This window comes from Pelophylax lessonae, assembly GCF_965119305.1.
Source record: "Pelophylax lessonae genome assembly, chromosome: 1".
NCBI classification, from domain to species: domain Eukaryota; kingdom Metazoa; phylum Chordata; class Amphibia; order Anura; family Ranidae; genus Pelophylax; species Pelophylax lessonae.
This window is the reverse complement of record NC_138768.1, coordinates 383,748,958-383,821,046: the sequence shown is the minus strand read 5'-3', so window position 1 is coordinate 383,821,046 and position 72,089 is coordinate 383,748,958.

Genomic DNA, 72,089 nt, shown 5'->3' with positions numbered 1-72,089 from the left:
AAACAACCCAGTAGCCTCAGACTATCTTACCCAAATAAAGGATTCTCTGGGTTTATTAAATACTACCATTGCACACGCTCACAGTCAACAAAAGAAGTACTATGATCTTTGCAGAAGACCTTCTCCACAGTACACTATCGGGGACCTCGTTTGGCTCTCAACAAAAAATTTAAGACTGAAGATCCCTAGCAAAAAGCTTGGACCTCTGTTCTTGGGACCTTTCCCAATCAAAAAACTTATTGGAAACGCTGCAGTACAGCTTACATTGCCAATAGACCTAAAAATCCATCCCATTTTCCATGTGTCGCTACTGAAGCCCCATGTTCCGGACCAAGGAATAAGGCCAAATATTCCACCTCCGCCTCCTGTACAAGTTGAAGGTGGAGAAGAATACGAGATAAAAGAGATTCTGGATTCTCGTATCTACAGAAGAAGACTTCAGTACTTGGTTAGATGGAAGAACTATGGGCCCCAAGACGACACCTGGCTAAACACCTCTGAAATACATGCCCCTAGATTAATCCGCAATTTTCATGCGAGATACCCAGACAAACCAGCTCCAGAGGCCTTCAGGAGCCGACCTTAAGGGGGGGGTATTGTAATGTTCCGGTACCTTTGGTACCCTAAATTACTCTTTTCACAAATGTATGCCCCCCACCATTCTCTTTTGGAAAGGTGCGCATACACCTTTAAGACTGAAGCTGTCATCACTCAGCGCCGGACTAGATGGCTATTTAAATCGCCGGTTCTCACTCACATGTGTTCGTTCAAACACCCTTACCTGGATGCTAACTTGGCTTGAAGCTTTCGTGCTTGCAAGCATACCTCGCTGACGGAACCTCGCTGCGCTGATCCCTGCATCCCGCTTCCGGATCATCCGCTCCTCCTGAACCAACCTTCGGCTGTATTGCTATTAGTGCTAAGTACCCCGCAGGGGAACCCTCTATAAACTTATACTAAACTTACACTATCTAGCTCTGCATAGTAAAGACTATTTATCACATCTGCATATCTAGATTGCTAGCTCTTAAGACTACTGCTACTTATTCCTGCACTGGGTTGATCTCTCTTGTATGTCCACCTGCTACTCTGTCATCTGCTACCATACATGATTGCTAAACCTACCTGCATCCATCTGCTACTGTCTTACCTTCAAGTGTCTGTCACCTACCACCTCCACTCAACCTGTCTCTTAAATCTTCATCACTGTGTTACTACATACATAAAGTCACTCTAGGAACCAGCTTGTTGAGTGTGTGTATTTACTAGCTGAATTAAGACCTTCCACACATGATGAGTCATTGAGGTTGGGAATGGTATCTCAGCATCTCTCTTACATGACTACTGAAGTGGAATATTTCTGCAGCTGAAAATCCACACCATACATGAAACGCAGGAGCGTTACACAGGGTCATAGTCAGCATTTTTTTTTTCTTCCTCCAAACACAGCAAGTCAAGCTCAATTTTGGTCTCATCTGACCACAGCACTTTCTCACAATCTTTCTCTGAATCATTTAGATGTTCTTTGGCATGACTGTACACGTGCCTTCTCGAAGGAGGGGGACTCATATTTGGAGGAAGAAAAATGCTGACTATGACCTTAAGAACACTATCCCTACAGTCAAGCACAGAGGTGGAAACATTATTCTTTGGGGCTGTTTCTCTGCTAAAGGTACAGACCGAATTTGTTGCATTAAAGTGCCAATGGAAGGGACCATGTATTGAAAAATCTTGGAGGAGGACCTTCTTTCCTCAGCCAGAACACTGAAGATGGGTCATGGATGTGTCTACCAGCATGAAAATTACCCAAAACATATGGCCAAGACAACAAAGGAGTGGCTCAAGAAGAAGCACATTAAGGTCATGGAGTGGCTTAGCCAGTCTCCAGACTTTATTCTATAGAACATTTATGGAGGGTGCTGAAACTCGAGTTGCCAAGTGACAGCCAAGAAACCTTAAGGATTTAGAAAAGATCTGTAAAGAAGAGTGGACCAAAATCCCTCCTGAGTTGTGTGCAAACCTGGCCACCAACTACAAAAAAACATCTTCCCTCTGTGCTTGCCAACAGGGATTTCTCCACCAAGTACAAAGTCATGTTTTGCTTGGGGATCAAATACTTATTTTAGGTCCGGTTCACACTTATGCGAGTGCGGGAAGGCTGCGAATCCGCAGCCTGTTCCCGCATCGCACACTCACCCCCGGCAGTTCACACTGCCATATGCGATACGCTGGGGGTGTCAATGTAATCTTAACGACACCCCCAGTTTGATCGCATATCGCAGTGTGATCGTGCAGTTCGCACAGGATCGGATCGCACAAGTGTGAACCGATGTGCGATCCGATCCTGATGCGGCTGCCAAAGGGGTCCCTGTGCGTGTTTGGTGCGGCTGCGCTGCGAATTTAGCCATACAAACTGTATGGCTAAACTCGCACCGCACAGCCGATCGCATGTGCAATCTGCAGTGCGCTCCGACATTACATGCGAACCCCACACACGCACAAGTGTGAACCGGGGCTTACTCACTTATCTGCAACTGAATTTAAAACATTTGTATCATGTGTTTATTCTAGATTTTTGGTTGATACTCTGTCTCTATCATTTAAAATACACCTATGATAAAAAATTATAGCCCCTTTATTTAACTGTAAGTGGGTAACTTACAAAATCTGCAGGGGATCAAATAATTATTTTCTCCGCTGTACTACAAAATCAATATTAACGTAGCATTATAACATAAAAGAGAACTTATATATAATTTATTGTCAAACCTAAAGCATCTGGACCTGACCCATTTCTTGATATCTTTGCTAAAAAATCAGTAGTACTGGTTTACTAAAAACACCCACATGCATGCATCCAGTAAAAAAAAAAAACACAAAATCAGTTTTATTTAACCGCTTGCCGACCGCCCGCCGCACATATACTGTGGCTGGCTGGGTCGGCTGCACGAATCATAGTATGGGTACGTCGGTTCGTGGAAGTGGTGCTGGGGGGTGAGTGCATGCCGGCGGGGCGCGCTCCTGCCCCCACTAGGCAGCGGGGATGCCGATCCACAGGACCGGCGGACGTGATTGCTGCTGGGCACCTGCGAGAGAGAAGGATGGTCAGCTGTTGTAAACACAGCTGACTGTTGTTCTTTCTGAAATTATCACAGAGCGCCTGTGATCGTTCTATATAGGATCACAGGTCTCTGTGGTCATTTCCCCCCCACAGTTAGAAAACACTCCCCTAGGCTCACACTTAACCCTTTGATCACCACTGAGTTAACCCCTTCCCTGCCAGTGTCATTATTACAGTAACAGTGCATATTTTTAGCACTGATTACTGTAGTAATGTCACTGGTCCCCCAGAAGTGTATAAATAAAAAATGACATAAATCTCTCCCCTAGTTGTAGGCACAATAACTTTTGCGCAAACCAAGCAGACCAAAATATGTAGCAGAATACAAATTGGCCTAAAACGATGAAATATTTTGATTTTTAATTTTTTTTTTTTTGGGAAAGTTATGTAGCAGAATAAAAAAATATTTTTATTTGGGTACAACGTTGCACGACCGCGAAATTGTCCGTTAAAGTAACGCAGTGCCAAATCGCAAAAAATGGCCTGGTCATTAAGGGGGAAAATCCTTCCGGTCCAGAAGTGGTTAACCTGATATTGGGCAGTGAGCATTGTTTCATAAACATTTTAGGTTAAAATGAAATGATAAAAACTTTTTTTTTAAATTTGGAAAAATGTTGAAAAGACTTATAGTTTAAAGTGTTACTAAACCCACAACAGTAAAATCAGTGTGTATATGCAGTAAATCATTCTTGTTATATTCACCGTGGAACCTAAGGGGTTAATCCTCTGCATTGTGTAAAAGGGGCGGTTTGTTCCTGTCTTATCTGATCCTCCCATTTTTCCACAGTGCCCAATCTATCTTCTGATAGAACAGAGCCTTGGGAGCAAGCTGCACATGATCAGTTCGGTTTGTATTGCTAGAGAGTTTTTTTCCTTGGTAGAGTGCAGAGAGAGAGAGGGGAATTGCTATGGCTTGCGAAATTGTAGCTGTTGCTCAAAAATGTTTACATATCTAGGATTTCCTATTTTAAACTCTTTATGTCTAAAACATGTTAGTTGAATTATAACCTAGTTATTACATCTTAGAAGAAAAATGTGGAACTGTGGCTCAGTCATCCTTTGTTTTTATCTGCAGCCATACATCTGTTAAATTCTAAAATGCTTCCATTTCTGCTTATACACATCAGCTTTTGTCTGTTTCTCTATCACATTTCTATGAGAGTGAAAAAGCTATGTTTCTGTAGTGTAGAGAAGGGTAAGGATTCCTACTAGAATTTATATACTAGATTTAAAGGATTGTGACAAAATAAATGTTATGCTGCTTCTTATACCTGGTTAATTAAATGTCAGGAGCCAAAAAGTGATCATTTCTAGGTAAAGCATGCCCTTCAGTCCAATGTAAGAAAATTCTGAAAGAAACTCCATTTGGAGAAGCTCAGCGGCATAATGATTAACACTTTTCCCTGGCAGGATTAAGTTTTGAAACCCAACTGTGACCCTACCTGTATGTAGTTTGCATGTTCTCCCTGTCCTCCCACACTCTAAAAACACGTACTTGTAGGTAAATTGGCCCTAGTAAATATATTATAAATTTGCTCAGAAAAAGAGAAAAATTAATTAAAGGTACCACATCCCAATATGAACATGAAAAATGGACAAAAGCATTGGGGCATAGGGCGGAATTTTTAGGGTACCATCAATGACCAATAGTTGATGGTATTCAAGAGTACAAAAAAGTATATTAAAAAATATACATTTTATTACATAGTCTTTAAAAAAGAACATACACACAGAAAAACTGTAAATATAGGACAGGCCAAGTGAAGAATACACGTCAGCACAGTTATAACACTTGAATAATGGTAACAGACCGCACAGAGGTCCCAGATAACCGGGCCTGAACTCTGGTATATCAAGGAGAACTTCCTCTGACAAATTACCCACTACCCGACATGTTTCGCGGGATATTCAGGTTCCTCATGGGTATGGGGGTATACAATCTCAATCAATGTGATAACTATAGAATTAAATAAAACATGCACATGTAAGACACTATGCTCAACACACATTGTTGAGCATATCAAAAAATATACATACATATATCTCACATCTACATCTCTTTCAAAAAGAGAGTTTTTTGTTTAGATATTTGGAGTTGAGTGATAAGGGTACTCCCACCTGTATGGCTGCTGTAAAATGGCGACCGATGAAACCAACCAAGGGCAAACATATAAACTGCGAATCCGTGATAACATTTTCATCAAATATCTATAAGAGAATAAGTTTATAATAGATGAGAGATTGAAGTAGGCAAAAGGTTGGACCATCAAGCTCTTAGAGAAAAAAAGCAATATAACATGGATTAATAGGTAAAAATGCAAATATCAAAATTGGGAGATACCCAGTATAAAAAGCAATAAAATATATGTCAGACGGTGGGATAATCTGGATAGCCCATTCCAAGATGTTTAGTTCACTGGTTTGGGTAGTTAATAGATCAGGACAGGCTTTTACTCCAAAGATCCATCAGCGGCTTGTGCTATTGCTTGAGCCTGTCAGTATTTTCTGATCTTGACCCATGCTTATGTGACTTAGACTATATACATCTTTAATCAGTATCCTTGTGATGGAGTCCTTAATATCTCTTTGGGACTTCACATATTCCTGCATTACAGCACAGGATATATATATACACATATTGTCTATATAATACTCTTGGCTAGCAATACAACTATTTGCACTACTTTTTATTTTTTATTCATTTGTTTGTTTCTCTATATTCCTCTATAGACCCCCCCCCCTCTTTTTGCCGCTAATAGAACTTTGGAGTAAAAGCCTGTCCTGATCTAATAACTACCCTAACCAGTGAACCGAACATCTTGGAATGGGCTATTCAGATTATCCCACCGTCTGACATATATTTTATTGCTTTCTATACTGGGTAGGTCCCCATTTTGATATTTGCATTTTCACCTATTAATCCATGTTATATTGCTTTTTTTCTCTAAGAGCTTGATGGTCCAACCTTTTGCCTACTTCAATCTCTCATCTATTATAAACATATTCTCTTATAGATATTTGATTAACATGTTATCACGGATTCGCAGTTTACATGATAATAATTTGTTCTATTTTGATGTTTCAAAATAATAGGGATCTATGACCTCCATTTAATTAGGCAGTCCATACCCCCCTAGGGGGTTGTATGTTTGCCCTTGGTTGGTTTCATCGGTCGCCATTTTACAGCAGCCATACAGGTGGGAGTACCCTTATCACTCTACTCCAAATATCTAAACAAAAAACTCTCTTTTTGAAAGAGATGTAGATGTGAGATATATGTATGTATATTTTTTTTTATATGCTCAACAATGAAGTGTCTTACATGTGCATGTTTTATTTCATTCTATAGTTATTGCATTGATTGAGATTGTATACCCCCATACCCATGAGGAGGCGGAATATCCCGCAAAACATGTTGGGTTGTGGGTAATTTGTCTGAGGAAGTTCTCTTTGATATACCAGGGTTCAGGCCCGGTTATCTGGGACCTCTGTGCGGTCTGTTACCATTATTCAAGTGTTATAACTGTGCTGACGTGTATTCTTCACTTGGCCTGTCCTATATTCACAGTTTTTCTGTGTGTATGTTCTTTTTAAAAAAAACTATGTAATAAAATTTATATTTTTTAATATACTTCTTTGTACTCTTGAATACCATCAACTATTGGTCACTGACGGTACCCTAAAAATCCCACCCTATGCCCCAATGTTTTTGTCCATTTTTCAAGGCCCTAGTAAATATATGAATGCTATTTAGATTATAAGGAGAGCAGGGACTGACTGATGTCTAATAGTTAAGTGTAAAACGCTATGCAAGTTGTTGGTGCTATATAAACACATTTGTGTTGTTAGAAGCTGCAGCTTCAGTGCCTTGAAAAAGTATTCATACCCTTTTCCACATTTTGTCCTGTTACAACCAAAAACGTAAATGTATTTTATTGAGATTTTTTGTGATAGACCAACACAAATTGGCACACAACTGTGAAGGAAAATGAGAAACAGTTTTCAATTTTTTTTACAAATAAATACCAGAAAAGTGTGGCGTGCAGGCCTATGACAAGGGGTGGGCGGGAGGGACGGATGCCCTGGGCACTGTGATGTCATGTGAAATGCAGGGGCACCACAAGAAAATTGGGGGAGAGGGGGATTTGTGTTGGGTGGGGGAATTTGGGGGCAGAAGGGGTAAAGAATTGTTCTAGGAGGGAACATTTGGGGGGTGTGCGAGGAAAGGTTATTTGAGGGATCTGTATTGGGAGGGGGGATGGGGAAAGATGATTTGAGCTAGAACAGAGGGGGAGGGGGTTTGTGCTATGAGCTGAAAATTTTGGGTGGAGGACTTGTGCTAGTAGGAATGATTAGAGGGGGGGGGGGGTTGTGATAGGAGGAGGGATGGGGGGATTTGTGCTGGGGGGGAGGATTTGGAGTGAGGGGAAGATGTGTATTCAGAGGGGAAATTTGAGGGGTGCACAGTTTGTTTTCTATGAGGGGTGCTTTTTTTGGGGGGGGGATTGTGCTGGGGGGATGAGAGGGTTTAAGCTAGTAGGGGGGATGGGGGCACAGATTTGTGCTGGGAGGGGAAATTTTAGCAGGAGAGGTGGATTTGTCCTGGGAGGAGGGGGAATGTATGCTTAGAGGGTATGCATAAAGATTAGTGCACCTTTTTTTTGGGGGGGGAGGGGGATTTTTGCTAACACATGTTTATTTTTTTTTTGAGGGGGGCGCAGTTTGGCATGTTTGCCCTGGGCTCTAGATGACCTTGTCCCGGCACTGGTGGCATGCATTTGTAGTATTCTTAATACTAACCACAACATACAAGGCCATCCACAACATTGCCCCCAGCTACATCACCAACCTTGTCTGCAGATATCGCCCAAATTGTCCTCTCCTGCCAAGACCTCCTGCTCTCTAACTCCCTTGTTACCTCCTCCTATGCTCGCCTTCGGTACTTTTCCAGAGCCCCTTCCATCCTCTGGAACTCCCTGCCCTAGTATGCTTGGTCAGCTCTTACCCTGTCCTCCTTTAGGCGATCCTTGAAAACTCACTTATTCAGGGAAGCCTACTCCACCTCTACCTAAGAAATGTACCCGAGTCACCTCCATCAGATCCTCCCCTGCAGCTATTACCTTTTGTACCACCTTCCCCTCTATTTAGATTGAAAGGTCCATTACCAGGGCCCTCCTATTCTTTCTGTTTTGAACTGTATTGCAATTGTTCTGTCCTACTTTACATTGTAAAGCGCTGTCTACATTGTTGGTGCTATATAAATCCTGTATAATAACAATAATAATCATAATATGACTGCCTCCTGCAGCTAATTGCAGGGACCCCCTGCTGGGTTTCTTGCAGCTACATGCTGTTGGGCCAAAAAACAGGTGTAAATGTGGCCTCATTTAATTTGACTTACAGTATATACAGACTTTATTACATTCTATCAGCAATGGAATATAGATGATGACCATGGTAAAATGATACTGATAAAAAGATTAACATTCATATCACAATTTGAAGGGAGTGCTACGGAATATATGTTTTTGTAAACGCTGGAAATTGTGCATAGTGGAATAAACTTCCAATTTAACATCTGGATGTAGGAAATAGTTATATTAGCCTACATAAATATCCCACATGGGAACAGTAGAATACATCTATAATTTGTAAATCTGTATTTTGGCTTAAAAAACAATTTTATAATTGCCCAATGTAGGGATCTTTTAAAACAGGAAAGTGTAGTGCTTAAAAGATACAGATTAGATCCAAATAGATGTAAAGTCCATGCTTAATCCGGGTGAAGTAGACAGTAAAAAGAGACTGAAACTAAACGAGAAGATCCTCCCCTGCTCCTAGTGACACGCACAGCCTCTTACCAGATTTGATTAACCCCTATTAAAAGCAGTCAAACAGCTTAGATAGTCACCCAAATAAGCAAACAACACTTGAATGTCAGGCTCAACGAGATCTCCTCCTGGCAACAGCAGTCTCATGAACTCTTCACTATGATGTCATGGGCGTCATATTCTAGAAGTGTCAAATCCACAGACATTCCCAGATGTGACTGATTGTACCAGGTAACAATGTATGGTGTTCAGCACCTCTTTTTAGAAGAGGCAGAGAAACAGTTTTTTGGCTGTCTAGTCCCTAGCTGTTGATTAGACATTAAAAATATGATTGGATGAGTTCCGGTCTATGGATTCCCTAGAGGGCCGTCACCACGCACTAGAGCGGAGTGGAATGCAGCCATCTTTCTGGTTGGAGACCTATGCTTTCCCACTGACATGTTATTTTTAATTGGAAATCATGTGAGTGGTTTTTTAACTTTAATAAACCAATTGTGGAATGATGTGCTGCACCATGAGAGTGTCTTTTCTCTTGAGCTGTGCATACCGAAGAGTGCATGAGGCCGCTGTTGCCAGGAAAAGATTTAGCTGAGCCTGACATTCAAGTGTTGTTTGCTTATCTAGGTGACTATCTGCGCTGTTTACCTACCTGTAATAGGGTTAATTAAATCCGTAAAGAGGCTTTGTGCGTCACTGGGATTGGTGGAGGATCTTTTCTTTCAGTCGCACTCACTTTCTAGTTTCTACTGACTACTTCGACCAGATTAAGCATGGACTTTACATCCACTTGGATCTAATCTGCATCTTTTAAGCGCTACACTTAAGTGCACCTGTTTTAATTTATTTGTGTTAGCAATATTGTGTTGACAGCTATTCTGTTTTAGGATATTTGTTTTGCGTGGGTTATTTAAATATTTCTTCTCAATGTAGGGATCTGCTTATGTATAATTATGTATTAGCAATTGCTGCCTCTGAGGGGGGGGGGTAGCTTAAAAACCCCAAAAAGAGGAAGTGAAGATAAAGAGAGGACGTGACACCACATGTCCACATAGGATCTGCAATACTGCAGTACTATATTTTATCTAGACCAGAAGCAAAAACTCTTAGGAAATTGTTCCTGTGTTCTGGCTATTAATTGTAGCTGCTCATAACGTATTGTTTATTGCAATAGAGTTTATATGCATATCGTGTTATTTTTTTTAACCCTGTATCTTCTGGTCTGGGATTCTATAGCTAGGGGTTTCTCTAGATAGGTCATTGTGTATGGGATGCCACTCCTTCTGCTCCAGATTTTCCTGGTTATTGGGTGATCTTTTATGTGTATGGAGAAAGAGTGGCATCCTATACACTTTAGAGATCACCCAATAACCGGAGACCCCAGCTTCTGAAAAAGCCCAGAGGGAGGGGCAAAACGCGTAAAGTAGGATACACCAGTAACGTTACAAGTGACCCATGGGGTGCAGGCCGACTTAGTGTCCATGAGACATACTGATTCATGCTTGTAAAACTTTGCAAACAAGTGAGTGTAACCTGTTTTGTTTGTAATCATGTTTAATAAAACAGATTTACACTATGGGAGCATTCTCTTGCTTATCTTTCCCCCAGTGAGTCTCATTGAGACTATATGGAGATCGTAGGCAATCTGAGGCACAGAGCAAAAGGAGTGAAGGAGAGACCATCAGAAAAAAAACAAACACCTGGGAACTTGTAAATTATAGTTTCATTGAAGAGTGGGGACACAAAGGGGAGTACAGAGTGTGTTCACATATGCACAGGAGTGAATAAATCCAGCACAAGAGACTGCACGTGACATTGCATTGGATAACAATCTGAATTGACTGAATGAAAAAGATTTATTGTGTATATATATATATATATATATATATATATATATATATATACACATACTGTGTATATATATATACAGTGTATATATATATAAATAAATAAATATATATATACATACATTGAAATATATACATGTTTGAACAATATTGAAAGGTGGGAGAACTGTTTATGATATTTTACACTATTTGTATTGCTTAATAGTACATGGTTGCACATAGGCATTATTGCACTGGAGAATAAGGGGGAGTGCTGTGAACCTTTAGATACTAGTTAAAACAATATTGATTAACAGCAGAGCACCCAACACATTGTGGAAGTTATTCACAACATAGAGGGGGTATCACTGACATTTTTTTTAGTTATCTAAGTGTTAGATGGAAGATTACTAGATAACAACACAAGAGTGTAGGTATAAATCCTCCAAAGTACTGTCTTTTTAGGATTTTTGAATTTTAGAGCATGTCAGTGTCATCTATATAGGGTTTAATAGGCATTCTGCAGAGATCAGAGTATGTATCATTCCCCTTGTTTGTAATAAAGAGAGATAAGATACATTACAACTGTCCCTTTCACTGCTGGAGGATTCTACCTCTAGGAAATAATGTAGCAGGAAAACTCCGCCTCAGACCTTAGTTTTGTACTGCAAATTTTAATAAAGTCCCACATTTCTGATGACGGTAAATTCCGATTGAATTCCAAAATTTGAATGCCCATATCCGATTCCAAATTTCAGTGTTATTTTTGGTGATTTAGTTTTCAAAAAGGCTTCTGGAAAAAGGGGATCTAAGACTTTCTTAGACATCTTTTTATCTGCTTCAGAAATTCCTTGAGCATACTTAACCGCTTCCATACAGAGCAGTTAGACACCCTTCCTGCCCAGACCAATTTTCAGCTTTCAGCACTCTCACACTTTGAATGACAATTGCTCAGTCATGCTACACTATAACCAAACAAAATTTTTATCATTTTTTTCACACAAATAGAGCTTTCTTTTGGTGGTATTTGATCACAACTGGGTTTTTTTTTTTTCGTGATATATGCAAAAAAAGAGCAAAAATTTTGAAAAAAAAACACTTTTTTTTAGTTTCAATTATGAAATTTTGCAAAAAATAAATTTTTCTTCATACATTTGGGCCAAAATGTATACTGCTACATGTCTCTGGTAAAAGTAACCCAAATTAGTGTATATTATTTAGTCTGTGTGAAAGTTATTGAGTCTAGAAGCTATGGTACCAATTACTGAAAATTGATCACACCAGATGTACTGACTGCCTATCTCCTTTCTTGAGGCCCTGAAATGTCAGGACAGTACAAATACCGACCAAATGACCCCTTTTTGTAAAGTAGACAGTCCAAGGTATTTAGTAAGAGGCATGGTGAGTTTTTTGAAGTTGTAATTTTTTCCCACAATTCTTGGGAAAATGAAGAAAAAATTTTTTTTTCTTTTTTTTTCCCACAAAGTTGTCAATTTATAAGCTATTTCTAACACATAGCATGTACACAGCAAAAATTACACCCAAAAATACATTCTGCTACTCCTTCCGAGTATGGCGATACCACATGTGTGAGACTTTTACACAGCCTGGCCACAAAAAGAGACTCCACGTCCAAGAAGCACATTCAGGCGTTCTAGGAGCATAAATACACATAAAACTTTCTTACTACCTATCACACTTTTCAAGGCCCTAGAGCACCAATACAATGGAAAAGTCCACAAAATGACCCCATATTGGAAAGCAAACACTCCAACGTATATTCTATGAGGCATTATGGGTCGTTTGAACATATCATTTTTTTCCACAGGTTTTTGGAAAATGTGGGAAAAAAATGAAAACTTTTTTTTTTTACACAAAGTTGTCAATTTATAGGATATTCCTAACACATAGCATGTACACAGCAAAAATGACACCCCAAAATACATTCTGCCACTCCTCCTGAGTATGGCAATACCACATGTGTGAGACTTTTTCACAGCCTAGCCATATAGAGGGGCCGAACATCCAAGGAGCATCATCATGCATCCTAGCCACTTGCCTAGGCCTATTTTTGACATTTGGTGTTTACAAGCTAAAATCAGTTGTTTTGCTAGAAAACTGCTTAGAACCCCCAAACATTATATATTTTTTTTTAGCAGAGACCCTAGAGAATAAAATGGAGATTATTGCACTATTTTTTATCACACCGTATTTGCGTAGCGGTCTTCCAAACGCAGTTTTTTTGGAAAAAATTCACTTTTTTTAATTAAAAAATAAGAAACCAGTAAAGTTAGCCCAATTTTTTTCCATAATGTGAAAGATAATGTTACGCCGAGTAAATAGATACCCAACATGTCATGTTTCAAAATTGCGCACGCTCACGGAATGGTGACAAACTTTGGTACTTAAAAATCCCCATAGGCGACAATTTAAAAATTTCTACAGGTTGCCATCTTTGAGTTACAGAGGAGGTCTAGGGCTCAAATTATTCCCCTTGCTCTAACGATCGCGGCGATACCTCACATGTGTGGTTTGAACACCGTTTACATATGTGGGCGGGGTTTCTGTATGCATTCGCTTCTGCGCGCGAGCTAATGGGGACAGGGCGCTTTAATTTTTTTTTTTTTTTTTTTTTTTACTATTTATTTTATTTATTATTTTTTATTTTTACACCGTTTAAAAAAAAAAAAAAAAAAATTGATCATTTTTATTTCTATTAAAAGAAATGTAAATATTCCTCGTAATAGAAATAGGCACGACAGGACCTCTTTTTTGTGAGATCTGGGGTCAAAAAGTCCTCAGATCTCACAAGTACACTAAAAGATAGAAAAAAAAAAAAAAAAATAATAATTATAATATAAAATGAAAAAAAAAAAAAAAAGGACCTTTAAACTGGTTGCTAGGCAACAACATTTTCCGTAGCTCCGGTCCTCCAAGACCATAGAGTCAAGTGAGGGCAAGCTTGCCCTCACTCGACATCCTGTCTGTGAGGATTCGGGACCGGATCGTTTTCCCCGCTGCCGGCGGGTCCGGTAAGCGGGGAAAAGGACCGGAACGCGTCGGGAGGGTGGGGGGGCGCCTCTTCCGCCATCCCGGAAGGGTGATCCCACGGCGAATCCGCCGCTGGGACCACCCTTATCGGAAAGCCAACCGTCCACCGTTTAAAAAAATACCAGGGTTATGGCAGCTATCTGCTACCATAACACCGGTATTTAGGTTTAAACGGACGACGTATATAAACCTTTTTGGACTTGGACATGGTGGCTGTATGAAGGGTGACAGGTACTCGGGTACTTTGTTGGGCAGGTGACAGGTACTCTGGTACTGATGAGCAGGTGGCAGGTACTCGGGTACTCCGATAGGCAGGTGACAGGTACTCGGGTACTCTGATGGGCAGGTGACAGGCAGGTGATAGGTACTGATGAGTAGTACTCACTGACTGATAGGTGATAGGTGATACTGTACTGATGGGTACTGATGATCAGTACTGATACGTGATAGGTACTGATGAGTACTGATGAGTAGTGATGGGTACTGATGAGCAGGCGGCAAGTACTTGGGTACTTCAGGCGTCAGGTACTCTGATGAGCAGGTGGAAGGTACTCGGGTACTCTGATGGGTAGGTGACAGGTACTCAGGTACTCTGATGACGGGTACTCCGTTGACAGGTACTCAAAGTACCCGAGTACCTGTCATCAGAGTACCCGAGTACCCGTCATCAGAGTACCCGAGTACCTGTCATCAGAGTACCCGAGTACCCGTCATCAGAGTACCCGAGTACCTGTCATCAGAGTACCCGAGTACCTGTCAGAGTACCCGAGTACCCGTCATCAGAGTACCCGAGTACCCGTCATCAGAGTACTCGAGTACCTGTCATCAGAGTACCCGAGTACCTGTCATCAGAGTACCCGAGTACCCGTCATCAGAGTACCCGAGTACCTGTCATCAGAGTACCCGAGTACCCGTCATCAGAGTACCCGAGTACCCGTCATCAGAGTACCCGAGTACCCGTCAGAGTACCCGAGTACCTGTCATCAGAGTATCCGTCATCAGAGTACCCGAGTACCTGTCATCAGAGTACCCGAATACCTGTCACCAGCCCATCAGAGTACCCGAGTACCTGTCATCTGAGTACCTGATGACAGGTACTCGGGTACTTTGATGGGCTAGTGACAGGTGCTCTTTATTGGGGGGGGGGGCAATCAGTGTGGTTGGGGTGCACTGTAGTTGGTAACTAGCTGTTACCACAATCTCCTCCTCACACAGGATCAGTGTGTGAGGAGGAGAACACGGTGACAGCTAGTTACCGTGTTCTCTGTTGACATTTGTGACCGGCTGTGATTGGACACAGCCGGTCACGTGGTAAAGAGCCAATTTCATTGGCTCTTTACCTAGATCGGGGATCGACTCTGTCCGAGGGACGAGCCTCGTCCCCGATCGCTGCTCTGCGCGCCCCCGGGGGCGCGCATTGCAGAGAGAACGAGCGGCTCGTGCTGGAGCCGCTCATGTGATCGGCTGTGATTGACACAGCCGATCACGTGGTAAACAGCCAATTTCTATTGGCTGTTTACCTTGATCAGTGATGGGCTATGTCCGAGGGACGAGCCTCATCCCTGATCGCGCCGCTGCGTGCCGCCGGGGGCGCGCAGTAGCAGCTAGAACGGGCCGACGTCATATGACGGCGGCCCGGATCTAGACAACCACCTTGCCGACGTCATTTTACATGACTCGGTAAGGAAGTGGTTAAAGTAAAATTTTATCCAAAAGAGGAAGTTCCGCTCTTCTTCCTCCTCCCCCTCATCTACCATATTTGGAATTTTTTTGGGGGGGGAAGTGGGTACCTAGTTTTGGCAGGTACCCGCTCCCACTTCTGCTATGGTTACTTAGGCCAAGTTTGGCCCCTATTCCTGCCCGCAACCTTCTGGGACACATCACAGGTCTCAAGAGGCTGCGGGCCCATTCATAGGGTGCAGCCCAGCTTACACAGCTTACACATGCACAGTGGCAAACCAGCTGTGAAGCCTCAAGGAGTCACAGACAACTTCCCAAAATGAACATGCTGTCACCAGGGACCTGAAGACCAACAAAGAAGTGGCCCGGGTAAGGACAGCGCTGGATCCTTGGGCAGGTGAATATCTGTTTATTAAAAGTCAGCAGCTACAGTTTTTGCAGCTGTTGACTGGTATTATTTTGGAATCTAATTAATGCTTGATTGGCAGTGCCAGCAGGTCCCACTCTTCTACCTTAGTATTCCAGGCACATTTTATTTTTTGAAAACCAATTATTGTGTCTACATTAGTATATAGCAATATGACTAATCTGTAGATACAGTATATACAAATGCAGATATATAAATGTATTAATACATAAAGTGTGAAAATGTATTTTTTAATATAAAGCTATTTTATTGTATTATAATATTTTTTTTCGGTCCCTATATGGAAAAAACATGATATTTATTTCTTGATCAGTGGTGCACAATTAATGCAGACTCCCCCAACCCCCGGCCATCGCACACACAATGTCTGCAGCGCATTTCCCTGCAGCTTTTCATAGCATGTGCTACATTCAGCGTTACACATTTACCGACCACTTATGCCATGTAGCTTTGAACTACTGTATGTGGCTGTTGTTTTATGACTGCACTATACAGTATGTCCTGTTGTCTCTGGCATTCTGCACTACTCTTTCTCCACAATGATTTACTGTTGTATTACCATACTGTTGTAAGTTGTTTGGAACATTGTCCCCATGGTCTTTAGGCTGCCATATTTGATACAAACTCCCAAGCATATATTTAATACCACATGACATAAGTATGCAGGAGTTCTGCATGTGCTGTTCTATGCCCATTCCCAATAAGTAATAACTCATTAGGCTAAATCTCAAACCTTCTTAGAGGTATGTTGTGTCTGGTGCAAACAGCTGACTCACAACTTAATTTATCGAAAAAATATTGTGAGGATAATGAGATCTGAGGAACCCCAAAATTGAATAAAGCCAACCATACATGGATCAAAATTTGTCCAGTTCATCAGGGAATGGGTGAATTTCAATCCATGTATGAGCACCCTGGTTGTACAGAATTGATCTATCGATTGGAGAAGAAAACACAGTCCCCATTGTTCTAAAATTCTCAAATCAGTGACCAAATTATCAGAATTTCTATTCAGCATCCAAAGCCAGATTAGGTTAAAATAAACATCACTCAGGGGGAGTATACAGCAAGGTATACATGTTAAGTTTTTTTTTTTTTAGTTGAGCCAGTGGGTTGAGCGATAAAAAATAACAAATGACCGCATCCATGCAAGCATCGCTGATGCAGGGATCTCTCCCGCTGTTCTATTGTATTCTGACAGGGGGGCTCCTCTCTTTCAGAATACACATATCAACACTTGCAGCCATTGGATGTGTACTACATTGTTCAGATGCCTCAATTGCTACACTGGCTGCATGGGCAGCAGAAAAGGGATGGCCTTGCGGTTGGCCCGGCGGTCGGTTCGCGGCTAACTTTGCTTGTTCGCAGCCCGACGATTTTGCGAACATATGGCGTTGTTCGCGGTGGCCATATTAGTTTACATTGAGGAGAACTTTGACCCATGACACAGCCATCAGGTGGAACGGAACAGCCAATTGAAATATTGCAGCACATGGACATACCCCCTACCTTATAAATAGACCTGACCTGGCGGCCATTTCACATTCTGCTTTTTGTCAGTGTAGGGAGAGGTTGGCTGTGTGCAGCAGGGACAGACTGTCAGTGACACAGATCGCTCTGTTAAGGTCCACAAAAGTCCTTTTAAGGGCTGGTATTTGGTATAGGTGTACTGTCTCTTTTGTCAGTGTAGGGAGAGGTTTGCAGTGTGCACCACGGACAGATTGTCAGAGACACAAATCGCTCTGTTAAGGTCCACAAAAGTCCTTTTAAGGACTGGTATTTGGTATAGGTGTACTATTCTTTGGTGTGCAGTGCACTATATAGGAGTGTAATACACTTATAATATACTTTCTAATATAGAAAGCATATTATAGTGGATTTGTATTGTGCACTGTGCAGCATTGTGACTGGTGTGGTGAGCATTTCTGCAGCAATAGAACAAACAGTGACAAAAGCACTTTTAAAAAAGTATTATAACTGGTGTGATAGACCAGTGGCCCCCCAATACCACATATTGAAGTGGGGTGTTATCTGAGTATACTTTTATAAGTGTATTTATGTCCTGCAAAAATATTGCCTCTTTTGCTAAGTTAACTCTGCTACACACAGTGCCAAACTTACTGGCCAATTTTTTGTACAACTGGTGTGATAGACCAGTGGCCTCCCAATACCACATATTGAAGTGGGGTGTTATTTAACAGTATACTTTAATAACAGTGTATTTTAGTCCTGCAAAAATTTGGCTTCTTTTGCTGTGTTAACTCTGCTACACACAGTGCCAAACTTACTGGCCAATTTTTTGTACAACTGGTGTGATTAACCAGTGGCCCCCCAATACCACATATTGAAGTGGGGTGTTATCTGAGTATACTTTTATAAGTGTATTTCTGCCCTGCAAAAATATTACAAAAGACATGCGGCTATGTATATGGGCAATTCCTGATGTGCATCTCCAGTGTTGTTACAGTTCCCATGTCAATCTGTTAATAGTGTTGATACGATATAACAATAAATATATACTATATGATTTATTTCACACATTGCTTGGGATTGGACGTTGACATCGGGTAACAGATCCAGATACATAATTGCCTCCAAACTTGTTGCATTTCCACATTCAATTACAACAGGAATTGCCCATATACATAGCCGCATGTCTTTTCACAATTGGGGGCCAGGATCTCTGGATCTTTTGATTAATTGATCCTTTGTTCCTCGGATCCTTTGAATTCTGGCTGGATCTCGATGTCCATTCCTGGGAGTTCATAGCATGACGTGGCCAACACTAAAGAGTTCATATTATATTACTTTCACTTTATATTTTATTTATATAATGAGCTTAAAGGTTGGGCCATCATCCTACATAATATTAACGATACTTTGCATAGTTAATTATCTCCCATATTTATGTCCTTTTATGTGCAGATTCTTCGCAGTTGGATCTTACCATGTATGGACCCCTGTCTTGCACGACATCTAGTGTTGTAGTCTGGTGTATTTAGCTTGGTCCCTCAGATCCTTTGAACTCTGACTAGATCTCGATGTCCGTCCCTAAGAGTTTATAGCATGATATGGCCAACACTGCAGAGTTTATATTATATTACATATACTTTATATTCTATTTATATAATGAGCTTAAATGTTTGGCCATCATCCTGCATAATATTAAATATACTCTGTGTAGTTGTTCATCTCCCAGGCCTATACCCCTCCATATATCCTTCCAATTATTGATTCTCTACAATTAGATCTTACCATGTGTGGATCCCTTATCCCTCCATATATCCTTCCAATTATGGATTCTTTACAATTAGATCTTACCATGTATGGATCCCTTATCCCTCCATATATCCTTTCAATTATGGATTCTCTACAATTAGATCTTACCATGTATGGATCCCCTATCTTGTTCAGTATCTAGTGTTATAATCTGATGTATGTAGCCTTGATCTCCTCGAACTATATATCTCTCTCCGGTCACCCCGATATGATTGTAATTGTTTTTACGGGTGACCGGTTGATGCATATATACACAGGATCATATGTGTTTATTTTGTTCTAAAAACCATATTGTTCGAAATTTTTTTTATTGTACATATATCGTTTGGTCTGTGTATGTTATACGATCGATTTTCTTCTGACCCATACAACTAATATGCACAAATAGATTTATATATTTGACAAAATTATTTTTTTAAAATTGAAAATTTAATAACAAACTATTTTATATTTTTAAATTCACATAATCGGATTGTACAGATATCAATATATATATTCACTATGCCTTGTATTTTTGTATATTTTTTGTGGATTTTTTTGCGCTTTTATTCTCATTTTATAATTGACACATATTATTAAACAATGGTAATTTTATCCATATCTTTATTCACAATACATTTAATTTTCACACATAGTTTATACATATTTAGATTTTATCAGATTTTTTGCATTTATATATTTTTTCATACACAATTGTGTCACAGTATTCACATTTGATTTTTCACTGGATTCACATAGATGTTTTATGGGTCTATCAGTGTCCTCGGTAATTAGGAAAATGGTTTACCCCTTATTTGTATCACCTGTTTTTTAATTTATGATAGGATTTTTGTGTGTGTATATATTGAGATGTTATATCCATTTTTCTTTGTAATGATTAAGCACACAGTCAGTGTGTTAAACGCGTCTACCTTGTCACGATTGTCATAATTTGGATGTCCAGTCAATAAATCTGGATTTTGACTCAACCTGGAGTGCTGCCAATTCCTTTTCCTTTATCAAGTTTTCACGGAGGCGAGCCGGGGCATGCACCTGTGTGAGTCATCAGGCAATTACACCACCTTGAGCAGTGAGTCCTTGTCTGTTCAACCCCAATACCACATATTGAAGTGGGGTGTTATCTGAGTATACTTTTATAAGTGTATTTCTACCGTGCAAAAATATTGCCTATTTTTCTGCATTAACTCTGCTACACACGTTGCCAAACTTACTGGCCAATTTTTTGTACAACTGGTGTGATAAACCAGTGGCCCCCCCAATACCACAGATTGAAGTGGGGTGTTATCTGAGTATAAAAGGCCTTCAAAAAATACAAGACTGAGGGGTCATTGGCATCATTTAAGCACTACAAAGAGTGTAATAAGAAATGTAAAGACGAAATCAGGGCGGCTAAAATAGAACACGAGAGACATATAGCGGAGGAGAGTAAAAAGAACCCCAAGAAGTTCTTTAAGTATATAAACAGTAGGAAAGCGAGGCCAGAGCACATTGGCCCCATAAAAGATGATAAAGGAAAAATGGCCACAGAGGACAGAGAAAAGGCGGAAGTGTTAAATAATTTCTTTTCTTCAGTCTTCACAAAGGAATCGGGGGGCTACACGAACCCCGCTTGTAAGGCCGAACTAAATAATACACCTCAGGAAGTGCCGCCATGGCTAACAGAGGATAGACTTAGAGCTAAACTAGAGAAACTTAACATAAATAAATCCCCGGGACCGGGTGGCTTGCACCCAAGGGTTCTTAATGAGCTCAGCCAGGTGATTGCCAGACCATTATTCTTGATCTTTAAGGATAGTTTACAGACGGGTATGGTGCCAGCTGATTGGAAAAAAGCCAACGTGGTACCAATATTTAAAAAGGGGCCGAGATATATCCCGGGTAACTATAGGCCGGTCAGCCTAACATCAGTAGTCTGCAAAATTTTAGAGGGGATGATAAGGGACCACATACAAGACTTTAGTAATGAAAACGGTATTATAAGTAGTAATCAGCATGGATTCATGAAAAATCGTTCATGCCAAACCAATCTATTAACCTTCTACAAGAAGTGAGCTGCCACTTAGATAAAGGTAGGCCTGTGGATGTGGTGTATCTGGACTTTGCAAAGGCCTTTGACACCGTTCCCCACAAACGCTTACTGTACAAACTAAGGAAGGTAGGTATGGACCATAAGGTGAGTACCTGGATAGAGAACTGGCTCCAGGGGAGAGTACAGAGGGTGGTGATTAATGGGGAGTACTCGGATTGGGTGGGTGTGGAAAGTGGGGTCCCCCAGGGTTCTGTCCTGGGACCAATCCTGTTTAATTTATTCATAAATGATCTAGAGGAGGGGATATCTAGTACAATCTCAGTATTTGCAGATGATACTAAATTAGGCATGCCAATATCTTCTATGCAGGATGTGGAAATCTTGCAAGCAGACCTGAACAAAATAACGGGGTGGGCAACTACATGGCAGATGAGATTTAATGTAGAAAAATGTAAAGTAATGCACTTGGGGGCCAGAAACCAGAAAGCAAGCTACTCACTAGGGGGGGAACCTCTGGGTGAGTCTAGGATGGAAAGGGACCTGGGGGTACTGGTAGACAACAGGCTTGGCAGTGGCATGCAATGCCAAGCCGCCGCAAGCAAAGCCAACAGAATACTGGGTTGTATAAAAAAGGGGATTCACTCCAGAAATAAAGAGATTTCCACTCTACAAGACTCTGGTCCGGCCACATCTGGAGTATGCTGTCCAGTTCTGGGCACCGGTCCTCAGGAAGGATGTGCTGGAACTGGAGAAAGTCCAGAGAAGGGCAACAAAAATAATTAGGGGAATGGAGGACATCAGCTATGAGGAAAGACTACAAGCACTGAACCTATTCTCTCTGGAGAAGAGATGATTGAGGGGGGATATTATATCAATGTACAAATACTGTACTGGCGACCCTAGCATAAGGAACAAACTATTCAGAGAAAGGAGATACAATAAGACACGTGGCCACTCACTAAAACTTGAGGAAAGGCAGTTTAACCTTAAAGTGCGTAAGGGGTTCTTCACTGTAAGAGCGGTATGGATGTGGAATTCTCTTCCACAAGCAGTTGTATCAGCGGGGAGCATTGATAGTTTCAAAAAACTATTGGATGGACACCTTAAAGACCACAACATACAGGGGTATACAATGTACGGTTAAAAGCAAACACACACACACATCATAGGTTGAACTGGATGGACTTGTGTCTTTTTTCAGCCTCACTAACTATGTAACTATGTAACTATGTAACTTTCATAAGTGTATTTGTGTCCTGCAACAATATTGCCTCTTTTGCTGCGTTAACTCTGCTACACACAGTGCCAAACTTACTGGCCAATTTTTTGTACAACTGGTGTGATAAACCAGTGGCTCCCCAATACCACATATTGAAGTGGGGTGTTATCTGAGTATACTTGCCTAAGTGTATTTGTGTCCTGCAACAATATTGCCTCTTTTGCTGCGTTAACTCTGCTACACACAGTGGCAAACTTACTGGCCAATTTTTTGTACAACTGGTGTGATAGACCAGTGGCCCCCCAATACCACATATTGAAGTGGGGTGTTATCTGAGTATACTTTTCTAAGTGTCAAAGCACATTACTTCCTGAAGCAGAGCGGCAGGTGGGACTAACTACATCATGGAGCCTACATTACCTACACTAATATTGTTCGCCTTCGGGCATCCAATGAGGGGCGGGGATAGCCGCGTCATTTGACGCAAAACTGGGGCGGAGTTACACCCCGATTATGAAATGAACGGCGGCGTCCATAAATAATAAAGATCACTACCGTCCAATGACAAACAGGGGTGTCCGAGTCATATGACGCAATAAGGGGCGGAGTTATGCCCTGACGTACGGCGACCAGTATACAAAGTAAAACATCGCTAATGAAATATAATAATGGCACAGAATAAACACGAGCTGCACCTAAAGATAGATACCCCAGCAAAGTGAACTCTAACATGTAAAACATCACTAGATAGATGGAGAATACAGGATGTGATGAATATTGACCAATTGAAATAAAGCACCATGACAATGGATACAAACACTAACGACAGGCCAAACACTATGGAGGACATGGGAGGAGTTTTTGTGACAGATCAGGAAGCAAATTATGGCGTCTCCATATAACACATTCCCTATATATACAAAGTAACCTAGAGATACCGTCTTATTATATCCCCCTTTGAAGACATGGTGACCCTGTGTCGAGCGCATAGGGGAGGGGCCCGGACGGTATCACAGCCAATTCCGGCATCAGCCGTTAACCCGATGTAGTCGGACACCTGTCGGTCTAAGCGTTCCCTGATGCTGGATCCGGAGTACAGCTGTCGATGGGTCGGCTGAAAGAAGGATCTCATATCTGAAGTGACCAACACATCTTCAAACCGCCCTCTTCTTGCAGTCGCTGTTGGATTGCTACCCGCAACTGTCCCTCTGTGACTGGAAATTCCTCTGCCAGCACATGCAAAAGCAGAATTCAACATTTCTCGCAGCAAGGCCTGGAAGTGCTGCATTCTGACTGCCCTCTGTGAGGGTGGTAACATTTCCGCCATTTTTTGTTTGTACCGGGGTCTAAGTACGTTGACAGCCAGTACTGGTCCTTGCCCTTTATGCTTTTTATACGGGGGTCCCCCTTAAAACACCGGAGCATGAAGGCCCCCATTCGCACTAAACTGGACGCGGTGTAGTGGCCATGCTCCAGCTCATCAATATTTCCCTATGATCACATGCTACAAATCTAATAACCAATATTTTTGGCCAGCATAAAATGTGGCCTCTTTTGCTGCGTTAACTGTGCTACACACAGTGACAACAGTTACTGGCCAATTTTTTGTAGAACTGGTGTGATACACTAGTGGCCCCCCAATACCACAGATTGAAGCGGGGTGTTATATACCGTGTTCCAAATATACTGCGCTTCTCTAGAGACTTTTTTCACTTGGTAATTTAAAAAATGACTGGCAGAGGAAGAGGCAGGCCCTTACGCAGGGGTCCACCTTCCATCATGCCGTCCTCATGTTGTTCTGGAAAAAGGCAGGCTTCCGTGGCCCAAATGTTGGAGCATAAAAAAATGATGATGCCGGATAACCCTCTTGCCCACGTTTGACTGCTGGCTTGTCGGAACTGATAGCCCGCCAACTACTGCCATATAAACTGGTGGACTCGGAGGCCTTTCGGAAATTTGTGGCCATTGGAACACCACAATGGAAGGTCCCAGGCAGGAAATATTTCTTGCAGAAGGGCATTCCAGAGCTGTATGGCCTTGTTCAGCGGCAAGTGAATGTATCTCTGGCCCACAGTGTCGGTGCCAAGATACATCTGACCACAGACACATGGTCTAGCAAACACGGGCAGGGAAGGTATATCACTTTTACTGCCCACTGGGTGAACCTTCTGACGGCCGTCAAGCATGTAAACCGTGGCACCTGTGTAGATTTGGTTTTACTGCCACGGATTGCATGTAGGCCTGCCTCTTCTTCTCCTCCTCCTACTCCATCCTCCCTCTCCTACTCGGCTGACTCCTCCTTTTCCACTGCTACCGTCTCTTCCGCTGTGCAGCCCAAGATCCCCAGAACCTGTTCCACATGCCAGGTGAGACGTTGCCATGCTGTGCTGCGTCTGTTGTGCCTGGAAGCCAAGAGCCACACTGGTCCTGCACTCCTTTCAGCTTTGCGTTCACAGGCAGATCAGTGGCTGACACCGCACAATTTGACAGTTGGTAAAGTGGTGTGCGACAACAGTGCCAATCTGCTGAGCGCGCTGAAACAGGGTAAAATGACACACGTGCCATGCATGGCACACGTCCTGAACTTGGTCGTGTAGGGATTCGTTGCCAAATACCCTGGGGTCCAGGACGTTTGCGACAGGCCGGGAAAATCTCGGGCCATTTCAGAACATCTTACACAGCCATGGCTCGCCTTGCTGACATTCAGCGGCGACACAACCTGCCCGTCAGGCGTCTTATTTGTGACTGCCCGACGCGATGGTCGGGCATATGCTTGATAGGCTGCTCCAGCAGAAACGTGCGGTTAACGACTACCTGTACAAACTCTGCGGCAGGACAGGTTCTGGGGACCTTGGATTTTTTTCACCTCGTCAGTGGCTGCTCATGGGTGACACATGCAGACTTCTGCGGCCATTTGATGAGGTCACCAAACTGGTCAGTCACGGACAGGGTGCCATCAGTGACATCGTACCATACGCCTTCTTTCTGGAGCATGCATTGCGTCGTGTCATTGATCAAGCCGTCGAGGAGCAGGAAGATGAGGAAGTCGCAATGTTGGATGAATTCCCAGGGGGTGCTATGCCATCTGAGACAAGTCAACAACAGGAGTCTGAAGAGGAGTCAAAGGAGGATGGTGCCGGGGTGGATGAGGAGGAGCAAGAAGAGCATGCTTTAAACCTGTCTGGGATCCCTGTTGTTATCCGTGGATGAGGGGGGGGGGAGAACGAGGACAACATTATCCTGGATGATGAGCTGGTGCCAGGCCACTACAATGCATCCAGTTTAGTGCGAATGGGGGCCTTCATGCTCCAGTGTTTTAAGGGGGACCCCCGTATAAAAAGCATAAAGGGCAAGGACCAGTACTGGGTGGCAATGTACTTAGACCCCCGGTACAAACGAAAAATGGCGGACATGTTACCACCATCACAGAGGGCGGTCAGAATGCAGCACTTCCAGGCCTTACTGAGAGAAATGCTGCATTCTGCTTTTACGTGTGCTGGCAGAGGCATTTCCAGTCACAGAGGGACAGTTGCGGGGAGCAATCCAACAGTGCCTGCAAGAAGAGGGCGGTTTGAAGATGTGTTGGTCACTTCAGATATGAGATCCTTCTTTCAGCCGACCCATCGACAGCTGTACTCCGGATCCAGCATCAGGGAATGCCTAGACCAACATGTGTCCGACTACATCGGGTTAACGGCCAATGTGGACGCTCTGAGGAGTGATGAACCCCTGGACTACTGGGTGGGCAGGCTTGACCTTTGGCCAGAGATTGCACAATTTGCAATGGAACTTTTGGCTTGCCCCCAGTCCAGTGTCCTGTCCGAAAGGACGCTCAGTGCAGCAGGGGGGATCATGACCGATAAGCGCACTCACCTAGCTCATGACAGTGTTGACTGCCTCACATTTATAAAAATGAATGAGGCATGGATCTCTGATGAATTCAACACATGTGACCAGTAGACCATGTTTGATTACAATTCCTCATGACAGGCCACAAATATCCGCCAGACCGCCATCCACTAACAACAATTCCTGGTCTTTGTCTTCGGTAAATACAGCGTCAGAAAAGGCATTTTATGTCCATTGAATGCCTAATTTTTGGGGCCTTTTATGGCTGACACTTACTTCTGTATCCTGTGAATGTCTAATGTACCTCCAGCCACAGAAAACAACATTCTTAGCTGTCAGTTAAACCCATGTGGGATCATTTTTGGGGCCTTTTATGGCCACACTTACTTCTGTATCCTGTGAATGCCTAATGTACCTTCAGCCTTAGAATACAACGTTCTTAGCTGTTAGGTAAACCCATGTGGGCTAATGTTTGGGGCCTGGAATGGCTAACACTTACATCTGTATCCTGTGAATGCCTAATGTACCTCCAGCCACAGAATACAACGTTCTTAGCTGTCATGTAAACCCATGTGGGCTAATTTTTGGGGCCTATACTTGCGGACACTTACTTCTGTATCCTGTGAATGCCTAATGTACCTTCAGCCACAGAATACAACGTTCTTAGCTGTCAGGTAAACGCATGTGGGCTAATTTTTGGGGCCCTGAATGGCCGACACTCACTTCTTTATCCTGTGAATGCCTAATGTACCTTCAGCCATAGAATACAACGTTCTTAGCTGTCAGGTAAACGCATGTGGGCTAATTTTTGGGGCCCTGAATGGCCGACACTCACTTCTTTATCCTGTGAATGCCTAATTTTTCAGACTGGAATTGAAAAGCAATGGGTCTGTAAAGGTTCCCCCAAATTGTGGAATGGATGCAGACCCATTTTACAGATGTGTGAATGGACCCTATATATATTTGACATGTATTTACCGGCTGCTGTCAGTTCTGGCTGATTTAGGAAAAAAAATAATTTTTTTGCAAAAAAAAAAAAAAATTTAGGGCAACTTTTCCAATTGCAATACTTCTGTTATGACATTGTCCATGTGGTGCGACTATTTGTGCACAAACAGATAATAAATCTTTTGTGGCTGCAAATATGACCTAAAGGTTTTTAAAGTTCGCCTCCCATTAAAGTCAATGGGGCCTGCCGGGAACTTGCGGTTCACGGACATTTAAGAAAGTTTGCGGCTAACGTTTGCGAACCGCCCCGGTCGATGTTCGTCCATCACTACAGAAGAATATAATCAAGGAAGGAGATAAGTGAAGTGGGGACTGGGGGTGTGGGGTGAGTGTAGTGAGTTAGTTCATCTTTTCATTTTTTGTGACCCACATTCCAGTCTAGGGTTTGCTAACTGGGTCTGGTAGTTCACACACAATCAATAATTCCTGATATTGTAGTACTGAATTAATAGCAAGAATATATCAAAATGTATCATAAAATACTGGTTATATAGAGTACATACAGTACCATGCACCTCTGTCTTGTGACATGCACCTCTTCTTCTTCTTCTTAGGAAAGCACATATCAAAGGTAAACCATGTATAGTCTTGTTCAAGAAGTAATTTTATGCTGGCCAAAAATATTGGTTATTAGATTGTAGCATGTGATCATAGGGAAATATTGATACATTTAGGAAAGCTGTATCTGAAGGATGGTCTACTGAGAACCCTGAAACACTTACACACCCCTCAGCATCTCCTCAGATCCTTTGATTGGTTATGTCATTATGGTAAATGTCTTCTTCATGGTCCTGAATGATGGTTGTATCTGCAGCCCTGGAGCACTCCCTTTCTATCGTATTGATGCACACATGCCAAATAGTCATTCTGAGGGCCAAGTACTCTGACCCACTAGATCAGACTGCATTGAACTTGAATCTGCCAAAACTAAAGACCAGATAAACCCTATTATGGACTTTCCATTTTTTCTTTCCATTTATTTTGCTGTTGCTAATGTTGTCAATTTTGTAATGTCTTTGTAAATGCACTGTTTTCCATTTTCATATAATAAATAGTATTTAAAAATGTTAAGCTTTATCTCTGAAGCTCCAAATAAGCAAAAAAATATATTTTTCTCTTTGAAGAACATTACCATATTTTAATCTGTTTTATCCCTGTCTGATATGACAGTGTGTATTACAGATGTTTCTTGGAAAATTAGACTTTTTAGATACTGTGAACAGTGCATGTTTCTGTTAAAAAAAAACACTTGCTGGCAGCTAGTGTGTGTGTGTGTGTGTGTGTGTGTGTGTGAAAGGGTTAACTGTAGAGTTAGCTGTCCCCAGTGTTGATCACTCTCAGTTTGTTGCCACTAAAGGCCCTTTCACTTGGGTGTCTTCCATTCAAATTAGCAGGGGATCTGTAAGCTGATCCTCTGCTTATCAGAGCAGGGCAGGGAGGATGAAAGGTCCATATTCGCTCTATTTATGCAGAGCAGACATGGACAGACCCCACTCTGCTCTATGGGCAGCCGGGACTAAACTGACTCTGTTTACACCCACCTGACTCCGTTTTTTAGTGGGCCTAATCTTACTCAGAGGTATGGGGTTGCAAATGGACACAAATCTGTTTACTCCCACCGGTCCATAGGAATGCATGGACCTGATCTGGTCAGCCTGAAAAACTGACAGGTGGACCTGATTGGATTGCCTGTGTCGAAGGGCCCTTAGATTGTTGTTCCCCAACCTAGAAAAGCTCTGTGCAGAATAGGGCTCAGAGTGCCATTGTCACAGTTAAGACCTGCCATTCCTCCCTCACAAGAGAGAAATTCACATACAATCTCTTGTCCTGACTATGATCACCTCCCTCTCTGCTTCCTCTCTCCACTCTCAAGGCCATGACCAGATTCTCCACCCATACCTTTATCTTCACTCTCCTGTCCATGTGTTTTCCTCTTTAGGATCATCTGATTTTCCTTTCTCTCCTCCAAACCTTTGCAACAATCAGTTCTCACTCATTCTCCCCTCTTCCCTGTTCACTATTACCTCTTTCTCTAAGCTCATCCTCCTAACCACAATCATAGTCACCTTTTTTGTCCCTTAGCCATGCAAAGCCACACTATATCTATTCTCCCAATTGTCCATAACTGAATATTGTATTCTCTAGCCCCTTTCTAGGATCAGTTTCTTCAGATTTACCAAAGAGATCCAAGATCATCTGTTTCCTACCTCCTCTTTTGCGCACTCTGCTTGATACCTGAGCAGCATACACTCTGTCTGTTCTCTATTTCCTTTCTGGTCAGCTAAACTCCCACTCTGCATTCTCTGCCCCTCCCAATGTTCCATTGTGAGATATTGCTTCTCTCACCCTCCACTCCCTGCCATGAACAGCTTCTATTCTGCATCCCTTATGCCCCCCTTGTTCACAACCAGTTGTAATTTTGCCTTCTCACTCATTCATGGTTCAGCCATTGTTGTGTCTCCTCTTTCTTCCCACATAGCTTCTAATGACTTATAAATAAATATTTTCACACTATCACCCTTATAAACAACTAAACGCAGCTTAGTAAAGCTGTATCAAACCCAAAACCAAAAATGTTATATATTGCAGCCAAATAATCATCCGATGTTCTTGGAAGGCGCAACATGTTTTTTCTTTTTTATTATTAGATGTTTCTGGATTGTTGAAACCTGATTACACCTAAACCATTTGGATATATGCTGGGGATAGCCTGGAATGCCAGTAGAGCAAGATTACCCAGCAGGGTGTGTAAAGCAGAAGAATGCATATTAGAAGCTTCATCTGGAAAAAGGATTCACGCATACCCTCTGGCGATAGGTTATGGGAATAGGAGAGCTCCTGGTGATGGGAAGATTAAAGGGATTGTAAGGGCAGAAGGTTTTTTTTATGCTCACGCATTCTATACATTAAGATAAAAAAATCTTCTTTGTGCAGCAGCCCCCCTCAGCCCCCCTAATACTTACCTGAGCCCATCTTTATCCAGCAATGTTGCAGGAGTTTTTCAGCTGCTCGGGACTCCCCTCCTCATTGGCTAAGACAGCAGCATGGCGTGACTGGCTCCCACTGCTGTCAATCAAAATCAGTCAGCCAACCAGGAGAGGAGGCAAAGCTGGGTCGTGGTTCCATGTCTGAATGGACACAGAGTGCTGTGACTAGGCTCGGGTGCCCCCATAGCAAGCTGCTTGCTGTGGGGGCACTCAACTGAAAGGAGGGGCCAGGAGAGCCGAAGAGGGACCCGAGAAGAGGAGGATATGGGGCACTCTGTGGAAACCAACTACACAGAGCAGGTAAGTATAAAATGTTTGTTATTATTTTTTTTTTTAAAAGAGACTTTACAATCACTTTAAAGTGCCTAATTGCCTTGCCTGCAAACAGGAAATCAGAAGGCCAGATTTTGACCAGATGTTGACCTGGATCAAGGACGGTGTTCATAGAGTAATGCTGCCCTCTGGTGGAAGACAGTAACATATTTATGTTTGGTGCAATAAAATACTCCCTTGTGATTAGGAAGAACAGCCTCCTATAGCCTCTCATTGAATAGAGGACTACATGGGCGGGCAGAGGGTGTTTGTGTGGGTTGTGTCTGAAAATGCTTTAAAAGGCAATGGCAAGTGATGGTCTGTCTCTTTCTCTTGTTCCTGGAGACCAGTCAGCATATAGAACCCAAAAGGAAGGATTTACAGTATCGTATCACCCCTGGTCTTTTTGTTTAACCTCCCTGGCGGTATGATTATGTCAGGAATTCTGTACCAAAAGCGGTACAATTTTTTTCATGGAAATTTGGCATTATGTATTATAGGCCTACAATTCTTAGTAATTACTGACTTAAACCTGACCAAAACAAGACTCTAGTAGACATCCCAGATGTGATAAATTTGAAACACAAACGCATGAATTATAATCTAATCAATAATATAATTTTATTATATAATATAATATATTTATATATATATTATATTATATAATAAAATTTTATTATTGATTAGATTATAATGCATGCGTTATATTATATATATATATATATATATATATATATATATATATATATATATATATATGTGTATATATATATATATATATGTGTGTGTGTGTGTGTATATATATATATATATATATACATATATATATATATATATATATATAGATATATAGATATATATATATATATACAGTGCCTTGCGAAAGTATTCGGCCCCCTTGAACTTTGCGACCTTTTGCCACATTTCAGGCTTCAAACATGAAGATATAAAACTGTAATTTTTTGTGAAGAATCAACAACAAGTGGGACACAATCATGAAGTGGAACAGAATTTATTGGATATTTCAAACTTTGTTAACAAATAAAAAACTGAAAAATTGGGCGTGCAAAATTATTCAGCCCCTTTACTTTCACTGCAGCAAAATCTCTCCAGAAGTTCAGTGAGGATCTCTGAATGATCCAATGTTGACCTAAATGACTAATGATGATAAATAGAATCCACCTGTGTGTAATCAAGTCTCCGTATAAATGCACCTGCACTGTGATAGGCTCAGAGGGCCTGCTTTTCTTCAGCAGGGACAGGGAAGATGGTTAAAATTGATGGGAAGATGGATGGAGCCAAATACAGGTCCATTCTGGAAGAAAACCTGATGGAGTCTGCAAAAGACCTGAGACTGGGACGGAGATTTGTCTTCAAACAAGACAATGATCCAAAAATAAAGCAAAATCTACAATGGAATGGTTCACAAATAAACATACCCAGGTGTTAGAATGGCCAAGTCAAAGTCCAGACCTGAATCCAATCGAGAATCTGTGGAAAGAACTGAAAACTTCTGTTCACAAACGCTCTCCATCCAACCTCACTGAGCTTGAGCTGTTTTGCAAGGAGGAATGGGCAAAAATTTCAGTCTCTCGATGTGAAAAACTGATAGAGACATACCCATAGAAACATAGAAACATAGAATGTGTCGGCAGATAAGAACCATTTGGCCCATCTAGTCTGCCCAATATATCTGAATCCTATGAATAGTCCCTGGCCCTATCTTATATGAAGGATAGCCTTATGCCTATCCCATGCATGCTTAAACTCCTTCACTGTATTTGCAGCTACCACTTCTGCAGGAAGGTTATTCCATGCATCCACTACTCTCTCAGTAAAGTAATACTTCCTCATATTACTTTTAAACCTTTGCCCCTCTAATTTAAAACTGTGTCCTCTTGTGGTAGTTTTTTTTCTTTTAAATATGCTCTCCTCCTTTACCGAGTTGATTCACTTTATGTATTTAAAAGTTTCTATCATATCCCCTCTGTCTCTTCTTTCTTCCAAGCTATACATGTTAAGGTCCTTTAACCTTTCCTGGTAACTTTTTTCCTGCAATCCATGTACTAGTTTAGTAGCTCTTCTCTGAACTCTCTCTAGAGTATCTATATCCTTCTGGAGATATGGCCTCCAGTACTGCGCACAATACTCCAAGTGAGGTCTCACCAGTGTTCTGTACAGCGGCATAAGCACTTCTCTCTTTCTACTGCTTATACCTCTCCCTATACATCCAAGCATTTTGCTGGCATTTCGTGCTGCTCTATTACATTGTCCTCCCACCTTTAAGTCTTCTGAAATAATTACTCCTAAATCCCTTTCCTCAGATACTGAGGTCAGGACTGTGTCAAATATTCTATATTCTGCCCTTGGGTTTTTACGCCCCAGGTGCATTATCTTGCACTTATCCACATTAAATTTCAGTTGCCAGAGTTCTGACCATTCTTCTAGTTTTCCTAAATCCTTTTCCATTTGGCATTTCCCTCCAGGAACATCAACCCTGTTACATATCTTTGTGTCATCAGCAAAAAGACAAACCTTACCATCGAGGCCTTTTGCAATATCACTTATGAAGATATTAAACAAAATTGGTCCCAGTACAGATCCCTGAGGTACCCCACTGGTAACATGACCTTGTTCTGAATGTTCTCCATTGACTACAACCCTCTGTTGTCTGTCACTCAGCCACTGCCCAATCCACTCAACAATATGGGAGTCCATGCTCAATGACTGTAGTTTATTGATAAGTCTTCTATGTGGGACAGTGTCAAAAGCCTTACTAAAATCTAGATATGCAATGTCTACTGCACCTCCACCGTCTATTATTTTAGTCACCCAGTCAAAAAAATCTATAAGATTTGTTTGACATGATCTCCCTGAAGTAAACCCATGTTGTTTTTCATCTTGCAATCCATGCGATTTAAGATGTTCCACAATTCTATCCTTTAATAGGGTTTCCATTAATTTGCCTACTATTGATGTCAGACTCACTGGTCTATAGTTGCTCGATTCCTCCCTACTACCTTTCTTGTGAATGGGCACGACATTTGCCAATTTCCAATCTTCCGGGACGACTCCTGTTACTAATGATTGGTTAAATAAATCTGTTAATGATTTTGCCAGCTCACCACTAAGCTCTTTTAATAATTTTGGGTGTATCTCATCAGGACCCTGTGACTTATTTGTCTTCACTTTAGACAGCAATCTTAGAACGTCTTCCTCTGTAAAGACACATGCATCAAACGATTCATTAGTCATCCTTTCAAGTGGAGGTCCTTTTCCTTCTTTTTCTTCTGTAAAAACTGAACAGAAGTATTCATTAAGGCAGTCGGCTAGCCCTTTATTCTCTTCTACATACCTTCCGTCCTTTGTTTTTAATTTAGTTATTCCTTGTTTTAATTTCCTTTTTTCATTTATATATCTGAAGAATGTCTTATCCCCCTTTTTCATAGACTGAGCTAGTTTTTCTTCTGCCTGCGCTTTAGAAGTTCTTATAACTTGCTTGGCCTCTTTCTGCCTAATCTTGTAGATTTCCTTATCTTCATTGCTCTGGGTTTTTTTATAATTACAAAATGCTAGCTTTTTATTTTTAATGATTTGGGCAACTTCTGCTGAGTACCACAGTGGTCTCTTCCTTTTTTTGCTTTTACTGACAAGTCTAATGCAATTTTCTGTTGCCTTCAATAATGCACCTTTTAAGTAGTCCCATTTCTCCTGGACTCCATGTAATCCGTGCCAGTCTGGATTACATGGAGAGACACTGCTCTGGGGGGGGGGGGGGGGGTCTAGTGGCTACATATCCATGCAGGGTCCTGCAAACGTCAGGAGTTGGGGGGGGGGCTGCAGATGAGTGTGCATTGGGCCTGTTTAGTAGTGGGATGGGAGTTAGTTGCTGGATGGTGGATGGCAGCCCCCAACTCCTGACGTTTGCCCCCCCCCCGAGCAGTGCATCTCCCCGTACTCCACACCGCAGCTCCATAGCATGAAAAACTATCTGCCTCTGCCTGCTGTAGTCATCTCCATAGTTTGCAGGACCCTCCATGGATATGTAGCCAGGCAGGTTCTGCCAGAGCAGTGCATCTCCCCGTCATCTCCGCCTCCGCAGCCATCATCTCCGCCCCTCTGCAGCCATCATCTCATAATGGGTTAATCATATCAAGGTATATCGGGCTCGGCGCTCGGCTTGTTCGGTGGAAATCCTGCACATGAGCATTTGCGGCAGGCAGACCGCTTCTCTCTGGGAGATCGATTTTCACGCTACACCAGTTCACACTAAGTCGCTCTGACTTTGGGGGGCGACCTGAGAGGCAGAGAGCACAGCGCGCCAGCCCCAGGAGGAGGATGGAGCCAGACGGACCCGGACAGTGGGCCAGTACCTTCCAGGCCACACCACCTCCAGCAGCCAGTACAGCAGGTACCAAAAAAAAAAACCTCACAGTCAGTCAGGACTCAGACCCACACCGCCACCACCAGTGTGCCACACCGCCACCACCAGTGTTCCACACCACCACCAGTGTGCCACACCGCCACCACCACCAGTGTGCCACACCGCCACCACCACCAGTGTGCCACACTGCCCCCACCAGTGTGCCACACCACCAACAGCCAGCCACTCCAGGCAGCAGGTACCAAAAAAACAAACAAAATACAGTTACTCACAGTCAGGAGGACTCAGGACTCAGACCCCCACAGTGTGCCACACCGCCACAACTATTAAAGATCTTATAGAACGTAATTGCATTATAGAATAGTAAAAAAAGTCGCAGTTACTTTTCTGAGTAACTAATTACTTTTTCAATGTGGTAACTGAGTCAGTAACTCAATTACTTTTTGGGAGAAGTAATTTGTAACTGTAACTAATTACTTTTTTAAAGTAAGATGACCAACACTGTCTATAACACACACTAATCATAAAACACCACACTATTCCTCCTTTTAGTGCATCTATAACACACACTAATCATAAAACACCACACTATTCCTCCTTTTATTGCATCTATAACACACACTAATCAAAAACACCACACTATTCCTCCTTTTAGTGCATCTATAACACATACTAATCATAAAACACCACACTATTCCTCCTTTTAGTGCATCTATAACACACACTAATCATAAAACACCACACTATTCCTCCTTTTAGTGCATCTATAACACACACTAATCATAAAACACCACACTATTCCTCCTTTTATTGCATCTATAAAACATATTAATCATAAAACACCACACTATTCCTCCTTTTAGTGCATCTATAACACACACTAATCATAAAACACCACCGGATTCCTCCTTTTAGTGCATCTATAACACACACTAATCATAAAACACCACACTATTCCTCCTTTTAGTGCATCTATAACACATACTAATCATAAAACACCACACTATTCCTCCTTTTAGTGCATCTATAACACACACTAATCATAAAACACCACACTATTCCTCCTTTTAGTGCATCTATAACACACACTAATCATAAAACACCACACTATTCCTCCTTTTAGTGCATCTATAACACATACTAATCATAAAACACCACCGGATTCCTCCTTTTAGTGTATCTATAACACACACTAATCAAAAACACCACAGGATTCCTCCTATTAATGTATCTATAACACACACTAATCATAAAACACCACACTTTTTCTTCTTATAACGCGTATATAGCACACACTACTCATGAAACACCACAAAATATGTCATACATGTGTGATGCACAGTAAGCAGAATATCACAAATAATGGCACTTATGGGCTCTGTGATAAGCACTGGTGGGTGCTGTAATGGCACTGATGGGCACTATGATGGCCCTAATGACACTGTGATGAGCACTGATGGGCACTGTGATGGCACTGATGGCACTGTGGTGAGCACTGATGGGCACTGAGATGAGCACTGATGGGCACTGTGATGATCACTGATTTCAATGTGATAGACTTTGTAATGGGCACTGATGGCACTGTGATGAGCACTGATGGGCACTGATGGGCACTGTGATGAGCACTGATGGGCACTGTGGTGAGCACTGAGATGAGCACTGATGGCACTGTAATGAGTACTGATGGCACTGTGATGAGCACTAATGGTATTGTGATGGCACTGATGGCACTGTGATAAGCACTGATGTGGCAGACCAAATACAGCTGTCTCACGCTGCTGCAGGGTGTCTCTCTCCTCTCCTCACATGCTCACACGGGGTCGAGACGGATACAAATGCATCACAGTTGCTTTAGAAATGCTGCCACCATACAGCTGATATGCGGCGTAATTTTCGTTTACTAATGCTTTTCCCTGTGTCCTTGTAGCCAGAAGTGACATTACGCCGGGTATGAAAAATGAGGTATTCACTAAGGAACACGAACACGACCAGCTGCTGCAGACTAATGACACGCCCAGCTGCTGTGAACGGCGGAGGGAGCTGGGGAAGAAATGTCACGTGACCAGCGCGACCAGCGTGACCAGCGCAATATTTGACATAAATAAGGTACAAAGGAACATTTTTGAAGGTTTGGAAGAATACAGATCGATTTCTATTACTTATTACATGTGAGTTTTAGTGTGGTTGCCTGTACTGTTTAGCTTTAACCTTACTAGAGCTTTAACCTCCCTGGCGGTATGATTCTTTCGGATTTTAGGTGCTGAAAGCGGTACCATTATTTTGCATGTAATTCTTAAGAATGAGCAGCCCAAACCAACCTTCTTTATAACATCTCGGGTATGATAAAGTTTGAAGCACAAAATCATAAATTATAATATAATAAATAACTATAAATAAGTTAAAGTATGTATGTATGCATACATATATATACTGTATATATACATATATTATATATATATATATATATATATATATATATATATATATATATGTGTGTGTGTGTGTGTGTATATAATATCACTATCCTGCCTCTACACCTCCCTGGAATATATTGAAGGTATGTGACCTATTAAATGGATCGCATATTGGCAGCAAACTTTTTTTTTTATCCCTTTCCCCTCCTTTCCCATCTCACATTATCTGATCACCCTTAAGTCTTTCTCTTAGTATATTCCTGCATCGTTTGGCATACCCTCTATCCCTTAATAAGGTGGACTCTAAACATAGATTGGATGATTGCTTTCTAGGGCAACAAAATGGACTAAAGAGTGAATGAGGTGGGTACAGGGGTGATCTGTACCTCTAGATTAAAGTAAAGATCACTTGATTTGATTATATATAGACATCTTCTATAATCACCCCCCCCCCCTACCTTAAAGTCATTCTCATTTACTGACATTAATATACTATTATCCACAGCCCTATTATTATGTCCCTTTGGCTTCTTGAGTCTGGAAAAGGGGAGAAACCTCTACAGAGGTATACATTCTAGCAACTGCCATTACGAGACGGTGGGTTCACATCATCCATCTGAGGAAATATTATGGATACTGTTCTACATCCACAGCCATCACCACAATCATACACTTTGTCATAGTGACTACACGCAGCGAGGTCAGTATGAACTATCCATATAGGCTTTAGGAATATGTGCTCCACAGTGTAATCTATTGTAATGATAGAAGAATTATAATATATTGATATCATGTTTTGTATATTATCTAATAATTCCTTTTTTGCTATATGTATGTACTGCAGAAATATTGGCATTGCTCGGTCTCTCTGGCCCTGACGAAGCCTGATGTGAAACGTGTTGGCTCATTGGGACCTTCAAACCGAATACCATCAAAGACTTCTTGCGTCAACATAAGCTTGAAGCATGTATTGTTCCCTTATTATGGATATATTTCGGTGCTGTTGTTTTTAATACATTGGTGAATATATGAGGGATTTTTTCCTTTCTTTGTATCCCTCATCTATACACAAAACTCTTTTATACATACCAATAAACTGATTTATTTTTTAGTGTTCGTATCCTGGTCTTCCTTCTCCCAATTGGCCTCAAAACCCCTACTTTTTCTGTATTTTGTTGCATATATTCTGGGGCATGGGCCAACCTCAACGGTTATTTGTTATATATATATATATATATATATATATATATATATATATATATATATCTATGTATGTATGTATATATATATATATATATATATATATATATATATATATATATATATATATATATAAATATACACATATATATATATATATATATATATATATATATATATATACACGTATATTTAAATATATATATATATATATATATATATACATAAAAAGTACAGTAAAACTGCAGGAAAGGGCACTGGGGGGCAAACTAATGTGAATTTATTTTATTTTGCAATGTATCAGTGTGTTTGGTGTGTTTAACTTTTGAATTTGCCACCGGTTCCACCCCCCTGTAACACACCTCCTGTATTAGGAATAGGAATAGGAATGAGCACAGGAGGCACAACAGACAGCAGCATTGTCAGTCTGAGGGGGAGTGTTAAATGTATTAGTAGATTTAGAACCACTAACAAATTAAAGCCAAACTGTAGCTCACATTTTTTTTTTTTTGCTTCTGGGATTTTTGCATGAATATAAAGCTGATCATTGTAATCACCCCTGCCAGTGTCAAGTGGTTTGTCTCATCCATGTAAACTGATACATTCTGCTGGAGAGTTTGTGCTGTAAAAAAACAACAGACTTGCTGACTTGATCAACAGATGAAAATAGAAGAAAGAAAGCCTAAAAAAGAAAACTAATGCTGCCATCACATCTAAGAATTAGTGATCTTTAATATAATAAATGTTTGCTTTTGGGTTTACTGCTTTAAGGTGAGCTTATGCTCTGCCTTCTTCCATGGACAATTTAATGAAATGGGACTTATGATGAAATAAGGTGTGCCCATGAAAAGCGTTGTCTAATTGGCAATATTATATAGTATGGTTAATCACTCACAGCACAAAAACCATTTAGTCTACAGTTACCTGTTTACAAACAGCATCCATGTTCTAGTGTTCTTTAATTAAAAGCAGAGTGTGTATTAGTATACACCAGGAATTTATTCAAATATATTGTATTATTTACTCCAGGAGCTTAGAGCCTTTTTCATTGTTTATTCTGATTTTTATCATATTGTTTTCATGACTTGATTTGCATGTTTTTTATTTGTTGTTCTGTCCTCTATAGATACTCGTCTTAAGTATTGATATGTACCTCTGAATAGATACTTTGTTGTTATCTTGATTTTAAATAGAAATAAGTTTGGGACAAAAAAAGAAAGATGATCAAAATAAACAATACAGAAAAACATGCAAATGCTTATACAAAATGAACAGGTGGTCACCCAACACTAATGTCAGGTTCTTGCAGGCATTTTTCCCAAAATCATACCATTTCTATTCAAATGCCATCTCAAGAGTATCAGACAGTGTCAAGTGCAATCACTGCTATTGCAGTTGCCAAGGTAATCAATTGAAATCATAATGAAGGGAACAGAAGGAAATCAATAGAGTCTGAAATTACAAATAAGGAGAAGCTATCGTTTAAAAGCATTTGGCTGAAATCTTCCATATTAATGGAGTCAGAAATGGTTGTGTCATTCAGAAACAGTATGGTGCATAATTCCCTGGAGCATAATGCAACACCTAAAGCTATTGCAGCAATTAATGCTCCTTTCCACAAAATGTCCACCTTACAAGAAGCATCCCGAATTGCTTAACATTGGTTTATTTTCATCCTATTGAAGTGTAACCAAAATTGTACTCTCTACAAGTAAGACTTAACTGCCTTTAAAATGCTAAGAAATCGCTATTTTTATTTATTCATAAAAAGAGGCACTTTTCTGACTCTTTGCCACTTTTATATATTAATAATTTTTGAGTCAAATTAAAAAAAAATAAATAAATGTAAATTACATTTTAACATTAGCATTCTGATTTTTGTGAATGTAATAATGGGATCAAATGCAGGAATAGGTATGCAGGTAAACTTGAAATGGTGAGTTTTTTTCTAAAATAAAATTGTATATAACCACTTCCAGACTGCCTGCCGCATATATACTGCGGCAGGGTGGCCCAGCTGCTCAAAATCACGTACATGTACGTAAATTTGTGCACAGGCTTTTAGGGGTGCACATGCACCGCCGGAGTGCTACTCCCACTGTGATTGGACACAGCAGGAGCCAATCAGCAGGTCCAGCAGTTGCGATGGCCACCAGGACCCGCCGATCGTTCGGCCAAATGACAGAACGACGGTCTGCTTATGTAAATTTCTGTCACAGAGGAAGGGAGAGATATTTTGTTTCAGCTAAGCTGAAACACAGATCTCTCTTTTCCTCTAGTGCAGGGATGTCAAACTCAATTTCATTTGGGGGGCGCATAAGCATTATGGTTGCCCTCAAAGGTTGTATCTGTAAGACTATATAAATATATCTACTGCAAGTCTGAAAAAAACGGCCACACACTGCTGGTATCATTCACAAGAAACCACCCTGCAGACTGCTCAGAGAGAACATGGTTCTGCCACTGTGTTCTGTCTGAAGTCTCCAATAAAGTTTCTTGTGGATGATACCAGTGGTGTGCCACCCTCCTTTTCAACTGGCATCAAATCGTAGTGTGAATAAATTATAAAGTGCAATTATCAAAAGTGCAAATGCAAATATTCACAATAAATGACTGTGCAATCATTAACAGTACATAAGAGTCAAGTGCAAATATATAAAAAGTAAATATATAAATACATATATTGCAACCAATTGATAGTCCACAATGGATCCCAATAGATGAAAAACACACTAAATGTCCAATGTGAATGTATCTCTTAATAGATAGTTGGTAATGATAACTTCAGCACTTAATATACTTCAACACCTCCACCAAAATAGCAGGATCAACCGGTGTGCACTCAAGGCTTACCAGATGGAATGGACCCCTTAAATTACAGGGGGACAATTCAAGCAGAGATAGGACACCAATGGAAATATCAGCCGATAGCCAGGATACAGCGGCACCTCCAATACACTTCAGACTATCCACTTGTATAACTCCTTATCGCTGGGGATAGACTCCCATATATCGTAGCCAGCCTGTCTGTATTCTACACAGCGACCACATCATCATTCTTCTCCTCTATCGTCCTGATTCAATATGAGCTTCCTTTCATAACACAGGAACACAGGATTGGCGGAAGCCAATCGCACAAATTTTCAGCCAATGAGGAGGGGAGTCCCAGGCAGCTGAGACACTCCTGCAACATTGCTGGATAAAGATGGGTTTAGGTAAGTATTAGGGGGGATGAAGGGGGCTGCTGCACATAGAAGGTTTTTTTTTGTTAACTTAATGCATAGAATGCATTAGGATAAAAAAAAAAAAAAAAAACCTTCTGCCATTACAATCCCTTTGATTTTAGTATCTCTGATCTCTAGCATGCAGGCTGATGTCATACTAAATGGTTGATACACCTAAGAAGCTAGAAACTTTATTTCCGGTGTGTTTAGATGGCAAAATGCTGCTGTTGTGTATTGGCTGAGGGATCAATATTGTCTGCAGGATATTCATGTGTAGTATTCAGTTGGGTTACTCTGTACTTTGAGTTTTATTTTATGATCAGCATCCACCTTATGTATCATATATTATATATTACGACCTTGAAATAACAATATTTAAGCGTTACTTGTTTAGTAAAGCCACGGTGCCAATAGTATTTGCAGTATGCCATAAATAATACAAAACGTATTAAAATCTAGTAAAGGTAGCAGTGTACATGTGTTATCATTACAAAACAAATAGTAAAAGACAGTTTCTCTCTCTTTTCCAGTTCTTCCCTCTACTATCCTTTTACACTTTTTCAAAGAAGTCGATTTTAAATAAACAATTCCTTAGAAGTTTTCATCACAAGCTGAAGCATAAGAACATGAAAGACTCGTCAATACACACAAGGATATATTTGATTTTGTTCTTTAGCTTTATTCTTCCGGCTTGGCCCAGTTGCCTTTAAAAATGCGCTGAAAAAAAATCACAGTCTACTACTTTTTAACTGTTTGAACATTGGTTAGTTGTAAATGATAATTTATTCAGTTTAGAGTAATAAATATCTAAATGTGTTTGTAAAAACACAATGAATACTGTTAGCATTCATAAAACAAGGTGAGAAATATTATATATACAGCATCTGTGACTATTCAGTTACATTTAACACAAATTAATAGTTCTGCCTAAAGTTGGACCTTCATCACTAGACTATATTTGGTGTACTTAAGTGTATCATTGGACATTATTATAAGAGCTCTCCCCCAACTCCTGGAGAGACTGAACAGCACAATTCCTTTTTATAAAGAGTTCAGCTGTTTCCTCCGCTTTTATGCATTTTTATTTGATAGTCTGGACTTGTGGACATGTTAAAACAGTAGGGTCCTTACAAGTGGACCTTGAGTAACCTTGAACTTACAGGCTACTGCTTCATCTTAAGGTATACTCCCCCTCTCGCTCCATTTTTTTTTTTGTGCTGTCTGGGTCTTTGCTTCATGTTATCATGTTTTTGTTTATATATTATCTGTGCTTTTCTCCTAATAAAGCAAAATAGTGTCCTCGCGAAACGCATTGAGATTCATCTAGCACAGACTATTGATATTGTGGATGTTCAAGCGGACTAACAAGTATTTATATGTAATGGAAATGTCAAATGCTTTTTGATGATGATCATCCTTGTTGTGTGTAACATTATGTATTTTCTACTATTTTATATAATAAACTAATGTAATTTTACAATTTTTTGTATGTCTCATTAAAGTCCCTTGGGCCCTCATCTTCTGTTTCTATGGACATTATTATCTGTCTGCTTTACATCAGCAGGAGCTCGGAGTTTACATCAACAACTAATTGGAAAGAAATGGAGAGACACTAGATTGGCAGCAATACTCTGTTGCAGGATAGTCAGGGATGTTACTCTTTTCTTTTCATAAAAACTGAACTAAAGCAGTTGTTTACACAGGGAATTAGTGAAACAAATGTGCAGTCATTCTATATGGTCACATTGGGGGTTATTTACTAAAGCTGAAGAGTGCAGCTGTGCATAGAAACCAATCAGCTTCCAGGTTTTATTGTCAAAGATTAATTGAACAAGCTGAAGTTAGAAGCTGATTGGCTACCATACACAGCTGCACCAGATTTTGAGTGCACCAGGCTTAGTAAATCTACCCCTGTGTATTGATGTTTTGCCTTAGGCCTCTTTCACACAGGCGCTCCGTATGTCCGTATATCACCCCATCCATTTGCGAATGATATAGGGACATAATGCATGTCAATGTAATAGCGGATGTCAGCGGATAACCATCCGCTGACATCTGATTTGCGTCCTTTCAGTTCTGTTCCGTTTTTTGGAACGGAACAAAATCCTATTTTTCTTCCGTTTAAAAAATGGAAAGGACGCAAAATCGGATGTCAGCTGTGTCATCCGCTGACATCCGCAATCCCATAGACATACATTATGTCCGTATATCATCTGCAAACTGATGGGATGATATGCGGACATACGGACCGGATGACACAAGTGTCATCCGTGTCCGTAAAAAAAAAAAAAAAAAGTGCCTGGGCGGATCAAAATATGGTCCGCTCCATGTGAAAGGACCCTTAGTCACTTCAGCATTGTAGAATGCCCTGTCATACTAGCAGTGCCAGGCTTCAATTCTGAAAACAAGAGAACTTATTTACTCTCTTGTCAATTCTCCCCAGAGTATTACTTTGATAGTTTAAAATGTAGAATCTGCCAGTGGTAAAGGGGCATTTGATTTCCGTGTTAAATATGTATTTCTACTACTAGGCATCTAAAGCAGTCAACTGCAGTCAAATTTGAAAAAAAACTCAACTAAATGTTTGTTTTTTCTCATTTGTTCAACATACTTAAAAACAAATAAAAAATTATAAACAAAATATTTCTTACATTTTAGGTGTCATGCCTGATTCCATAAGATGTGCCTGGGCACACACTAATCACCCTGTGTGGTGCAGATTCCCACTCCTGCTCAAACCCCCCCCCCCCCCAATGTCCCCCTCTTCCCCCTCCTTTCCTGACAGCTGCTGCTGTGGGCACACGGGGGGGTCACTCACTGTGTTCATTCATAACTGAAGCCAATATATTGTATTTACTATGCTTCAGTTTGGGAATGAACAAGAAGGCATTTAGCACAGAGCACTTCCCCTTCATTCACTGTTCAGTGCAGCTGAGGCTGCAGAGAAAGGAACTGAAGAATTTCTGTACTCAGTCCTTTTCTTTGTCTGAAAAGTAAGACATCAGGGGTCTGTTTGGACCCCTGATGGGTCTCCTAAAAAAAAAAAATTGTAAAAAAAAAAGTAAATAAAAATAAATTGTAAAAAAGTTAAAATAATAAAAATGCTCCACTGACAACATTCAAACTGCCCCTTTGAGAATCCTGCGTCCATTTTATAGCAGTATGCTAAACTTATACCATGGCAGGGCTTCGCATTGTCACAATATCTATCTATCTATCTATCTATCTATCTATCTATCTATCTATCTATCTATCTATCTATCTATCTATCTATCTATCTATCTATCTATCTATCTATCTATCTATCTATCTATCTATCTATCTATCTATCTATCTATCTATCTATCTATCTATCTATCTATCGATATTTACATGATAGTAAATGTGTGTATGTATGTATGTATGTATGTATGTATATTTATATATATATATATATATATATATATATATATATATATATATATATATATATATATATATATATATATATATGCAATGAGCTGCATGTATCCCCATACATATTAAAGTAGTTGTGAACATTCAGTGTTATAGACACTTTCTCACTCATTTATAACTGTGCAGGCACCAGAGCTGCTTTTTCTTACTTTATTTACTTTTCTACAAGGTTAAAAAGTTCTGTCATGTAATAACTGCATCTCTTTTTCCTGATAGTAGGGGGGGGGGGTTACAGGACACTGTGCAGGCACACATGAGTTGATTTACTAAAGACAAATAGACTGTGCAAATACAATTGCTCCAGAGCTTAGTGAATGACGTGAAGCTTAATTTTTCACAGAATAGCCAATCACATGCAAGAAAAACAAGAAAAAATAGCATTTTTTTGCTTGCACATGATTGGATGATGAAGGTCAGCAGAGCTTCCCCTCATTTACTAAACTGTGGAGTAACCAATGTGCACAAAATGCATCCATTTCCCTTTGGAATACAGGCACATTGGGGGGGGGGGGTAATTTACTATTGTCTGCAGTTGAGCAGGGGGCATTTCAAGAGGTAGGCTTTGATTGGGAGGGGGTTGTGTGCCAGAGGCAGGCTGTAATTGGTTGGGGAGTATGGTGGCTGAACGAACTACCCAATACAGACATACAGTGTCCTGTACCTCTGAATGGCCAGCCAAAGGATGAAAGCTGCCAATGCAAACACAGATTAGCTTCTGTGCTTTTGTGTGCTCTGTTTAGAAGAAGGAAGAAAGGTGACTGGCAGGATCGACCAGGTACTTCAGAGGGGCAAAGTACATAAAAATAATAGAAACTTTGATTTATAAATTACACACACATAGAAAAATAAATATGTAGGATAACATACACGTTAAGCTATACCACATTAACATACAATGCAAAAGGGTCGTTTCAAAAATTTTAGGGCAGACACAGGGGAATTAAAGATTTAACAACAGGTTTCTAATGGTACTTCACATAGGAACTACCTGAGCCTCATTCAGGCAAGCCATAGCTCCAGTCTCATTACTCAGAATGGGTTATGCCTGTCATACATGTGACAGCTTCCTGAACAAGGCTGCAATTCCTGCCTCATTTAGCTGTCAGCCGGGAGATTCCCTCAATGAAAGCTGAACGTAAATGGGGATACAGCTGGTGTCATTAACCAAATATGAGCAATGCCTATTCTTGGGAAATGACTCACCACTGAGTGGGTGAAGCCTGATGGGGAACTGAGAGATTAGTTTCAGGTCTGCTGCACCATTGAGTGACAGCGTACAGCAGGGGGTCAATTCAAAAGCCACTATTGAACTGAAAAAAGGCATTCAAAAGTGAAGCAGACCTGTTGGGGAACTAGTCTCTCAGTGTGATGGGTGCAATGGCCAGGGACGACGAGAGTGCACTGATGAAGGAGTATCCAGTGCAGACATAGACCATTGACAGGTACATAAATTGTACAAGAGACCTGACACTGTGTCCCAATGGAATTCTACAACACCCTTTATGAATTCCCCTGATGGTGTTTAAATCAAGTTTACAGCTGATAATAAAGGACTGTGAACAGACAGACTAAATTATGTTAATTTTTACTCCACAGCTCCACAACAAACATTACAAAGCAGGGAGGGCATGTAAGGATTTTAAAGCACATAAAAAGCACTTAAAAGGTAACCAGTAACGTTCATTCTATTTTTAAGTTATGCTATGTGTGATGATAATGCAGACTGGCCACCCCAAAAGCCTGTGCGTAAGGGTCAGGCAGCCATGTTGTTTAGAATTCTTAAGTCAGCCATGACATTTTTGTAGAATAGGGACATATATCAGCAGTGAATTCCTTTCCATAATCCCAGGAGTGCATCTCCATAGCCTTCTAACTTAAGTTACATTTCTAAAAGGGTCTGGAATTTCAAAATAAAAAAAATGGCCAAAAAATCTCTCAAAAACCGGCGTGGGGTCCACCCAAAACTCATACAAGACCCTAATCTGAGCAAGCAGTCTGAGCCATACCATGCCACCCCCCATGTTGATGGGGACAAGGGCCCCATCCCTATAACCGTGGTCGATGGTTGTGGGGGTCTGTGGGCAGGTGGCTTCTCAGAATAATAAAGGCCCCTTTAGTAAAGGGGCCCCCAAATCCCAGCCCCTCCTATGTAAATGAGTAGGGGTACTCCTACCCATTCACCAAAAAAAGTGTCAAAAAGTAATAGAAACAGTGTCCCCCGATATAAATCCATCGTCAATCACGCCGCCCGCCGCACCCAGAAAATTAAAATAATAAATGGACTAGTGCATGCTAGGTCAGTGACATCAGAAGGGGGCGGTGCCATCAGGTTACGTAGTCAGGTGGCCCGCCACTTACCTATAAAGGAACTGTCAAACGGCTTGGCCTGCAGTAGGCGGCCAGCCTTCATCCCTGCAAATTTGAGTGTTCCCCGAATGGCCAAACAGCCAAAGTTTGGCCCAAACTGATGCTCGCACCAAACCGTTCGCCCAATTCTAATCTGCACAGCACCACTGCCCCTCACCCCTAAGCATTAATGCTGCCTATCACCACACACTGAGCAACACTGCCCCCACCACACCCCACTGACACAAATGCATCTTTTTTTCCTTTATTTCACTGACAACCAACATTCTTCCTCCCACAGGGTTCAATTGACTAAAGAATATCTCATCACAGATAATTGAATCAGGTGACAAATTGTTTCCAGTTATCTCATGAGATGCTGAAAATGTCAATTCACTATCACCTTATGAGTTATTTACTTCACAAACCAAAAACATGAGGTAAATAATGCATAAACCAGTGTTAAAGTCAATTTACCAAGGGAAACAAATAAATAAATGCATGAGGTAAATAAGTCATGGTCCAGGCATGAGGTATTTAACAAATTCAATACTGGGCACTTTCACCCCTTTCCTGCCTAGGCTAATTTTCAGCTTTCCGCGCTGTCACACTTTGAATGACAACTGCGTGGTCATGCAAGGCTGTACCCAAATTAAATTTGTATCATTTTTGTTAGACAGATAGAGCTTTCTTTTGGTGGTATTTAATCCCCACTGGGTTTTTTTTTTGTTAATATATATAATAACAATATGTAGTCTCAGGCACTATCCTTTAAAATCCTGTGCAATTTAGCCATGCCTTTTTGGTTCTCCGCAGTATGCACACCACTTCCTTCTCCCTCCCAAGATGCCCCTCTTTCTCAAGTGGCAAAGTTGGGTGGTTTTAGTTCTCCTCAGGCATACATGTGACAAGGTGACAAAGCATTAGCACAAGTGGGAGATCATAATCACCCCAAAACAGGAAATGCCTCAACAAGGACCTTCATGGCAAATTTACCAAATTATTATTTTAATTAAAGTTGCAGTTTTAAAAAAAAATTGAAAACAACTTTAAATCTGCCAACAGCTTACATGGGATTTTAGTGATTTCGTTTTCATCTACTTGAATTATTTATAATGCAACATATAATCATCAGATAACATGAAAGATCTTGGCACTGTTGTAAAGAAAAAAAAAAACAGTTCAAATATAATGTAAAAAATATCAAACATCAAAATGTATTTGTGTTATAGGCAAAACTTTTTTCAAAGCTGACGCTGAGCCAGGAGACATTTGAGGACCTATGAATCAACATGGTCTCTATGAACAGATAATTTGAAAAAAGAGGCAAGAAAATGTCTTTTTATAAAGATTTTTCTAGTGTTGTGTTATCTTCAAAGCAACACATCAATGTCAGAGTTTATCATAAAATAGAAATATAGAATAGAATGTTTATATAAAGCAATTTTTCTATGAGTGCTTTGGCACCACAAAATCATCAGTAACAATTTTCATAGGGCTGGAAGGGTTTAAGAGAATACATATTTCCCGACATACATTATTAAAAGCAAAAATATCAGAAGTGATCCTTAAAAAATAGAGATATTTGGAGATATTTATTAAAGTGGGATTGAACTTAAAAAGTGAAGGTTTGCTATCTTAAAGGTAACATATAAAAATGTTATTTGTGCCTAAGCAGTACCCTGAAAGCTTCACCTTTTTGTCTTGAATTCCTCCTGGAAGTTAACAGTACGTGTTCTGACATGTTAGTGTGCCTAGGCACTCCTGTTCTTTAGACTAAAAAGCTGGCAAAGACCTCTGTCGGACAGACATGCTAGAAAACTTTTGTTGATCAGTGGCTGCAGCTGCTGGTCAATGCATCCTGACAGCAGCAGGTGCTGCTGTCAGAATACAATGTCAGGGGGATTGCTCCAACCACCTCTTTTGTGGAATCCTGCTGCCTAAAATAAAAAACAAAAAAAAACGTAGCAATCTATGCTCAGCGTTATAGCTGTGTATCTGCATTGTAAGTTCATCTAAGGTACTGCTGCCTATATCTGTTAGTCTCACAAGATTTAGAGTAAGATTTGCTAATGTCACTCCTGTGCTGATCATTGTCCTCTTTTCTGAAATGCAAACTATACCTGAGGAGTTATAGTACAATGATTTTCTTGCTTCTGCTTTTTCCATCCTATAAGTCTGTGCTTTCTTTACCTCTGATGCTGCATCTAGATCTTTACCACCACCAGTCATCAGATCAGCAGTTATCATGGGAAAGCTTTGATATGAGAAAGCAAAGTCCAAAATCTAACAAGATGGTTGCCTCTACAGAGAGACACAGCATGCACAGGACGTCTGTAATAGAAATGAGAAAGCTGCAGGAGCATTTAGGTAATACTGGTGACTAGTCCTTTGTCCTATGCTTGCCTGTTTTGGGCACAGCTTCCACAGTACAGGTTCTCTTTAAGTGAGATATTTAGATATCATCTTTTTTGTGTGAATCATTAAAATGTTTTTTTTTTTTTTTTTCTGTCTCAGGTAATTAAAACAGAACTCCTCTTGCAGGCTTAACCCACTTCCAAATTTACTAGAATCTACTACTAGTTTTGTTCTTCTTATTATACAGGATTTGTATAGTGCCAATTGTTAACACTTTACAAAATAACGGAGGACATTGCAGTTACAAATCAATTCAATATGAGAGAGAGTTAGGAGGACCATGCTCACGAGAAATTACAACCTAAATAAAAGTAATTGTCTTTACTTTAAAAAGGTATTTTAATTGCAGGTTATGTAACCTTCTGGGTGCTTTCCTCCAGGTAGAAAAGAAGGATCTGGTGGGAGTTAAATAGCATTTATGCTGTAGTAGGGGCCATTCTCACAGCTTTGCTGGGAGAGGTCCATGATTGATGCTCATACACAGTAAAAATGGATGCTGTAATAACACTGTGAAGTACAGGTTTGTGTCTTTGGCAGCCAAGCTGTTGACGAGTTGTATGGACCATGCAGGTTGTCATCCAGGTCAAAAGAGCAGTGGCTGTCATGTAAAGTGGTTATAATAAAGCAGAAATAAACCCATTGATTTTTTTTTTAATAATGAAAATCTTATTAAAGTTTCAGGTAAACAAGATACAAGTTACATAACATATGTCACAAAGACAAAAGTGTGAGAGGGGAAAACAATAATAAATTAAAAATAATATATAAAGAAAAAGAAAAACAGCATGAATACAACAATAGTGTATTCTTCAATACACTATTGCATGAATACCACAATAGTGTATTCTTCAATACATTCTATCAAATACAAGGTGTAGGGAAAAAGGGAAAGGTAATGGGGGAGAGGAGCAAGAACTAGCCTTCTCTAGAATGGGGGTGTATTGGAGATTTTAAGCATTGTGAGAGCCAGTGTTGGTTGAAACCGTAGGTGAATCATGTTGCGAATATGTGTACATTTAAAAGTGTGAGTAGAGGTATGTTTAGTTAGTAGGTATCTCTAGGGAGTAGTACTGCCAACCCGACCAGGTGTCTCTAAATTTTTCCTGTTGATCCCTAATCATGTGTAACCATCTCTCCGCCTCCATGATAGTGTCGACCTCCCTCCTCCAGTCCAGAAGCATAGGGCAGGTTGATTTTTTCCAGTATCTAGGTATTAAGGATTTAGCTGCATTTAGTAAAAATGGTGTAATGCTCTTCTTATATAGTGTACTCGAGGTGGGGGCTCCATGGAAGAGGAAATGTTGTGGGAAGAATTTAATATGGCAAAGGGTCGTTTTCTGAATTCACGGGGTAATGGCTTCCCAGAAACCCATGGTATTCATTCAGTCCCATATTGACAAAGAAGCTTGAGTTATCGGGATGTCCAGTCAGAGAGACATCTAGAGGTTGGTGGGATCTAAGGGGCATCAGTAAGATCCCTGCCTGCCATTGTTTTTTCCAGTGGGACCCACAATTTATTCGGTGCATCATGGCACCAGTTCAATATTCAAACTAGCGCCATGGCTTTGTAATATAGAGCTACATCAGGGAAGCCAACACCACCATCTAGTTTATGTCTATAGGGAAGGATAAATTCATTTATTTAATGGTTTCAGAAAATAGTTACGTTCCTGGTATGCTGGGATTGCTTATTGTCACATTTGCTTTCGCTGTCAACAAAACTGTCAAACCATCCAATGGCTGGGGTCATAACTGATCGCACGTGCAGCATCATGGCAGTTGAGGGTTGAGGATTAAACAAAGGCCAAGATGGCAGCTTCCTTGCCTGAAAATGATAGGAGGGTTTACTTTCACTTAAATTCAAAACCTGTAAAGAGAGGGAGGAGATGATTAAGTGCCTTTTCCAAGCCAGGTCCTGCAGAAGTCTTGTGATATTGGTGAAATAAATACTGCTGTACTTGGGTTTTAATATCAGCATCACAACAGAAGAGATCCTTTTTTAAAGTCAGAAATATATAGAAAATTCTTTATTTTTAGGTGATATTTTAAGACAATTTTAAGGGGACACTAAACTAATTTTTGTAACTGTTAAAATATCTGTAAAATAGAGACTGTAAAATATCAAGTATACCATAAACTGCCATTGACTGACTTCAAAGAAGTACACATTCCTGTTCTACTAGTGGGGTGTTTAATGTGGTTAGTTAAATAGCTAAAAGGATTCTGCTGAATGATAACATTGCACTCTCATTAACTTGCTAAGCAAAGCCTTTTTATTTTTTTGCTCTTTATTTAATTATTTATTTTTTTTTTTTATTTCCCCAAGGCTGCATGTAAATGTTCAATTCCTTTTTTTAATGACTGATCACATTCTCTATAAGATATATTTTTCAATGCCAGAAAGGCAAAGTGCATACGGAAATTGTTTTGAAATCAGGAGAGAATTTTTAGTGATTAGACAAATGCTCTCTTTTTTGAAAATCCTATAAATGTACTTCCAGCTGAATAATATCACTGTGTAGGGTCACCATGATGTTTATTTCTATTGCCCAGTGGTGCATTGCACCCATCTTTACGGGCTTTGGTGAGTTAGGTAGCCTATTCACAATAGTGTGAATGGATTCTTCACAAATTCTTGGCATTTTTGCCTCCATTTATCTTCTTGTTCATGAACAATTGCAGCATGGGAGGGTGCATTTTTTTAAGTATCTTTTTTTTTTATTTTTTGTGCGGCATCAGTTCCACTTTCACAATGCCTGTAGTCATACCAAAATATTCTCCATGGAAGAAAAAAAAAAAAACATTTTGAAGTTATCAGATGAAAATGTTATTCCAAAGTCCTGGAGGCAAGTAGAAATAGACTCAATCCACTTTGAAAGAAACCATGGTTCCAACCACATCATCTCCAATACTGCCCTTCTGATTTAATCTCCTTGAGTTTTTGTTTTACACAAATTAACAGAAACTGTGCCAACAAGTTATTCTTGCCCCCCACCCCCACACATACGTTTCAAAGATTTGGCCACATTAATAAGAGCCACTTGAATGATAAGTTACTTATTCTTCTAAAGCACAACCAGCCCGAGGAGAAAAGTTTGTAAACAACCATACTTTCCTGCTGCTTTTGGGGCTTTCTTTAGTTTCTGTACCTGTTATTTTTATTGTATTTTAAAACATGGGTTGCTCCCCAAAATGACAGAAAGTACTGTATGTAAATTCCTATTATTATTCAACGTTTAAATAACACTGATTGACAAATAACTGCATTAAAGTTTGCCATTGCATGACTGATTCCTCTTTTTAATTGGGTCTAAAAAACAGAAACACGGGGTTGAACACTTACTGAAAATGTTAGATACCTGGCAGTTATTCTGACTTGCTCGCTTCAGCACTTTGAGTCATTGACCTGGAACTAGTATGTGGATCAGAAAAGTCATATGTTTATCTGCATATTTGTTTTGAATCTTTGACTTCATTGACCCTCTGACTTTTTTGAAGCACAGGGTGAGAATAGTCCTTGACATCTGTCTCTTGGCTCATCTTTCAATCTCTTATTTCTGTCTGCCTCTGGTTACTTCTTGGTCTGAGTTTGTTTTGCTGTCTGCCTATCCTAATGTCTGTTTTTTTCCTAAAGTATATTTGTCTTTTGGCATCTCAGGTCTCCAGGCTGTCCATGTCTCTGCTTCATGGGTAGATACATTGTTTTGGCCCTGCCTTAACTCTCTACTGTCAACCCAGGCAATCCCAAGGGTTGCACCAATATATCTTTCTGCAGTACAACATCCAGTGTGGCGCAAGGGCATGCTCAAGAGTGAGAGCCTTCTGCTACCTATTTGTTAATTTACGACAGTCCTTAAATTTATCCTAAGGAAAAATAAATGGCCAGTATCAGAACAAGTCTCAGTCAATTCCCCTCTGCAATATTACTTCATCAATTTCACCACCACAATCAGGAATGGTGGGCAAAGATTTATTTGGTTTCCATCTACAAAGCAATGGTTACATCCTCTCAAACAAATTCTAAATGCATTTCAACTTGCAATGGTGCCACCCAAATAGAGTCTGCAAAATCTCTATCAGGCACCCACATGGAACCTCCAATAAACTGTTATTTAAAGGTATATTCTTCATTTTTTTCTGTCATTTTCTATCTTTTTCAATGACAAAACAGTAGCAAAAAACGGGAAGGTTTTACCCCCTAATGACAAGGCCATTTTTTGAAATTTTGCTGTGTGTGATTTTAACTGGTAATTGCACAGTCATGCAATGCTGTACCCAAACAAAATTTATGTCCTGTTTTTCCCCACAAATAGAGCTTTCTTTTGGTGGTATTTATACACCTCTGTGGGTCTTTTAGACTCTAGATCTCTCATCTGCCCTTAAAGCATCTGACCACACCAAGATTGCTGTAATAAGATGCTTTCCCAATTTCTCAATGGCGCTGTTTATATCTGGTGAAACTGAAGTCATGAAATGCTCGTAGCTTCCAGTATATTAGGCGATAGATTTGAGTCTCCAATCAGCTCTATGGTCAGCTGAACCACCGGCTGCTGTCTTTGGTTATCCGGTAGGACAGGAGAGCCGAGAAAACCGAGGAAGGCAGCGAGAGGGGGGGAGGGGAGTCCCCTCCCACTGCTTCTAAAAGCAGTCTAGCGGCTAATTATCTGCTAAAATTGCTTTTACATTAAAGTCAACCCCTGGCTGTAAAAAAATGATACCAAGATGATGCCTAAATCTGCAGGCATCATCCTGGTATGACCACTCAAAGTCCAGCGACGTCCCAGTACGTTGCTGGTCCTTGTTGGGCATATATTGTAAGGTTCTTGTTTTTTCATGCAGCCTGTGGGCTGAACGAAAAATGAAAACCTAACAGATTCCTCCATTAACATTGATCGATGTAGATGAAGAAATCTCTGCCAGAAAGTGTGTGGTATGCCCACCATTAGACCTCCCAGCATCCGCCCACTTCTAATGATGGGCATACATTCAATGTTCACTTTTTTTATTCAGCCCATGGGCTGAACAAAAAAAAAGAACATAGCAGATTCCTCCATTCGCATCGATCGATGTGGATGAAGAAATATCTGCCAAGAAAAGTGTTAAAAAATATATGGCAAAGCATAGGGGAGATCCACCCTCTGTGACCACCCCCTCCCTTATGCTTTGCCACATATGCTCTTTTTTTAACTGCGGTGGTGAAATCACCTCCTACATCTCTGCAATCATTGATTCACTTATATGCTGAGTGCAAACGCTGTTGCTGACAGAATAAACAAATCAGCACTGCAGCTGATGGGCCTACCTGCAAAGCAAACAATGGTTAACAATAAAACACAGAAACAATAAAACATTACAATAAAATAGTATGCAGAGCAGTAAAACAGTAGAATGGTGGTATCTGCAAATAAAACTATGGTTAACAATGAAAAATACCGCAACAATAAAACATTACATTATAATAGCATACAGTACAGTAGAAAGGTGGTATCTGCAAAGCAAACAATGGTTAACAATGAAAAACAGCAACAATTAAACATTACAGTATAACAGTATATTATAAAGTACAGCAAAAGAGTAAGAACAGAAAACTAACTCAATAAAACAACTATTTTTGGCTTTTTTACTTTTTTTACACTTCTTTTGTAACTGTACAAAAAACTTTGAACGCTCCAGGCTAGGGTCCCTCAAAATACGATAGCCATACGACATCTTTTGAGACCCTGTGTGAAAGTGTGCCCTAGACTGTGCCATGCTGTACCTTATACTAATACTCTACTAGTGTGTGGTAGCAATGGAAACAGTCCCCGCTACAAAGACCAGGTTGGCCAGGACAGAAGGGGCAAAAATAGCGGGTGTCAAGCCTATATATGCGTTTTCTACAGACACATCTCGTTTTGGGTGCTCTTTGGGTAGGGTTACCAGGGAGGACATCCAGAAAATGCCTCTCATGCACCCGGCTCACTGGATTGTGAATTTGGGCCAAAGCACCGCACCATCTGGATACAGAAGGGCTGTGATGATCTCTTCCTGGAATTTTAGGAAGGAACTACTTCTTCCTGACGCTTTGTATAGCACATAAGCGTTCAGCAGAGCCAATTGGAATAAGGATACAGACACTTTTTTCTGGCCAAAAATCCTGATGACTGATCGCTTCTGAACCGAATCAGCACAACCCTAGCCCCGCGCGCGACTGATGTATAGTTACGTCAGTTCACGCAGCCGAGCCGCCTTGCCACAGTAAATCTGCGGTGGGTGGTTGAAAACTGGTGTTGCCATATGGGGTTTAGGCGTAATCTACCTTAACGTGTTGTGAGGATGAGGAGTTATGCATAAATCTCCTATAATAATTTTAAATAGATGGATGTAAATATTTATTTTTCAAGATATTGAGTTTTGGATTTTACATTTAGTTGAGAGAGGATTGTCAATTATATGAAGCTGTGAAACTTTCTTTAGCAGTCAGTTAAAGGAACCGGTTTAACCAGTCCATTTAAAATGCAGGCAACTGCTGTTTACATATAAACAACTACGGATAGTATTACCTGTGATTACATTTTTGGAAGCGAGACTTTGTGGAGCCAGGGCACCCCAGGTATTATTATACAGGATTTATAGGAGTGAATCCCCCCCCCCCCAACAGAAAAGGAGTGGTTAGAACGAGGCGTAACTATGGGAGGGGGAAATGGTCCAATCTGGGAAGAGATACGCCCACAGGAAGTGACAAGCAAGATAGCTGAACCAATGAGAATGGCCCTATACAAGGCTATGGGATATGGGTCTATATTAGGTTCGGTGAGACAGGGTGACTTCCTGTTTGGCATGGGAGAGCGAGAGCCATCACTAGAGGTAATTATGGAGTAAGGATTAAGGGTACATTGTATATTTTACTTGTGTCGGTCACAGTGTGTGTATATGAGTCTATACTCTAGGCATTGTTTTTGTTCAATTAAACTAGGGATATTATACATTTTGTAGTATGTACAATAGTTATATTGTTGTAAATTGTGTAGAATTGGCAAACCTTATACAAATAAATAATTGTTGTGTTAAAGTTTTCACACAGTCATAGAACTCTCATTATTAACCCAAATATTGTCTGAGATTAACTCTCAGATATATTTTTGGTAACATAATTGGCAACCATGAAGCATTGATCAGTCTGAAAATGTTTGATACAGCAAATACTAAGATTTGTGTAAGGTTATAGAGCTGGGTTTAAACTGAGGCAGTTTCCCGGTAGTCCAAGATTTGTGTAAGGTTATAGAGCTGGGTTTAAACTGAGGCAGTTTTCCGGTAATCTGAAGGCCACAACAATTAATCTAGGAAAAACAATGAAAAATTGTTTTAGTGGGTATTAGGAAAGATACACCACAGAGTTTTTTTTAAGAAAAAAATTTCCCATAATTATGGTTAAATATGTCAGATTAACTTTTACATACCGGTCAATGTAATTGGGAGGATATATCTTTAACGGGAAAATTTTGTTTTTATTGTTTGTTTTGTTCTGTGTAAGCTTACCAAGCATCATTTCTTGCGGGGGCTACATGAATTAAGTTGTTATTTGAAAACCACCGAAAGGGTGTCGTTTTTATTGTTGAGTTTTGAAAAATCTCACAATTTCTAGTTTTTGTTTTGAAGACACAAAGGATTTGCTTGTTGCAGGCTTCCTCTGGTGTTCTTTTGTTGAAAAAGGGTCAACAAATCGGTTGGTTCTAAAAGTTTTTTCTGCAATTTTTAATATTTTGGGTTTTGTTTTTAAAGACACAAAGGTAGCTTGTTGCAGGCTTCCTCTGGTGTGCTTTTGTTGAGGAAAAAGTTCAACAAATTGGTGTTCTTGGTTTTAATAGTTTTTTAATCAATTTTTTTAAAATATTTTGGGTGTTTTGTTATTTGTCTTTTAACTATTTTGTTTTCAAGACACAAAGGACTAGCTTGATCCAGGCTTTCTATTGTGTTCTTTGTTGACAAGTTTCAACAAGTCTTAGTCGGTTTTAATTTTTTATTATTTTATTTTTGTTTTTAATCTTTGTATTATTTTTTTTTTTGTGTTTTTAATAACAAACAAACTTGAGAAGCTGGTCTTTTCTTGTGTGTGGTGGTGTTGATGAAAAAGTTCAACAAGTTTTGGTAGGCTTTGTTCATCATGGTGGTCAGATTACAAACTATCTGGCAGAATCATGGTACAGTAAGTCGGATCGGGGTTAAACCACGTTAAACTACCAAACTGGGGAAAGGTGGATATTGAAGCTAATATCAGGATAAAAAGTTTTTTAAAAAGTCTAAAATAGGTTGCATTCAGCATAATCTTTAGATGTAAGTCTGTTTACCTTTTTCAAACTGAATTGGGAGGTAACCCATTGGTATAAACACCACATTGTTTACCATTCTATTGTCTACCTAGAGGTTTGTTTCTGGGTGTAGCTGGCTACGTGCTCTATTGTACGTGACCTATTGTGTTCCGGGTGGAGACCCAAACAAGGAAGGTGATAGATTATTGTGATAAGTATCTGTATGTCTCCAAGAATATAGAGTCACATTTTAAGTTTTCAAACTTGTTTCGTTTCTTTGTTTGGGGTTTCTATCTATTTATTGGTATTTTTCTCTTTTCTTTCTAATATTTTTTTTTTTCCTCCTTCTCTCTTTCTTTTCTTCTTTTTTCTCCTACTTGCCTTTACTCTAAGTGACTGTATAGTACAGGGGAAAGGTGACTTTATTTTTAGCATACCAATTGTGCATACTTTCTAGGGGTGATGGCGGCCATGCCCAGTTTAGAAAGTTTTGTAGCAACTTATACTCTTAAGAGTAATGATTTTGTCTGTGATGCTAAAATTAAAGAATCTCCTTGGGCCTATGTCCAGGAGTTATTTGAAGAACAAGTAAACACCACCAAAAAGAATAAAAAGCCCAAAAGTCTAGCCATAGCAGGCATGTATGCTGCTTGCATGGCTATGAATGCTAAAATATCTCAATCATTAGACAGAAACTTGTGCTAGGCTGAGCAACTCAGTGAAAGGGGGAGCTCTAATGAAAGTGCCCCATTATCTGGTACACTGCCAGAAAAAGTTGCTAATCCAGTTGTAGGCATTGAATATTCACAGTCTATAACCACACCAGTGGTTAAGAGACCATTTAAAACATTACAAAAGGTAAAATGCTACACATGCAGATTATTTGGCCACATTGCAAAATTTTGTCTCTTGGTGAAAAGATAGTGACACCCAATCAATATAGGACCCAGAGGCGGGAAGTTGAAGTGTATTCACCACGCTGGGGAACCTGGCCTAGGAGTACTAAATATGAAAAGATCAGATCAGGCATTCCTTCCGCAACTATGCACGCTGAGAATGAATATTTGCGGTATGAAATTCAACAGCTAAAAGGGGAAAGAGAGGATTTTGTCAGAGAATTCCACACTTTAACAAAAAAAAACGTTTATCGAATCCTTGAATTGGAAAAATAAGGAAGGAGGAATTTGCACAGTGGAAAGATCCCAAATAGGAAGGGGGAAACAAAGAATATAACTTATATTTCGGTGGTCTAGAATGTTGTACGGTTTGATTTCGGTATGTTTTATGGAAAACGGCTAGATTACTAACTTTCATCTATAAGTTTATATTTTACAGGCTCAGTGAATTCATAAAAAAAATACTTACCCAGAAAGCAGGGGTGTATAGAGATGTGTATATATAGATATATATATATATATATATATATACCTAAAAACACACACACCTAACAAAGGTAATGTATTCTAGGCTAGGTACTAGGAGGTCATGGTATTATTCTTTTTTATGTTTCTCTTTATTTCAGAAAGGTTAAAAATTTGGCAAAACAGACTTGCTGTGTCTGTTTTCTTTTATGCCATAGTTAAATCACATGTAAGTTTTGTTCCATGTCTTATTTCCGAATGTATGGTTCTTTTCTCTAATCCCTATCCATAATGTATTGCATTCAATCTCAATGAATGGGTGTGTCTGTGTGATGTAATAGATATGTAGGAACTGTCTATGAGTAAACCAACATTTTTTTTTTCCAGGGGTCTGAACAGACCATGGGTCAATGACCATCAATAAGAATTGTGATCACAATAACGCGCATGCTTTCGCTTTCAATTTCTTTTGTAATGAGCTCAGTACTGGTACCAAAGAGTTTCTAAAATTTTCAAAAAAAAAAAACTGTGCACAGATAGGCGATCTCAATCATTAGAACATGCAGAAACTGTAGGAATTTTTTTTTTTGTTGTTGTCTCTCTTTTGTTGTTTCCAGGGGAATTGGAGTGAAGGTTCATTCACTCTGATACTCAGAAACTACATAACACATTATTTTGTACCTTATGGCATCTTATATTTTGTGTTTTGTAGAGTATATGTGGGGGTGTCTATACCTGTTTTTTTTGATGTACCGTTATTAAGAACCTCTCATAGAGGTTGAGTAAGGTGTTATTAATCATCTCTTAGTCTTGTATTTTAGGAACAATACACAAACCAACATCGGTGGACAAGGCAGACATGTCCCAGACATGACAATATTGTTTAGTAATAAAAATAACACAGAGGACCGTATAGCATGTTTTTTTTTTTATGCGTGCTTTAAGGAGAAGCCTCTGAATTGGAGTAATTACCTTCAGGCCTAACTACATTCAAAATGTTATATATATATATTTTTTTGGAGTCTATTGCATAAACCAGAGTTTCTCTCTGTACGTTTTTTTTTTGTTTCTCAAAGCCTGAATTACACAGGGGTTGTTTTGTTTTTTCAAAGTCTGACTTACACAGTCATGTTAAAAGAATGCTAATTGATATGGTAATTCCCTACCATACAGGGAGTTTTTTTTTTTTAACAAGCATTTTGATTTTTTTTTTTTGTTTTGAACAAACATACCACTTAATTTCTTTGTAAAAAGAGAAAGGTGTAAGGCAATGGTAATGTTGAGCCAGCACCAAATCTGTACGTTTTTAATTTTAATTTTTTTTTATCTTTATTTTTTTTAATATTTTTTTTTTATTTTTATTTTTAATTTTTATATATTTGTTTATTATTGATTTTATTTTTAATTTTTTATTCTAATTTTTTTTGGTAACTATTTCTCTTTCTTTCCTTTATCACTTTAATTTGTAGGGGGATTCCATATTTTTGGTTTTTGCTAAAAAAAAGAAAAAAAAAAGAGGGGAGTATGGGGAACATTATAGTGAGAACAGTGAAATATTGGTATAGCATATTAAAGCTTCCATAGAGCATTGTGTTTATGGTCCAGTTCACAACAGTTTTGTATCCCTTCCACCATGGAATAATTGTGTTGTATACATTTATTGAAGCTCCCTCTTGTCATTTAGCTATTACCAACTATGGCAATAGGAACGATAACACCCGGTTTTGGGCAACAGTCACTCAACAATTGTTTTTTTTTGTACATGGTACACAAAGTCCGCTCTACAGCTCAAATATGTGGCAATCATCACTTGTAGTCAGTTTTTTTTTTTCTCTCCAAATTAAAATCATTTGTCAATTTTTTTTGGGTGCCATGATTAAGTTCAAAGAGCATCGCTTGCATATCATATAGATATACTAGGACTTGTGAGACTCATAGTGATTGGCAAATAGCTGACCTGGTATAGTACAATTGTACTCAAAAGTAATGTAATTTAGTTTAGTGATTCCCGAAGCCACGAGTAACTGGTGACATCACACTTATCTGCATTTTGACATTACGTCATTTTGTCTGCTTGGTTGACACTGCCTTCTCTGTTCGGAGCCTGCTAAAGGAATGACCTCTGTCTCACAGCCTGCCAAAAGGCATGACTCCTACAGTAGCTACATAAGCTAGCAAAGGACAAAACTACGGGCACAATTGTGTGGCACCAGCGAAGAGCCCATCGGGGTTTGGATAACTGAACACAGTTTCAGTAAACAGAGTCAGTGGTGAGTTGCCGGTAGCAACAGAACCCCCCTGGAGACTTGAAGGGTCACATACCACACAGTGGTAACCAGCAGAAGGCAGGGCAGAGTTATCTGCAGGCATATGACAATGGATGAATAAAGGGGGTGATGAAAATCTAGAAGCACCTGGCTGAAGGGGGTAACCATTCAAATTGATAAACATTTCAATGAAAAAGGGTCTCACTATTAGGTCACAGTAAATCTATAGCAAGGCTAAACAAAGGTCCTTACTACTCATAATTACAAGATAAGCAGTCATGTGAATGCATATGTCTGAAAAGTACACGTGTTTCTCTCCCTACCTGTGTCCACAATAATAAAGTATAATCACAGAAAGCCAGGAAAGCTGGTCCATAGCCTTATACGGAATATGCTTTCTCCATTTGGAATCTCCATGGAAGGCCGTCCCAGAAGCAAGAGCAACAGGACCAGATTTGCATTATGGACTTTCATACTATTATTATTGGACTATTGAGAACTCTTATCCTCATTTTGTTTTTTGTGTGGTTTGGACTCTTAGTATTTTTTTTTTTTCTCCCTCCATCATTATGGAGGTATTGCATCCAGAACAAGTAATGAACTGCTGACACAGAGATCCAGGAATGTGGGGCTGTAGAGACGGAGAGTTTATAGAGTTTTTTTTTTTTCCAACTAGTTTTATTTCAGATAGAGTGACAAACGCTCAAAAGGAGATTACACCTAAACCATTATGTTATGTGGGGCCTTTGCTTTCTGCAGGCCCCAAGCGGGCATCTGTTGCCATATGGGGTTTAGGCGTAATCTACCTTAACGTGTTGTGAGGATGAGGAGTTATGCATAAATCTCCTATAATAATTTTAAATAGATGGATGTAAATATTTATTTTTCAAGATATTGAGTTTTGGATTTTACATTTAGTTGAGAGAGGATTGTCAATTATATGAAGCTGTGAAACTTTCTTTAGCAGTCAGTTAAAGGAACCGGTTTAACCAGTCCATCTAAAATGCAGGCAACTGCTGTTTACATATAAACAACTACGGATAGTATTACCTGTGATTACATTTTTGGAAGCGAGACTTTGTGGAGCCAGGGCACCCCAGGTATTATTATACAGGATTTATAGGAGTGAATCCCCCCCCCCAACAGAAAAGGAGTGGTTAGAACGAGGCGTAACTATGGGAGGGGGAAATGGTCCAATCTGGTAAGAGATACGCCCACAGGAAGTGACAAGCAAGATAGCTGAACCAATGAGAATGGCCCTATACAAGGCTATGGGATATGGGTCTATATTAGGTTCGGTGAGACAGGGTGACTTCCTGTTTGGCATGGAAGAGCGAGAGCCATCACTAGAGGTAATTATGGAGTAAGGATTAAGGGTACATTGTATATTTTACTTGTTTCGGTCACAGTGTGTGTATATGAGTCTATACTCTAGGCATTGTTTTTGTTCAATTAAACTAGGGATATTATACATTTTGTAGTATGTACAATAGTTATATTGTTGTAAATTATGTAGAATTGGCAAACCTTATACAAATAAATAATTGTTGTGTTAAAGTTTTCACACAGTCATAGAACTCTCATTATTAACCCAAATATTGTCTGAGATTAACTCTCAGATATATTTTTGGTAACACTGGTTAAAGGATAAGTTCACCTTTGGAACACGTTACATCCATTTTTGGGGTGCAACGTTCAACATGTTACAGCTCTGAGCCATGACTAAGGACTAACGTCCAAAATGTCTAGGCTGTTTTACAGCATTGTACCTGTTTACTGAATAAAAAAATACTCATTTTTGGATGCCATCCTGCATGCCGACCATCCCTTTCCTTACTGTGGTACATTGGAGGTGTCAGAAGTCTCAAGGTCTGAGCACCGGGCAGAGCTTTTATGTGAGAAGGCTGTAGCACCTATACACCTGTTTTCCTTGAACATTAAAACATGTAAAACAGACAACGTTAGAGGTAATTCTTTCTTCCAAATCAAATACACTTTTGCACACTGGTACTAACTAGTATCCCAATGTTTCTCTTCTCCCTCAATTTCTTTCCCTTGGTCAGTTGATTTGACCCCAGTGCTGAGGGAGAGAGGCAGAGGAGGGTCAAACAAAGATGCTGTGGAGGCGACAGACATCCTCCTTATCAACTGATGACACCATTGGTTGTTAGGGTGCCAGTGTCCAGAAAGTCGTATTGGTACACAATGAAAACCTGTGGCTTTGTGTAACTAAAAGGCAGGCTTCACCCACCTGCTGGCTTGTATGCAATTTTGATACATGTTTAGGCATTTTGCCAAGGCACCCCTGGAGAAGCCTCAAGGCACCCCAGGCTGCCTGGGCACCCTGGTAGAAAAAGGCTGTTCTAGATGAACCTGATAAAGTGACATTTGGAAACTCCAGACAACAAAGCAATATTAACTCTTTTACTTTTTTCCCCAAAGTGTTTGTTTCACGTACGAATTATTTGTAGTGTATTGCTGTGCACTACAAATAGCATGCACTTTACTATTCTGCACACTTAAAATAGTAAAACTGCCTATTTTTAGAAAAGCAAATTGTTGCCCTGTAAATTTGTGAAAGTTTTCGAGCTGCTGACTTTACTTGTGCGGCTTGGTTGAGTGGTTTTATCTTCAAAATCAATCTCTCTATTGAGTAATAGATCGTGACACTCTTAATATCCCACTGTGCTGCAGCAATTCTTTTCAAGAATATATACCACAATCCACTTGTACATTTTGTAAAAAAAAAAAGAGGATCTTATTATACTAATAGAAACAATTTACATTAAACTGCAACAATGAATTTTAAACATAACAAATAATGAAAGCCTGCAACAATGTGCTGAAATTAGTTTTAAGTGAGCTGATCTATTATTTTGGTACCATGTCTGTGATTTTGAAAAGCATTCACAAAAGCAACATCACATGCTTTGAAGACATCCATTTCTTTTTGTTAACTATTTTACCTTTTTTCATTTTCCTTTGCTAAACCTTTGAAGATGTGAGGATTTTCCTTCCTAATGTTTTACCTCTTAGTTCCAGACATCATAGAAACAGAAAACCTCTTTTCAGAAGATTATTCCTTTTTATTCCAGAGACAACATGGAAAAGCTCCATCTGCAGGATATACCCTGGTTCTTTTGGTATCAAATAGCCTTAAAAATGAGAACACAGTGTTACAAATGTTGAATGAGGTTCAAAAATAAATCAAAGAAGTATTTACACATCAAACAAAGGGCATGAATGTTCAGCACAGTAAACCTTGTACTGAAGATCAATACCGTTTACACCATTTACTTGTAAGAAAAATGATGTCCTTTTATTTGTAGGCGTACGGACATTTACTGAGCATATACAAATTCAAATAACCCATTCTGTAACTAAAATGGCAGTTTAATTGTTATTGGTTTTAAGGGAGCCAATGCAAAAGAATAAGAAATGATACCAAAAACAAGATTATTACCTTGTAAAGTCCTAGATTTGCACATTCAAAACATCACAAAATGTCCCTCAATAGTAAGAGAAGTGACTCGAGGGGAAATAAAACCTTCCAGCCCTTTTTAGGCTGTGCTTCTAAAGTTAATGAAATGTGCTCACTGTTGCATTTATAGTCCCACAGCACAAGGAAGAAGAATTGTCTTCTGCAATTGAAGTAACTTATCTGTTTTATACATATGTAGTACAGAATGCTTTTTAAATGGATTTTGTGTTAAATATACACAGCTGAACATTTGCTTTAATATGCTAGGGGTGGAGAAATGTATTGAGGCATGAATTATATGTTAGTAGATTTTGCCCTTGAGAGATTTAAGTAAACCAGCATTCATTTAGGGAAATATTTACTCTTTCCCTTCAATTGACTGTCCATATTGAGAAATGAGAGTATTTTGTGTAGTGGAGCTTGTTGGGTAGAATTTGTAGAAATGCTAATATCCTTATAACTTATCTCGATGACAGTTTAAATTTGTATTATAACGTCTTTCAGTCTTATTTTGAATATCAGATGAGTGGCTTTATTTCCTAAATGGAATAATACAAGACAGCCTCTAGAAGCCTGGAGAAATTACCTAATAAAACAATACACAAGACTGACTAGTCTCATATATACTAAGAAGGCAGCAGGTTAGTAAATTAGAAAGTCGAGAATAGTTTCAAGGGGATGGTAATTTGCTGTGCAATGATACTCAGTTCATAAAATGGTGGAACAAAACTGAAATCCCTAGCAGCTGGGAGGTAAAAGCATGAGCACCAATTATGATGCCCAAGCATAGAAAATTAACTACAAAGATCTTAAACGAAAGGGCAGAGGGGTTCTATAAATCTGTACAGTCACAGACCAGTGATGTGATAGCTGGTGGCTAGTAATTGTAGTTCCACATAGATGAAAGACCAAAACCACAGTTCATACAAACTTATAAAATGTTTTGTGACTATATAAACTTATAAAATGTTTATTGGTCCAACAACAAACCTAAAAGGATAAAAAGTGTCAATCACACGTTGCTATAATTCCACATGGATGTGACTTGAAAAGCTGAAAACACATACCATTGATCAAGCAGGTGCTGGAGGGGAGATAGGAGGTCGTCTTCCCAGGTAAAACCACTCATTCCCCAGATGGAAAAAATCAGATGCTGTATGAAGGATATGGTGAAGAGCCCAATGTGTACTGCTGTGATGGACTGCTGGCACAATGTAGAAAAGCCAGGGATGTATTTTGCAAGCAAGGATGTAAAAAGGCAAAATAAGCCAGGGATGTATATGGCAGTCAAAGATGATATGAGGCCGTGCAGCAAGGCCGCGGACTCGCTGATCAATCCTAGGACAATCCCTAGAGGATGGATAGCCCAAGCTTCCGGACTGCACACCAAATGCGATGTCACAGCCACTGTGGTCACTGGATGCGGTGCGTGTTAGGACACCAGGGGATAGCAACAATGTTCTGTGGAGCAATCTCTCAGAAGGTTTTCGTCATGATGACGTGTTTCGGGCACAGCCCATCTTCAGGTCATTTCAACAAATAAACATTATGTTAAAATAATTGTTTTAGTGTTGAGGCAGTAGGATATACTGTATTTGTAGGGCACAGGATCTGTCTGATCACCTGCAGGTAATAACAATTTAAAGTGAGATTTATAAAGAAGGAAGTATCACTCCCCCTCTACAAATATAAAACAGTAAACACACTGAGGTTGAGTCACTAAAGGAGTTTGAAATCTTCGTCCAAAATATTGTGTGAATATTCACGTCAATTATGTAAAAAATACATTTCGGTACCATGGAAACTCTTGCAACAGAGACTGACAATTTGGGACCATTCCTAATCTTAACCTGCAAAGCATTCCTAATCTTATCCTGCAATGTGTATAATGTCGTATACACAATTTATATATTTGTAATATGTAATTGTGAAGCAAAAAACACTTCTGAAGAAGATTTGGAAGAGATCCAAAAGTGGTTGTAACCCTTAAGAAAAAAAAAAAAGAGATCCCTCATAGCAGGTTAAACAGCACGCTGCTTGTGCTGTCTAACGCTGGATACACACTATACAACTTTTGTTGTTAGATTTCCATTAGATTTACCTTCAACTATGTAGTTCAAGGGCCTGCCTGATTGCATACAAATTGAAAGTGTTTAGATTTGACCTCATATTATATGGTTTTGGTAAATCTAAAGGAAAAAATCGAAAGACAGTTGTATAGTGTGTATGGCCCATAACCTGTCCCTCTGTAAGCTGTAAGAAACCTGGCTGATCCTGTCTGGTTCTTTTCCCCTCCTCTGTAAACTGACCACATTTATCATGGCTGCTGAGCCCCTAAAACTGTGGTCAGTTTACAGGCCTCCATCATCCACTGTCTCCTCTCTCTCTCTCTCCCTCTCCCCTTCTCCCCTTCCTCTCTCCCTGTTACTTCCGCTATCTGCGTGAGCTGTCTCCACCCCCCCTCCTCCTGCTGCCATTAGTACTAAAAAAAAAACCTTAAAAAATGTCACTGCCAGTCGCTCTATTATGTGCAGCCATAACACACAGTGTAAGTGTTTTTTTTTTTTTTAAATGAAGCCTCTAATTATCTTTTTCAGAAATCTTCAGGCCAGTCACGTGACTTCCAATCGCTCTCTTACTCCAATCCACGGGCTATAGCGGGAGGGCCTGAGCTGCCAGCATGGTGGTCATGTGACCTCCCTGGCTGACATCAGTGGGAGATCTCGACCCCTCCCGCTGTAACCCTGAGTCAGAGTAGCAGAGCGGCCGGGAATCACATGACTGGCCTTAAGATCTAAAAAAAAAGGTATTTAAAAAAACACTTACACTGTGTGTTTTGGCTGCATAAAACAGAGGGGTTGGCAGTGAATTTAACTTTTAAGGTTACAACCACTTTAACCACTCTGCCAAGGCCATGTATTCTTTTGTGTCCATTTTGATGCCATTCCTGATAGGCAAACGGACATGTCAGATCCCTACCGCAATTGAACCTGCAGAGCCACACTACATACCTTCATCAACAGTTAAAATGTATTTGATGTGTGGAGATGTTAATATTCCACAGAAAGGGACTAGTCACTCTTTTGCATGCTAATTCGATTCACACATTGACCTATTTTTGATGGACAAATTCATTTTACAGAATCTGAGCAGCTCTGAAATCCACAGCAATACTTGGATTATGCACCAGTGTCAATTGTGATGATGGTAGTGGGAGGGGTTCTCACACTGAAACAAGCACTAATAAGTGGCAGAACAGTGTGTTTCTGATGTTACAACCAGAACACAAATCCCAACTAATTAGGTTTTTGCATGAATTCTTTAAAACAAATGTTCCTTGAGCGCCACTGCAAGGAAGTGCAGGACACAGTGGTTCCATGGCCTTATCTCAGAGATTAAACAGCTAGAAAATTAACATAAACTAATTCCTTCCATACTGTCACTGAGAAATTAACCCAAGCTAGACATTAACTTGGATCCCTTTTGCTTTCTTAAAACCTAAATCTAGCTAATCTAATCCACCACTATGGGAACAAGGCAGGAAAACTTTCAGCAAACCAAGTGAAAGATAAAATGATCAAACAGAAAATTCCATATTTACCACACCCCAAAACAGGTAGCAAGCTCTACAACCCCCAGGACATTGCAGATGCATTCAGTACCTATTATAGTTCACTCTACAAGCTCCAGGAGGAACCAATGACCCCTGAAAACACACCACTAATCATAGCAGAATTTTTTAGAATATATTTCCTTACCTAAATTGCAAGCAGTTGATCTACAATTTCTCAACTCCTCATTTACCAGCAAAGAAATTGTAATTGTAATAAAAAAACTCCATCACAACAAGTCACTAGGATCAGATGGATTTACATCTGAAAACTATAAACTTTTCTACGCAGTTTTAGCTCAATACCTGGAGCCGCTCTATAATGCCGCTGATTCCAGGGCGTGCTTTCCTTCAGAAATGCTAACTGCCACTATATTTACATTACCTAAACCAGAAAAAGAGGTGTTGTCGGCAAAAAACATTTTCAACCAATTTCTCTACTAAATGTAGATTTGAAGATTTATGCAAAATTTTTGGTAAAGAGACTAGTTAGCTACCTTCCCTCTGTATTGAAACAAGATCAGATGGATTTTATACCTGGCCGCCAAGCTCCTGACACAACAAGGTGTATCTTGAACCTCATGCACTATGCAGAGACCTCCAGAAAGCCTTCTCTGCTTCTTACTTTAGATGCAGGGAAGGCCTTCAATAGAATTCATTGGGGTTATTTATCTAAAGTTGTGTACAAATTCAGCCTCACAGGGGAAATACGTTCAGGAATTTCAGCCCTTTACAATCTGCTTTTGTAGGCATGGGGGGTTTATTCTCTCAGAATCTCAAATGGTACAAGGCAGGGGTGCCCCCTCTCACCACTAATCTTTGCCTTGCTCATGGAGTCCCTAGTTGAAAAATTAAAACACATTTACACATTAAAGGGATAACATCCTGAGGAGACTCCCGTACTATCACACTCTTCGCTGATGATGTAATCCTATCCAGTTCTCTCACTTCCAGTGATTCATAATATACTAATGATGTTCAATAAGGTATAATACAACAAGGCCAATAAATCTAAATGTAAAATAATTGGTATCTTAATAGATGACAAGATGAAACTTTTCTTACAATTGCAGTCCCCCTACCCTTGGACTAAGCATTCACTACACTATTTAGGCATCACATTAACCTCTTTAATATATATAAGGTGAACTAGAGGTAAAACGTGTTTGGTCTCCACTCAATGCCATCTTGAAATAGATCATTTTAACCTATTGGAATGCATTCACTGAAGAATCCGGGAATGGCTGAGACTATAAATATTGGTTGTAATGTCGCTTGTGTTTGCTCCCATTTCACCTAATGACATGTTTTGATGCAAGAGGCGTAGGGAGGGGCTTCACTTGTGACATCATCATGCCAGCCAAGTACAAGCCGGTGTGGTGTTTTATCATTGTCTGCGGTTTTTATCTACAAAATTGTGAATACTCATCTGTACATTTTTCTGCAATAATCATGTAGCACGGAATTACATTATGCATGGCCTTTGTTCTTTACATAACATTCTGCATGTGGTTATTCGGCTTCCCCAATCAATACTTTTTTAATTCCACAAATGGTGTTTATGCTGATGGTCTGCTGTTAAAAACCTGGAATCATGGAATCATCCTAATGTTAATATGCTTTGTTGATCTCTTGTTGATTCATGTGGTGAAGGACCTAAGGACACGTGTGCATTTCAAGAATCTTGCATTCTGCTGGTGGAAGTCTGGAATTTCTTATTTACTTCTGTTTGAATAGACTTATTTTTCTGTATTGATTTATTTTCACAACACTTGGGAATCATTGGACTTTTATATTTTTAGTGATGTTTGTGTCTGTATGCACACTTATTTTTTGTGTACATATTTGATATCATCTGGTATTTTGGTGATTGATAGGTGCAGCTCTTGACACTATTGATTATTAGCACAAAGCACAATTTTTTTTGTTTTTTTGCATTAGGATTTCTATTGTACACATAGTGAAAGATCCGCAGATCGAATATCGATCCCAATACTGTTGGAGACCTTCAAATTCTTTCTCTCCGATATATCTTTCAAACTTGGGAAGAAGAGAGGGATTGGCACGTTAAATAATGTTGCCCAAAATGGAAAACTCATTCCATTTAAGAAACATACATTGCAGCTTTTTTTATCCAGGAAAGAATTCCTGACATATGCCAGACTAGCATCCAATTTACGACACCATACGCTTCTTAACCTGGAAATATCGAAAACAGTCTGGCTTTTCTGGAACTTCACTGCTCCTAAGGCTAAGGGAATTTCCCTTTTCTACAATCAGATGCATGCTAAACTTAATTTTGCTAAGCCTAATCCACTATATAAATAGGATGCAAAACTACCTATATCCCCTACTGACCAGCAATAGAAAAAAGCTGGTAAAATTATTTCCTCTCCTCAAAATGTTCTAACTACTGGGGGATGGGTCAAAAAAACCCATCTCCCATGGTATAGTACACTTTATATGATATCTAAATATTTGAAAGGTAGTTTAAATCTTTGTTGAAGAGGACGTGGTCAGGTGGGCACACTTGCCCACATACAGTGGTCTTTTTAAATATTTGAACCTACTGAAATGCCATCTTCTGTTTTATTTCTAAAATACAGGTATTATTACTAGGGCCAATATTGAACAAACTATCTTATGTAGCGACAGATTGCCTCCTGAGCTAAGATTAGTCACTATGCATGTCCTGTTTGTAGCATGCCTTATGAATGTGAGAAAGTGGGAATCGAACATGGCGCTCAATCCACGAGATGTAATTAGACATGTAAAAGAGATCTATCATTTAGAACAAGATATGGCCTTTACAAATGGTTGCTTGGAAAATTTTCATAGAACTTGGAAACCCTGAAAGGCTTAAAAACAATCTTTTTGAAACACTGTAGTCCACTCAATGTCCGTTAGTTTGTGCCTTATGAGAACTCAAGTACTCTGTAACTGTAATTGCCATAATATAATAGTTAGTACTTTTTGGCAATGACAATGGAGATAACATCCAGGTTTGCACCTCAGCTAGGCTGC